Here is a 72,089-nt window from a genome sequence, read left to right on the forward strand (position 1 = left end):
ATAAATACCCCTTCTATGAATTGTGAAAGGTACATTTTTTAGTAAACTCGGTCTAAAAAGCTGCAGATTGTGAAGCACATAATCTATCTATCTTTGAGAGAGCTAGCACTCTAGAAGGATAGAAGACGTTCGTGTGGATACCATAGAGGGTATTCGTTTGAAAAAGCAGCACCATTAGTCCAACATTTTATCTTCTCGACGATATTAACAGGTTAGTTTCATATCCTTCTTGTGAATTAAACGAAGCACTTGGATTCTGGGAAAAGGAAATCAGAGAAATTTTATGCACTTGGATTCTGGAAAAAGGAAATCAGAGAAATTTTATTTTTCCGCTGCGCCTTTGGGTTGCAATAATCTCGAGCTTTCCCAACAGTAGGTCCACATCGCCCTTTTTCAGTTTTCTACTCCTTTTGAGACCCTGCACATTTGTACAAATGTGAGAACTACATTCGGTATCTAATACCCATGAAGCAGAGATATATAAATTAATATCTATAACATAAATACCCGAAGTTGTAGTCTCACTACTCTTCTACTCATCCAAATAAAGTTTGTAATTTATCTTCCAATGCCCTGGTTCCTTGCAATGGAAGCAGATTCCTTCCTTAGGAACTATTTCCTTAGGAACTTTTGCCTTAGATTGCCATTTAGGCTTGCCTCGTCCCTTAGGCCCATTACCACCTTTAGACTTGGGCTTCCCCTTATTTTTCATAGGCTTACCCTTATTGACATTCAAAATTTGGGTAGGCTTTTCTTGACATTCACCTCAGCTGTTTTTAGCATCCCATGTAGCTCAGGAATGAATTTTTCCATATTGTTCATGTTATAGTTCATGACAAACTGAGAAAAACTGATGGGTAAAGAATGTAGGATCAGATCCGTAGAGAGTTCTAAACTCAAAGGATAGCCAAGCCTAACAAGGTGATCAATGTAGCCTTTCATCTTCAAAACATGAGAACTAATTGATTCATATTCAGCCATTTTGCAATCATGCAATGCAATGGTGGTTTCATATCTATCCTGCCTAGCTTGCTGTTGGAAAGCCTATTTGAGATGGACACTCATAGATCATAGGCCTCAAGGTGCTCCAGATCTTTCTGAAGTTCTAGGCACATAGTTGCCAACATAAGACATTCAATGTCATTAGAATCATCCATATGCTTCTTATTCTTGTTCTTAACAGCATTACTAGCATCAGCAGGAGGTGGTTCCGGAATAGCTTCATCAAGCACATAGGACTTTTTCTCTTACTTGAGAATAATTCTCAAGTTTCTAAACCAGTCAACAAAATTAGTCCCATTTTCTTTTAGTTTATCCTTCTCAAGGATGGATCACAGTGATAAGGTGGAATTGTTATTAGCAGCCATAATTATCTATAAAAATATGCAAACATAATTAATTTAGTAAATTAATATTGAGGTGATAATAATCTCCCACTAAAATATAACCCTAAAAAATAATAATAATATTTTAGTGGGCTAAGATCCATATTTCACCTAATTCTAAGTCAGCTTTGGCATGACGCTTAGAAGTAAGTTATTTAAGTAGATAACTCCTTACCAATTACATCTAATGTAACTTTTAAAATTATGAGGTGTTGACATCATATGTCAAATGCATGTTATACCCCATCTAATGCCTTAGGCTCAAAACCGTTTTGATAGCCTAATTAAGCTCATCCAAATTAAATAAATGAGTAACTATTACTCATCCTACCTTACTAGGATAACCTAAGCACTTTGCTTTGGCAAAACCTGCATTTTGGTGATCTTAGTATTGATAGGTATTTAATATATGGGTGGCATTAAAATTTAAAATTTTAGAGTGAGGGTTCAACTTTTAATTTTAATTATTTTGTCTTGCATATATATATTATAACATCCTATATATATATATATATATATATATATATATTTATAGACTATCATGCATAGTATCTCATACTAATATATGACAAAATAATAAAATTATTTTACATATTCATTTAAATCTGATTTAAAGACTAAAAGAAAATAATTTTAAAATTTATTTTCTTATTAATATATATATATATATATATATATATATTTAAGGGTAAAATTGTAATTTAGAGCTTCTTCTTCCTCATGAAGAAACCCTAGCTGCCGCATGAAAACTTCAATATACCCGTCCGTCGCCAGCAACTGCGCAATGCTTGCGCTTCCCCAACCAACCCATTCTGTCAGAGGCGGTCCACAATATGAAAATTAGGACTCCCATTTTCTTCGTTTCCGATAGCAGAGAGGACAATTAGGCAATACTCAGCCACCAACATTCCTCAGCCGCACCATCACCTGGCGTCACCAGCGACCATCACATGGCAATTGTTCATGGCGACGCGTGCTACGTCGTGGCCATCACGTGTGATGGTTGGCAGTAGCTGGTCCTTAGCAATTGATGGGTTCACGATGATTGTTCATCGTGAATCCATTTTTCTTTTTTTTTAATTTTTATTAATTTAATTTTTCTAACAAAAATACCTAAATAATCTGATCATTTATCCATAATTATCATGCCATTTTAATAAACATATATCGCATATATAATATCAATCATGGCATAGTTAACTTAAACGAAAAGCACAAGTTGGCTCTGATACCACTGTTGGGAAATCTAGAGATTATTGCAACCCAAATTGCGCAGCGGAAAAATAAAATTTCTCTGATTTCCTTTTTCAGAATCTGAGTGCTTCGTTTATTTCATAAGAAGGATATGAGACTAACCTGTTAATCTCGTCAAGAAAATACAATACCGGACTGATGGTGCTGCTTTTTCAAACGAACACCCTCTATAGTATCCACACGAACGTCTTCTATCCTTCTAGAGTTCTAACTCTCTCAAAGATGGATAGATTATGTGCTCCACAATCTGCAATAGTTAGACTGAATTTTTCTAAAAAATTAACATCCCCATTTCCACAATTCATAGAAGGAGTATTTATATGTTTCAGTCTTTTGTTTTTCCCATAACTCCTTTTCCTAAAAAAAGTTGTGTTCATAACTCTCTATCACAATCTCACAAATATTCAAATATCTTATGTGATAGAGTCCTTTATCTATAACAGTTACAGATAAACTGCAGATCTTTTAAATATTATTATCTCATAATAATAAATAATTAATAATAATAACACTTTATTATTATTAATTATATTAATGATTAATAATAAATAATTAATAATAATAACACTTTATTATTATTAACTATATTAATAATTAATAATAATAACACTTTATTATTATTAATTATATTAATGGGCTTTGGGCTTTTAGCCCATTAATATGTCATAGCACATCAACAACGTTCTTTTGTATGTGACCCAATAGACTCACATTAATTGGCAATATGCCCAGTTCCACAAGGCCTATAAGTCATAAGTGGCCTCTAGCAAGACATTATGACTATCTAACTAATATGAGGATCAATAGTCCGACAAAGCCTAATAAATAGAACATGAATTAATCCCTTTGTCACACGATATCTAGTTTGAATATAAGTCATGGTCAATGTCAAACTTATAATGTTCAAACTTATGATTTCTCGATCTCTAAGTAGACTGATAAATTCAAATGATATTGATCACACTATCAATTCATTTGAGCACGGCCGTGCATTTTTCAGTCTCACTTATCGAGGGGCCTAGAAGATATCTCTCTCGGAGAGAGGGACAAATCCTATTTTGATTGTTCATTATCCTCTACATAATTTCTATTATACTCAATCATAACCTTTATGACTGTCCGATTTAAGACAATGTTTGGTTATGTCAAAACATAATAGTTCTTATGTTGAAAACTATGACAATCTCAAGTTAAAGGATTAAGACATAACTACTTTGAGATTCACTTATGACAATAACCCATGTAGTGATCTCAATGCGGGTCCATCCAATACTTTGTTCTCTAACAAGTATCTATGATTATTGAATTATATCAACATATACATAATCATCTCATGATTATCAATCAATAATCATACTAGCTATGTTTTATTATTATCAACATAATAATAAGAAACCATGGATGATAATCATTATTATGTAACATGCAAACAAATAATAATGATAAAAACCTCTTTTATTAATAACCAAAAGGACATACAAAAAGGTCCAAGATAATGGCCTAGGGCATATACACTAACATACACATCAAGATGGACTTGTCACCAGTAACCCTCTACATATTTCGATGTGCCCGACCCTCGACGGAGCTCCTCAGGACTTTCGCTTAAACATAACATAACATATCCATAATGCCAGGGGCGTAGAATGGGCAGCCCTGGTCTTTCCCTTACATAGTGCCAGGGGCATAGAATGGGCAGCCATGGTCTTTCCGTATCGTATCATGTCATAACATCTCGAGGGCTAGTGGGTCATCCAATATCCATCCACATCAACAGTAAATTATGCAATGCATTATATTCGTGAGTTCTAATGCAAACAGCCTAATACATAAACATGGCATTCGTGATGCGTGAACATGCTTAAAACGTTTGATTACTTTAAAATAATAGATTAGTTTAGTTCTACTCACCTCTGTCTGACGCTTGCCTAAAAAAGACGCAGCTAACTCACTGCAGGCCTCTACAGTCTCCTAGGTCTGATCCTATATAGATGGACTCAAATGAGGGACCAAACATAACTATTACATGACTCTAAAAAACTCCCTAAAAATCCCTAAAACATACCAAAGCATGCATACAAAATAAGCAAAAGAAGGCTAGGCAGGGGACTTTCGGCGGCATGTTCGGCGGCCGAAGGTCCCTCACAGATCCGAAAGTCAGGGACTTTCGGGCAGGTTCGGCGGCTAAACTCCACACAGATCCAAAAGTCAGGGACTTTCGGGGGCAGGTTCGGCGGCCTAAACCCCTTCACAGATCCGAAAGTCCATGCTTTCGGGGACAGGTTAGGCGGCCAAAAGGCTGCCTCCACAAGCAGGTTTGGCGGTTGAACCTTGCTTCGGCGGCCGAACCTGGGTTCTCCAGCAAGGCAAAACCCGATTCTGCCCTATGTACACAGCCACCAAAACACTCCAATCCTCACACCCAACAACTCAAACACATGCATACTCACTCATCAAGCATAAGGGGTATAAAAACTAGCCTAATCCCCAACAAGTAACAACAAAAACAACACAAGAGCAAACATTCATTAATAACCCAACTCAAACCCTATAACTTTATATCTAACCATTTCATGCATTATTAACCCTTAACCCCTTCTTAAAACTTATTTAAAACATACTAAAAATAAAGATATAGGCTTACCTCTTGGAGATCTAAGGGTGATAGCAACCCCAACTTGAAGATGAGGTAAGACGGTCTCCAGAGGTCTCCAAGATTTAAAAACTTGGATTCAAGCTCAAATTTTCAAAAACAAAAGGAAACTCGTGAATTTCCTAAGAGATTTCAAGGAAAAATAACAAAACCATAAAAGGGAGGGTAAGGACTCACCTCTGCCCGGAAATGGAGAGAAAGTTCTCTCATTTTCGGGCTAAAGGCCTCTTATAGGTGGCTGGATAAACCACCTTCGAGGGCCAAAAGAGAAGGTCCTGTGACGGCACTACCTTCGGTGGCTGAACTTGAAGGTTCGGCGGCCGAACCTGGGGTTCCTCTTCAAAACTCTTTTCTTTTCTTTTTAACTCAAAACCTTAAAATTTTCAAAATTCATTTTATAAAAATCTTATTTTACCCTTCCTAAGGAGATTCCAGCTTCGGGATTCCGGATTCCAATGGGGATTCCGTCGGAAGATTGGAATTCTGACACCGGAGTCTAGCTGGGTATTACATCGGATTTTTAAGAAATACTATAATTAACTCCATTTTCTTAGAATATAAAACTAATGATCATAAAGACAAAGGAACACAATTCTTACACAACTATTCTTGAGTTCTAAATAATTCCTTACACTCGCCCTATTCTTCAGTTTACTGACTTGAACGTCAGAGTGGCTGCTAGTTACCAACCACATCACATTTTCTTTCTTGCAAAATTGACTAATCGCAGTACAGATCTATTTCGACCATATCAATACTTAACTAATATTGAAAATTATGAGTAACATTAAAAATCATGTACATAATTTTTAAGAGTAAAAAAAAATTTTTTTAATATTGTTAAAATTAAATTAAAAATATTATTTTGTTACTTTAATATTTATTAATAAAAATTAAAATATGTAAAATATAATTTAAAAAATATTTTTCAAAATTCTTTATTTATTACAAGGAAAATAAAATAATTGATAAAAAGGACATGATTGAATGTAATAATGATAAATAATGTTGTGATTAAAATAAAAAGATTTTATTTACTAAAAAAATATAAATTTATCATTATTTATTTTTTAAATAATAAAAATATTATATATATATAGAGATATATATATACCAAACACCCCTAGTATTTATTGATTCTCCTCTAAAATAAAAAAAAAAATATAAAGAATAAAAAAATATTCTAAAATAAAAATATAGAATATAAAATGCATATTTAAAACTCGTATTCTTTCAACTCTCAAATTATAAAAATTATTATTTAAGCTATGAAAAAAAAATCATAATAATTAAAATAAAGGAGATAAAATTAATATCCAAATATTGATGCGTCTGTTAGAAATTATTAGAATTAAGATTAGAGTATTTGTTGAATTAAGAATTTAGATAAGGATTTTGGAAGGTTATGAATTGATGATTGAAGATGAGAAAATTTGTATTAAAAGAGATTTTTTTTTTTAATAACAGAGCCTTTGATCTGTTTCCCTCCGGAGAAGAAGAAGACGATGGCTTTGGAGTATTTTTATTGGACCGCGAGTTATAGTAAATTGGATCCATCAAATTTGAAAGTGAGTCGATTCTGATTGTTAAATCCAACTATTTACCGTGGACTAACCGTGTACTAAGGGGCCAGACCAGACGGACAGGATAGAAGCACAAACTTTTTAACTTTCCCTCCAAAATTGAACAGAAAACGTCCAACTCTCATCAGCCAAACAACCACAACAAACTCATGTACAATGTATCCTTATATGGAATTAGAGCTCCCTTTCGCTCGACATTTTTCTGCGAATGCGGCTGATGTGAAGGTCGATAGGGATGATCAGGTGTTGGAGAACTACAAGAGATCGTTTCAAATAGACGGGGAGGTGGCGTCGGCTGATGTTTTGAGAGCTGAACTTTTTCACGTAAGGACGGATGTAGAGAATCTTACCGTGTACTCTCAGGAGCTTACGGCAATTAATGGTGATCATGCTGAGGCTATAAAGAACACATTTGAGCCCGAGATCGAGACATTCCGACGAGAGGTTCAAAGAGGAAGGTAATTTTTTCCCAAGTCACCACCTCAAGTTTCAATTTCAACTTTTAAATTCTTCAATTCATTATTAATTGATTGTTATTTTAACTTTTTTGACAGATTCAGTGATCAAACACTGCATATTCTTGAATCGCTTTTGGTATGCAAAGATGTGAAGTCGTTAATGGGAACACGATCAAGATTGACAGAGTTCATGAGATCCGAATTTCTCTCTGTTATGCGTGATATTAAAGAGAAAACTGTTCAACAGAAGCTTTGGATTCTGGAATTTTTTGTTCATACTTTTGCTCTCTTGGGGGATATTGAGGCATAAATTCCTCTACTTAGAATCTTTCTTAGTTTCAACTGCAATGAAGATCATGATTTTTCCTCCCTGTTGTCTCTAAATTCAGATGTATGCAATATAATCCATGCTTAATGGTTTGTGTTGGCATTCTAGGGTTGTTTGGCGCTGAAATACGAGTCTTTGCTTTTGCGGGAAGTCAAGTCTTCAGATTGCCAATTTCTACAAGTTTCATGTATGGAATGGCTAAATTTCGCTGAGCGCTTGCTTGATAATGGCTTTTATCCTATTGCTAGACAGGTTTTTTTTTTCTTCTTTTATATTTAATTATTAGAACTGTTTTGCTGGTTAAATTTACATAAGGGTACATAGAGAATTATGTTCTTTTGTGAGATTATACTTGAGATGGTCATAGTGCTTTAGTTTTCTTTCACTTATGATGTTGAAAGTTAAGGTCTCTTGGGGATTATAACCTGCTAAAATAGTTAGTTGATGTGCAGTTTAAACAATTCCAGAGTTAACAACTTATTCAGAAACTTCCATTGTGTTTACCTCCAATTAACCCGGGACTTGCACTTTGCTACCTAGGGTGATGAGGTCATCCAATTGTTAGAACTTGGAATTCCAAAATGTCAAGTATAGACGAAGGTTATCTTCTATTATTTAGTCCAATCACTAGAATCAATGGTAGAAGGGGATTTTTTGTTATAATCTCTAAGGATAACTTAGGCTCTGAAGCTAAAATCTTAGCTTCTTGAACATGGGAGTAATCAAACATTATTCTTTAGATAATCGTAAAATTTTGTTTGTTCATTGATGCTTGATTCCTCGACTGTTATTAGGTCAAGTTGGCTTAGCTATTTAATTTTAGAGATATAATTTACATTTCCTCTCGCTATATATGTTTTTTTTTTTTTTGTCTGATTCTATGCTTTTACAGTAGTTTAACTCTTGTTATATCTTCTAAATTAAAATCACACTAGTTTAATAGTTGTGAATTCTTCAAATCTGCACAGTGGTTATGAATTTCATTTGTGCAGGCATGTGAAAACGCTTTGTTGCACATTAAAAAGGATGATGGTGAATTCTCCGGAAACAAAAGAATAAAAAGACTCAGGGACCATGCTGTCATATGCGCAGCTTCTGGTTCTGGTATGTCTTCTTTATGATGTTAAAATTCTCAAGATTCGCTTCATAATGCATTTGCATGTGGGATGGCCATATGTGCTGCGAAAGCATATCCTGCAGGCTTTTGAAATAAAAGCATAAAAAAATGCCATGTCATACAATTTATCGCAGTCCTTGTTATCATAGTTTGGTGTTGATTCATAATTAGTTATTCTATATTCTACATGCGTTTGCTCCATCAATAATGGGACAGAGTTATAGTTCGAACGTGTCAACAAAATTCTACATTTAATATAAATGAGAAAGTATAGCATCATAAAATGTTATCTAACAAGAAATGGTAATATTGAACCAATTGAAACATACTGTGGTTAGTTGTTGCTTAGGAGGTTAAAGTTTAAAATTCATCTTCATGTATTGGGTTTTCATGTAAGGTCAATGAAATGAAGTTATCTTGGAAAGAGAAATAATGGATGCAATGAAAAACAAAATTGACGTTGATGAATGATAATGATTACAAGCAGATAACTTCACACTTCAAAGCTCATTTACGGAAAAAGGGGGCCATACTACATAACTTTATCTAGATATTAATGGAATATTTTCAAAAATCTATATCTGCATATGTTGCATATCATTTACTGCCTGCTGGAAGGACTGTTTGTCATTTTTGTTCTTTCAAGTCCTTTTCAATGTTTAATAAATATGCTTCACCCTGAACTCTTTTAAATGGGGAAATGGATTACATGCTTCTTCAAGTTAGTATTGCAATTATTTTGTCCATTGCAGTCCAGGCTCTGGCAACAGAATACTTGAAAAGGAAAACAATTGAGAAGAGCAACATATCTTCTCCAATTAGTAAAGAAGCGCAATGTATGGCTAGCTCTCTGTTCCGAAATGGAATCAAGAAGCGAAATGTACGACAATTGCTTGAATCCCAACGTACGCGTGTACCAGAAATTTTTAAGTTCACTGCCCCCTGAAACGATCATGTGGATGACGCTATGCTACTCATAAATGAATGAGCTAATTCTCTTTAACCAAAAGAATGTATGCTTGGATTCGCTCACCACATTGATCAGGTTAGCTGTAATAAAATTGTGAATTATTGTTTTGCATAATTTGGTCAGGAACGGCCACCCAATTAAGAGCAGTGTTTGACATGGAAGAATATGGTAGTCATTGATGTCCCGTTTTGCGTATATCATGCTTCCTTTGATTTAGACTAGCCATGCCAAGGTCTGATAAAGATAATTAGCATTACTGGAGCATTTGCTTGATCATATGAATGTAATGAAATAAATTCCTAGTGATAACCTGAGCCCATCTTGGAGAGAACTTGATTGCAATTATTATTCCTCCTTGGTCATTCTAGTATAGTAGGAATCTTTAATGCGAAAACTCATATTTTAGCAGGGCCATTAAGCACTTCTCTGTTTAATTTTATATATAAAATGATGATTTATTCGATTAAAATAAGAAACATTAATTTGATTGGTGAAAGAAAGTTGAAATTGTTAAATGATCGCAATTTGTTCAACTCAATTCCTGTTGGGCATTTTCAAATATGGTTTTGATTGTTATGGAAAGAAAGAGATTTCGATATTGTAGTGCATTACCATCAGAACTCCGAAACAATAAAGGAAATTCTCTGGTCCAAGTCCTACTGGGATATGGAGTCCTAACTTCGGCTGTGCATACACATATATAAATATACAGGATTGGCCTTGTAGCTAATTCCATACTCATTCTCTGATCGTTCAATCTCCTCCTGCTAATATAAAAGAAGAGAAAATTAATCTCTCGACATAGAAGAACCTAAAGGAGATGGCTGAAAAGGACTCTAACTCTTCAGGTATAGTTCTTACTCTGCAGAACATCGTATCAACGGTAAACTTGGACTGTAAATTGGATATTAAGAACATAGCACTTCGTACTCGGATACAACCCAAAGCGTTTCTCCGCTGTGATTATGAGAATCAGAGACCCCAAAACCACTGCCTTAATTTGACATGAAGCAACTAGTCTTGGACTATACGGCAAACTTGGATCGGATCTAACTTTTGCTGCCGACGTTCGATAAAGACCCACGATAACTTTTCGGAAAGAAAATTTCGAGACGCACGACTTTCAAAAGTGTGACAAGGGGCATAGGCTTGTCACGAAGTTTGATATGAAAATTCCATCGTTTAGAGGGTCAATTTTGCATTTTAATTATTTTTTTGGATAGTTTAGGTATTTTCGTAATTTTGCTTATTAGGGTTTTGTTTCTATTATAAATAGCCTACCTTGACTATTAGAAACCCACTTTTTCAATTTTTGAGAAATTTCAATAAAACTTTTTAGTCTTCTAACCTATCTTTTTTCTTAGAGCCAAACAATATTGGTTAAAACTCCTGACGGAGTCTAAATAGTCGTTTATCATATTGGTATCAGAGCAAAGTTCGACCATGGTAGATAACCAATGTAATACCCGGCTAGAATCCGGCACCGGAATTCCTGTTGTTTGGTGGACTCCGGGGTGTTGGGATTCTATATAAGGGTAGGAGTTATGGTTTCTATGTGTTATGATGTGGTTAAATGTTTTAAGGTTAAGGGAAGTGAGTTTTGAGTTGAAATGACCTAAGGCAGTTGAGCCAAGTTCGGCCGCCGAAAGTAAGTTCGGCCGCCGAAAGTGTTTGGCTTCCGAAGGGAAGTTCGGCCCCCGAAGGTTGCATGCGCGTGCATGTGAATGGGCAGCCGAAGCTGAGTGGCTCGTGAGCTGAGTCATATGTTTTGACAGATGTTGGCTTCAGATTCTTGCCATGAATTAGCCACGTCTTCTATGACTCATCTGCAAGTGTTTTGAGCAGCTCATGCAGGAGTTTGCTCATTCACTAAGTTTTGCAGGGTTTGAAGCAAAAAGTGAGTTTGAGAGAGTTTGAGAGTGTGAGAAGAGGTGATCCGTTTTTCCCTTGTTCAGAGTGTTTAGCTTCTTGCTACAGGAGGTAAGTGATGCACTTGAACATGTGCATATGTTTTCTGAAGGTTTTAGGGGGATTTGTGGAAGGAGATGCATGCTTAGGTTATTCATGATAGTTTTGATGAGTTATGCATGGATACATGTGTATGTGTTATGTTTGATTTGTTGTTTGGGGTTATTAGCTAGTCTTGGACCCCTGTGAGCATATACATGAGTATATGTAAGGTGAAGAGGTGACGTTTGCATGGTTTGAGAAGGTAAAGGAAAGAAGGAGATGGTTTGCCGTTGAAACTGAGTTCTGGATGAACTCAGGTTCGGCAGCCGAAGGTTCATTCGGCCGCCGAACCTCTTGCGTGGTGGCTTAGGCTGCCACAGCTTGCCCCTGAGTGTTTTGCATGTTCGGCTCTGTTTGGGGTTTCGGCCGCCGAAGGTGCCGCCGAAGGTGCTTGAGTTTCGTCTCTGGAGAGGACATTCGGCCGCCGAACCTGCCGCCGAAAGTGTTCTGTCCAGCTTTTCTTTTGCATGCTTTGCATGGCTAGTTAAGTGAGTTTCAGGGGATTCTTGGGTAGTTTAATAGAGGTATTGAGACAGTAGTTTGGTCCCTCATTTGCGTCCATCTGTATAGGTACAGACCAGAGGAACCAGAGAGAGCAGCAGTGAGTACTGCTCCAGAGTTTCAGAACCTGCAGAGTCAGTCAGTCCAGATAGCCAGAGGTGAGTGGAACTAAACTTATGACTTTTAATTGAATCACAAACTGCTTTTAGCATGTCTCATGCATCATGTTTATGCCATAGGTTGATTGCATTAGTACTCACGAATATGTTGCATTGCATTGTTATTTGATGATGTGAGTAAATGCTGAATGATCCAATAGTCACAGACAGGAAGACCAGGAGCCTTTGACTACGCCCTGGCACGTATAGCAAAGACCAGGAGCCTTTGACTACGCCCTGGCAGGTATATAGCAAAGTCCAGGAGCCTTTGACTACGCCCTGGCAATGGTAAGTTTACAGGTGTTATATACACATATACATATATGACAGGAAGACCAGGTGCTCGATTCTACGCCCTGGCACAGAGTTACTGGGACTATGTGGTGACAGGTTTACTCGTGATGTGGCTTGTCTGTGATATGGTGCATTCCATGAGATCATATTTTACTGAGATGTTCTACTATTCTACTCACTGGGCTATAGAGCTCATCCCACTCCCTTAACCCCAGTTTTGCAGGTTCAGTGTACAGTGTACAGGGACAGTCCAGCAGAGTACAGGAAGAGTAAAGAGATCTGTAATAGCTTAGAGTGGACATGTAATTTAAAGAGATATAATAGTTGTTGCTTGACCTAGTGACCTAGTGATGTATGTTTTGTACATGATCTGTATATGTATGTATGTTTTCCTGTATGTGAAAACCAGGCTTAACAGGTATGAGTTAACCCATCTAGAGCAAGCTCTAGGCAGGGATACAGAGTACAGAGTACATGAGTACAGAGTACAACAGAGATAGTGCATGCACAGGTTAAGCCTTGGTTCAGCAAAGAGTTTTATTTTCACATAATATGTATGATCATGTATGAGTTTTACAGGTACACAGAGAGTATAGCAGGCTTGCTACGGGTTCTGGCGGCCTTAAGCCGACCTGAATCCTAGCGCCGGTGACGGTCCTTTTTGGGGTCGTTACAACCAAGAGGCGCAACTTGCTGCAATTGAGGCATCTTTGGCAGAATTGAGGGAGATGATCGGACAGCTAACCCTGTAGCAGGGACTCCACCAACCCGTTGCCGTCGCACACCCCCAGCCAGTCGCCAATCCTGTGCCTGCAAATCCCCATCAGAATTATCAAGAAGGTTACAAGATCAAGATAGACCTTCAAAACTTTTATGGTTCGCTGGATGTGGAATTTGTTCTTGATTGGCTGGCGAAGGTTGAACGTTTTTTCGAAGTTATGAATGTGGAAGAGGATCGCAAGGTTCTGACTGTGGTCTATAAGCTAAAAGGGGGTGCAGTAGCCTGGTGGAATTTGATTCAAAACGAACGCCATCGGAGGAGGCTGGAACCCATATGAAACTGGGTGTTGATGAAGTAGATGTTTGAACAACGGTTCTTACCTAGAGATCATGTTCAGGTTTTGTATAACTGGCATCATGACTGTGTACAGGGGAACCGAAGGGTGGATGAATATACCGATGAGTTTTTGAGGTTGCAGGCGAGGTATGAAAACTGTGAGAACGAAGCCCAACAGGTTGCTCATTATTAGAGGGGCCTGAATCACGAAATTCATTGTATGATGGGAGTAGCTGCGATTTTCACCTTGGCAGACGCTATTGAGATGGCAAAAAGGGTAGAAGAGCGTGATGATTGGCAACCACGATAGCAGTACAACCAGAATTTCAATTACAGAAATTTTGGTTCGACAGGGACGCAACAATATAAAGGCAATTACAGTGGGCAGCCTTCTAAGGTTGTAAATTCTGGTAATCCTCATAATACCATGGAAGAAATGAGAGACAACAAGGGAAAGGCAGTTACCACTACAGCAGATAAAGGAGGCAGAACCAATCCTTATCAGAAGCCAATAGGAGACATATGTTACCGCTGCAAGTAACCTGGTCATCGATCAAATAATTATCCAGAACGTAGAGGAATTAACACTGATCGCCGATAGGTTAATATAGTTGAGCAGGTGGCCGAAACTGACAAGGAAGTGGATGACGATGACGGATCTATTGCTGGTTCTGAAGATGGAGAGCTCACCTATGTAGTAAAGAAAATCTTATGCTCAACAAAACAGGAGGATGAGACGCAAAGGAGAAAGATTTTTCAGGCAAAGTGTTGAGTAGGAGAGGCAATTTGCAGGCTAATTATAGATAGCTGCAATTGTGAGAATCTGATAGCTAAACAATTGGTGGAGAAATTGCAGTTGTCTAGATAGCCGCACCCTTCGCCATACAAAGTCGGATGCATTAAGGAAGGTCCGACAATTGAGGTCAACAGAATCTGCAGCATGCCTATCTCGATCGATAAATCTTATACTAAACCTGTTAATTGTGATGTTATGGGTATGGATTGTTATGGAATTTTGCTAGGTCGCTCTTGGAAATTCGATGTTGATGCTTGCATAAGGAGAATGAGAATTCATACATATTCACGTGGAATCAAAAGAAGATTACTATCTTACCTTCCGGTTCTGCGAAACATTCTAAAGTGGAAGGGAAGAATGTTGTTACTATTTCCATTGGAGTGTAGAGGCTATCAGGCGCAGTTGAGAAATCTGGAGGCACACTGGCTTTATTGGTGAGAGCAAAAGGTACAATGGAGGATGTACCATCTTTACCACCACCTATCAAAGAATTGTTGAAGGAGTTTCCTAAGATAGTGGAGGAATCATCCAAGCTTCCACCTCTGCGGGTTATCCAATATTAGATTGATCTCATTCCTGGATCAAAATTACCGAATCTGCCTCATTACAAGATGAGTCCAAAGGAGAGTTGTTAGTAATTTGCCTTTAGTATTTGACTAAGTCTTTACAGATTTAGTTTTTTTTAACAAATCTTTAAGCATGATTTACTTGTTGCTTAATTATAGGAGATTAGTTTAGATTTTTTTCAGATTATTTGCAACAATGGTTAAGTAGTTTTTTTTCCTATAAATATTCATCAGTAAATAAGAAGTGTGTGCTTCCAATTCCAATATATTCCAGTTCTTTAACTCCTTTTCATATAGCTTTATATCTGTCTTTACTACAAAGTGGTATCAGAGCTTAATATCTTGAGGGATCTATGAGAATGGAGAGTGATACACAATCAGCTTTTAGCCATCATGCTGCTCCACCAGTTTTTGATGGCCAAAATTATCAAGCTGTTAGAAAGACGGTCTATCTTGATGCTATGGATCTTTGGGAGGCTGTAGAAGAAGACTACGTTGTTCAACCATTGCCTGCAAATCCAACGGTGGCATAGATAAAAAATCACAAGGAGAGAAAGACAAGGAAGTCAAAATCCATAGCTTGTCTTTACTCTGCCGTTTCAAATACAATTTTTATCAGGATCATGAATCTGAATTCAGTCAAAGCCATATGGGATTATCTCAAAAAGGAGTATCAAGGTAATGAAAGAACTAAGAGCATGCAAATTCTCAACTTGATTAGAGAATTTGAGATGGTAAAAATGAAGGAGTCGAAAACAATTAAGGATTATTCGGACAAGTTGCTGGGCATTGTCAACAAAGTAAGGCTGCTGGGTAAGGATTTCTCTGATAACATAATTATTGAAAAAATTCTTATCACTCTTCCTGAGAAATATGAGTAAAAAATGTCTTCGCTCAAGGAGTCTAAGGATCTGTCAAGCATATCCTTGGCAGAGTTGGTTAATGCTTTGCAGGCTCAGGAGTAAAGAAGGATAATGAGAAAAGAAGAAAATGTGGAGGATGCTTTGAAGGCCAAGTTAGAAAGTTCAAGAGGCAAAGACAAGAGATTATGGAAAAATATAATAGCAGCAAGTTCAGCAATGTCAACAAAGGTGCTAGTTCACCTTGTACACACTGCAAAAAGTCGAATCACCATCCAAAGAAGTGTTAGTGGAGGCCTGACATTAAGTGCAGAATCATAGGACATATGAAGAAGTGTGCAAATCCCAACAGTCTGAAGTATCAAAAGCACATATAGAAGAAAATGATGAACAACTCTTTATGGCGATGTGTTTTGCAGTTAAGAACAACTCAAGTGATTCTTGGTTGATAGATAGCGGCTGCACCAATTACATGACCAATGATCCAATTCACTTCATGGAGATCAATAAGACTTTTTATCTCTAAAGTGAGGATTGGAAATGGCCATCTTATTCCATCAAAGGAAAAGGCATAGTGGAAATTGAGAGTTTGACAGGTTTAAAACATATCTCTGACGTTTTGTATGTGCTTGATATTGACCAAAATTTGTTGAGTGTTGGACAGCTTCTTGAAAAAGGCTACAAAGTTTTTTTTGAGGATGAGCAATGCTTTATTAAGGATGCAATGGGCAGAAATGTGTTTAAGGTCATGATGAAGTCTAAGAGTTTTGCTCTGACTTTGCTGGAAAATGGACAAGTAGCACTTGTATGTCACCTCAGCAATGCATAATTGTGGCACAAAAGGTTGGGACACTTTCATCATGCTGGATTACTATATATGCAGAAAAATGACTTTATGAAGAGTGTCCCACTACTCGAGGAAGAGCTAGCTAATTGTGTGGCTTGTCAATATGGAAAGCAGGTTGGGAAACCATTTCCTCGAATCGTATGGAAAGCGTCACACAAGCTACAGCTGGTGCATTCAGATGTTGGAGGACCTCAGAAAACATCATCTTTAAATGGTAATCAGTATTATATTATATTTATTGATGATTACACAAGATTTTATTGGATTTACTTCTTCAAATCCAAAGCTGAGGTTGCTAGTATGTTCTAGAAGTTTAAAAATTAGGTGGAAAATCAAAGTGATTGCATAATACGAACAATAAGGTCTGACAATGGAACAGAGTACAAGAATGCAATTTTTGACAAATTTTGTGAGGATGCAGGTATTGAGCACCAACTCACAACTCCTTACGCTCCCTAGTAGAATGGCGTAAGTGAGAGAAAGAACCGGAGCATCATGGAGATGGCAAGATGCATGCTGCATGAAAAAGGGTTGCCAAAAAATCTTTGGGCAGAAGCTTCAAGTACTGCAGTTTTCTTGTTGAATAGGCTCCCGACTAGAGCTATTGAAGGCAAAACACCATTTGAGGCCTGGTTTGGTTATAAGCCAGATTTACAAAATCTAAAAATTTTTGGTTGCCTATGTTTTTCTTATGTACCACAGGTGAAGAGAGATAAACTTGATAAGAAGGCAGAACCCGGTACATTATCGGATACAGCAGCACTTCTAAAGCTTACAGAATTCTCCAATCTCAAAATGGAAAAATTATTGTAAGTTATGATGTCAAATTCATGGAGGACAAGCAATGGATTTGGGAGGAGACAATAGAAAGAGAATTTCTAGAATTCTCTCAAGAACTTGATGACAAGATAGATGATGTTCCTGTTCGTGGCACAAGATTATTGTCTGATGTCTATGCAAGGAGTAATATTGTTGTTTTTGAGCCTGCAGAATTCAATGAAGCAATGAAGGATGACAAATGGATAGATTCCATGAAAGATGAACTATGAATGATCGAGAAGAATGACACCTGGGAATTGGTGGACAGACCTCAAAATAGAAAGATCATTGGTGTGAAATGGGTTTATAGGACCAAACTCAATGCTGACGGTTCTGTAAACAAACATAAAGCCAGATTAGTTGTGAAAGGGTACAATCAAGTCTTCGGAGTATATTTTTCAGAAACTTTTGCTCCGGTTGCACGTTTGGAGACTATAAGGATGTTGTTAGCTTTATCTGCACAAAAAGGTTGGAAACTTTATCAGTTGGATGTTAAGTCGGCTTTTTTAAATGGTTTCCTTCAAGAAGAAATCTATGTTGAATAGCCTGAGGGATTTCTAGTCAAGGGAAAGGAGGAGAAAGTTTACAAACTGAAGAAGGCTTTGTATGGCCTTAAACAGGCTCCCAGGGCCTGGTATAGCAGAGTTGATATTTATCTTCAAAGTATTGGATTTGCAAAAAGTCCAAGTGAAGCCACATTATATGTGAAGAAATCTGATGCTAACATAATTGTAGTGTCTATTTATGTTGACGATTTGCTTGTTACGGGAAGCGATGAAAAATTGGTGAATGAATTTAAAGCTGATATGTTCAAAGCTTTTGAGATGACAGATCTTAGTTTATTGTCTTATTTTTTGGGTCTAGAGGTGAAACAAAATGCTCATGAAGTCTTCATATGTCAGCAGAAGTTTGCAAAGGAAATTCTTAAGAAGTTTCACATGAAAGATTGCAAAGAAATTAGCATACCAGTGAATTTGATGGAGAAGTTCAGTAAAGAAGATGGAGCTGAAAAGGTGGATGAAGGGCTGTACAGGAGTTTGATTGGTTGCTTGATGTATCTCATAGCCGCAAGACCGGACATAACCTTTGCCGTCAATTTGCTATCAAGGTTTATAAATTGTGCCAGTAAAGTTCATTTTGTAGCTGCTAAGTGTATTTTAAGATATTTGAAGGGTACAATAGATTATGGCATCAAATATTATGGTCTTAAAAATTTTCAGCTCCAAGGTTTTTCTGATAGTGATTGGGTAGGTTCTACTGATGATATGAGAAGTACAACTGGTTTTTGTTTCAGTTTTGGCTCAGGTGTTTTCTCATGGAGTTCAAGAAAGCAAGAGGTTGTTGCTCAAAGCACAGCAGAAGCAGAGTTTATTGCAGCAAATGCAATTGTGAATCAAGCAATTTAGATCCGAAAAATACTTCAAGACTTGCAGATAAAGCAAAATGATCCAACAGAGATTTTTGTTGACAACCAAGCTGCCATTGCAATCTCAAAGGATCCTGTCTTTCATGGAAAAACTAAGTACTTTAATATCAAGCTCTATCACTTGAGGGAAAAGCAGAAAGATGGTGAAATCAAGCTAGTGTTTTGCAGAACAGAGGAACAAATTGCAGATATCTTAACCAAAGATGACTAAAGCAAGATTCCAAGAGTTGAGGAATAAGTTAGGTGTATGCAAATACTAAGGCAAGGGGGTGATTGTTAATAATTTGCCTTTAGTATTTGACTAAGTCTTTACAGATTTAGTTTTTTTAACAAATCTTTAAGCATGATTTACTTGTTGCTTAATTATAGGAGATTAGTTTAGATTTTTTCCAGATTATTTGCAGCAGTGGTTAAGTAGTTCTTTTCCTATAAATATTCATCAGTAAATAAGAAGTGTATGCTTCCAAGTCCAATATATTACAGTTCTTTAAATCCTTTTCATATAGCTTTATATCTGTCTTTACTACAAGAGTGAAATTCTCCAAGAACAGATTGAAGAATTACTGAAGAAGGGGCATATTCGGGAGAGCATTAGCCCCTGCGGAGTACCTGCCCTATTAGTTCCAAAGAAAGATGGGACTTAGAGAATGTGCGTGGATAGCAGGGCTATCAACAAAATTACAGTTCAATATCGATTTCCTATTCCACGATTGGATGACATGCTGGATCATCTATCCGGGTCTAAAGTCTTTTCTAAAATCGACCTTAAAAGTGGCTATCACCAAGTTCGGATCAAGGAGGGAGATGAATGGAAGACTGCCTTCAAGACTAAGGAAGGCTTGTATGAGTGGCTGGTTATACCCTTTGGTTTAACGAATGCACCTAACACTTTTACACGACTCATGAACCAGGTTTTGTGTCCTTTCTTATGTAAATTTGTAGTTGTTTATTGTGATGACATCTTGATTTTTAGTCGAAGTGAAGAAAAACATCTACAACATCTCCGTCAAGTCATGACAGCCTTGCAAGAAAGTGAGCTGGTTATTAATATTAAGAAGTGCATTTATATGATGGGGCGCGTTCTGTTCCTGGGCTTCGTTGTTAGTGCAGAAGGGATACATGTTGATGAGAAGAAGGTAGAAGCAATACAGAATTAGCCTATCCCCAAAACTATTTCTAAAGTTCGCAGTTTTCATGGCCTAGCTACTTTCTATCGATGGTTTATTAAAAATTTCAGCAGCATCGTTGCCCCTGTACCGACCCCAAAATGGACCGTCACCGGCGCTAGGATTCAGGTCGGCTTAAGGCCGCCAGAACCCGTAGCAAGCCTGCTATACTCTCTGTGTACCTGTAAAACTCATACATGATCATACATTTTCTGTGAAAAATAAAAATTCTTTTCTCTGTACCAAGGCTTAACCTGTGCATGCACTATCTCTGTACTCTGTACTCTGTACTCTGTACTCTGTACTCTGTACTCTGTCCCCCTGACTAGAGCTTGCTCTAGATGGGTTAACTCATACTTGTTAAGCCTGATTTTTCACATACAGTAAAACATATATACATATCCAGATCATGTACAACACCTACAGCACTAAGTCAAGCACATTTCTAACTTTAGACACAACTATTACAGCTCTTTAATATTACATGTCCACTCTAAGCTATTACAAATCTCTTTACTCTTTCTGTACCCTGCTGGACTGTCCCTGTACACTGTACACTGAACCTGCAAAACTGGGGTTAAGGGAGTGGGATGAGCTCTATAGCCCAGTGAGTAGAACAGTAAAACATCTCAGTAAAACATGATCTCATGGAATGCGTCATAACACAGACAAACCACATCAATAGTAAACCTGTCACCACATAGTCCCAGTAACTCTGTGCCAGGGCGTAGAATCGAGCACCTGGTCTTCCTGTCATATATGTATATGTGTATATAACACCTCTGTACTTACCATTGCCAGGGCGTAGTCAAAGGCTCCTGGACTTGCTATACCTGCCAGGGCGTAGTCAAAGGCTCATGGACTTCTTGTCTGCGACTATGGGATCATTCAGCATTTACCCACATCAACAAATAACGATGCAATGCAACATATTCGTGAATACTAATGTAATCAACCTATGGCAAACTCATGATGCATGGGATATGCTAAAACATTCCATTGTGCAAGTTAAAAGAGTTAAGTTTAGTTCCACTCACCTCTGGCTAACTGGACTGACTGACTCTGCAGGCTCTGAAAACGCTGGGCAGTACTCACTGCTGCTCTCTCTGGTTCCTCTGGTCTATATAGGTACAGATAAACTCAAATGAGGGACCAAACTAACTGCTGACCAACTCTATTAAACTTCCCAAGACTCCCCTTCAACTCACTCTAAACCTCATGCAAAGCATGCAAAGGAAAGCTGGACAGAACACTTTCGGCGGCAGGTTCGGCGGCCGAAAGTCGTCTCCAGAGACGAAACTCAAGCACCTTCGGCGGCCGAATCTCAAGCTTCGGCGGCCGAACCCTTTCGGGGGCAAGTTTCGAGGGCCAAAAGGCATTCCAGAGACGAAAGTCTCTAACCTTCGGCGGCACATTCGGCGGCCGAATCCCCCAAACAGAGCCGAACATGCAAAACTCGCGGGGGCAAGCTGTGGCAGCCTAAGCCACCATGCAAGAGGTTCGGCGGCCGAATGAACCTTCGGCTGCCGAACCTGAGTTCATCCATAACTCAGCCCCGACGGCAAACAAGCTCCTCCATCCTTTCAATCTCTCAAAACATGCACACTTCAACTCCTCAACACACATATACTCATGTATATGTACAAAGGGGTCCAAAACTACTTAAAAACCCCAACAAACACAGCAAACATAACACATAATCATGCTTACAAGCTAAACCATCAAAAAAACACCCTTTGTCACCTAAGCATGCATCACTACCCAAACCTTCATAAAACTTCTGTAAAACAGTAAAACATGTTCAAGATCTTTACTTCCTCCTGTAAACACGAAGATGAACGATCTGAACAAAGAAAATGGATCAACTTCTCTTCAAACTCATAAACACTCTAACCTAAGCTTTTTCACTTCAAAACCTTCAAAAACTTTTGAAAACCAACACACACTCTGCATGAGCTGGGCTTGCAAATAAAGCATGGGAGACGTGGCCAATCTTCTGGACAGGGTTTGGAGCCAACACCTGTCCAAAATGCTGACTAAGGATTGCACAAGAGCTGGTTGAGCAACTCAGCTTCGGCTGCCGAATCGCATGCAAAACCATGCAACATTCGGGGGCCGAACCTGAACTGCGGAAGCCAAACATTGGGCACTTTCGGCGGCCGAACTTACCTTCGGCGGCCGAACTTGGCAAAATTCTCCATAGACTTTTCTCTTCCAACCTCAACCCAACTCAAATCCATTTAACTAAAACCCTTAACATACATCATAACACTGTAGGAAAACATAAATCCTACCCTCCTATAGAATTTCGACACCCCGGATTCCACCGGACGACAGGAATTCCGGTGCCGGATTCTAGCTGGGTATTACATTCTCCCCCCATTAAAAACATTCGTCCTCGAATGTTTCTAAAACAAATAACACATAAACCGGAGGAAACTAACCTCAAAACAAATATGGATACTGCTGGAGCATAGACTCCCGCGTCTCCCAGGTGCACTCTTCTAGGTTATGGTGGTTCCATAGAACTTTCACCATCGGAATCCCCTTGTTTCTTAGCTGTCTGATCTGCGTGTCCAGAATCCGCACTGGCTGCTCTATATAGGTGAGATCTGTCTGCATCTCCACCTCAGGCTCACTCAGAACCTGATTCGGATCTGACACAAACTGCCGTAGCATAGAAACATGAAATACCGGGTGAATTCTCTCCATAGAAGCAGGTAAATCCAGCTTATACTACACATTTCCGATCCTTTGCAAAATCTCAAAGGGTCCAATGTATCGTGGAGCTAACTTACCCTTCTTCCCAAAACGAACCACTCCTTTCATTGGAGACACTTTTAGCAATACCCAATTACCCTCCTGAAACTCTAACTGTTTTCTGCGAACGTCTGCAAACTTTTCTGTCTACTCTGAGCTGTCCTGATTCTATCTCTGATCACGGGCACTACTCGACTAGTAATCTCTACTAACTCTGGCGCTGCAAGAGCCTTCTCTCCTATATCTTCCCAACAAACAGGGGATCTGCACTTCCTCCCATACAAAGCTTCATAAGGAGCCATCCCAATGCTAGCATGATGGCTGTTATTGTAGGCAAACTCCACCAAAGGTAGATGCTGCCGCCAAGAACCGCCAAAGTCTAACACACACAGTCGAAGCATATCCTCGATGGTCTGGATGGTCCTCTCTGACTGTCCATCAGTCTGTGGGTGGAAAGCAGTGCTAAACTCTAATCTCGTGCCCATCGCACTCTGCAGACTTCGCCAAAATCTAGAGGTAAACTGAGGTCCTCTATCTGAAACTATCGACACAGGAACACCATGTAATCTCACTATCTCATCCAGATAGACCTGTGCCAACTTATCCACAGAATAGGTACTCCGAACTGGAAGAAAATGAGCAGATTTTGTGAGTCTATCCACAATCACCCATATAGAGTCTATCTTGTTGGACGTTGCTGGTAAACCCACTACAAAATCCATGGCTATATTCTCCCATTTCCACTCTGGAATCGGCAATGGGTTAAGCATTCCTGCTAGTTTCTGATGCTCTAGTTTCACCCTCTGGCAAACTGCACAAGCTGTCACAAACTGCGCCACTTCTTTCTTCATGGCTGGCCACCAATAGACCCTTTTCAGATCCTGATAAATCTTGGTGGCTCCTGGGTGAACACTATATCTTGCATTATGAGCTTCCCTCATAATGTCTTCCTTCACACTGCTCCTATCTGGTACACAAAGTCGACTCCCATAACGGAGGATCCCTTTGCTATCAAATCTAAACTCTGCACTGTTGCCTGACTGAACAGTCCTGGCAATCTTCATCAACGCAGGGTCCTCATGCTGTCTCTGAGCTATATGCTCCAAAAACACAGGTGTCACTCTCATCTGTGCTATCAACGCACCTGTACCAGACAACTCTAACTGTAACCCCTCTTCTAAGAGCGTGTAAAGCTCCATTACAACTGGTCTCCGCTCTGCTGCTATATGGGATAAACTGCCTAGTGACTTCCGGCTAAGGGCGTCTGCCACAACATTCGCCTTACCCGGATGATACTGGATCTTACAATCATAATCACTGAGCAATTCTACCCATCTCCTCTGCCTCAAATTCAGCTCTCTCTGACTTAAGATGTACTGTAAACTCTTGTGATCAGTGACGATCTCGCATTTCACCCCGTAGAGGTAATGCCGCCACATCTTAAGTGCAAAGATAACTACTGCCATCTCTAGGTCATGGGTAGGGTAATTCAACTCGTGCTTCTTTAACTGTCTAGAAGCATAAGCTATCACCCTATCACTCTGCATCAAAACACAGCCCAATCCCACTCGAGATGCATCACAGAACACTGTGAAATCCTTATTACTCACAGGCAGAGCTAGCACTGGTGCTGTTGTCAATCTCTTTTTGTGCTCTTCAAAGCTCTCTTCACATTGGTCTGACCAGACAAACTTCTGGTTCTTCTGAGTCAATTTGGTCATAGGAGCCGCTATCTTTGAGAAGTTCTGAACGAACCTCTTGTAGTAACCTGCCAGTCCCAGAAAGCTTTTAATCTCAGTCACTGTCGTGGGTCTGGGCCAGTTAGCTACAGCCTCTATCTTCTTGGGGTCTACCTCAATACCTTCTGCTGATACCACGTGTCCCAAGAAGGCAATGCTCCTCAACCAAAACTCACACTTCGAGAACTTGGCATACAATCCATGCTCTCTCAGTGTTTGCAGAACTATCCTCAGATGCTGGGCATGCTCCTCTGCATCTCTGGAATACACTAAAATATCATCGATGAAAACAATGACAAAGTGATCCAGAAACTCACTGAAAACTCTGTTCATGAGATCCATGAATGCTGCAGGGGCGTTAGTCAACCCGAACGGCATCACTAAGAACTCATAATGCCCATATCTAGTCCTGAAAGCTGTCGTAGGCACATCTGCCTCTCTGACTCTCAACTGATGATACCCGGATCTCAGATCTATTTTCGAAAAACAACCTGCTCCAGCTAGCTGGTCAAAGAGATCATCAATCCGAGGTAGCAGATATCTATTCTTGATAGTGACCTTGTTCAACTGTCTGTAGTCGATACAAAGTCTGAGGGATCCATCCTTCTTTCTGACAAAGAGCACTGGAGCACCCCAAGGTGAGGTACTAGGGCGGATGAAACCCTTATCTACCAAGTCCTGCAACTGTTCTTTCAACTCTTTTAACTCTGTTGGTGCCATCCTGTAGGGAGGAATAGAGATAGGTCTGGTACCTGGCAGCAATTCAATTTCAAACCCTATCTCCCTATCAGGTGGGAGTCCTGGTAAATCGTCTGGGAACACATCGAGAAACTCTCGAACTACTGGTACTGTGGCTGGTTCCCGAACCTGACTGTCTAGCTCTCTCACATGAGCTAGAAACCCCTGACAACCCCTCCTAAGCAAACGACGAGCCTGAAGGGCTGAAATCATACCTCTGGGTGTACCTCTCCTGTCTCCTCTGAAGACACACTCTGACCCATCCTGGTCTCTGAGACTCACTAGCTTCTCTCTACAGTCCAAAGTAGCACTATATGCAGATAACCAATCCATCCCTAGAATGACATCAAAATCTGTCAAGTCTAGAACCACAAGGTCAGCTAGAAGGCATCTACCCTCTATGAACACTGGACTGAAACGACAGACTGACACTGCCACTGATGGGTCACATTTAGGTCCATTGACCCAGAGAGGATACTCTAACTCAGAACTGATCAAACCCAATCTCTCTATGGCTCTCGATGCAATAAAGGAATGAGAAGCACCGGGGTCCATCAAAGCATACACATCTGAACACCCAATGATGAGATTACCTGACACCACTGTGTTCGACGTGTTAGCCTCCTCCTGTGTCACAGTGAAAATCCGTGCTGGGGCTACCGGATTTCCACCTCGGGAACCTGCTGCTGAAGTAGAGGTTGCCCCTCTCCCTCTACCTCTGCCACTACTCTGAGGCATGACTGGAGCTGCTGGCTGAACAACTGGCTGTACCACACTGCCTGAACTCATCTGTTGGGATGGTGCAAATGTCACCTGAGGACAATTCCGAGCAATATGCCCTTCCTGTCCACAGCAAAAACAAGCTGTAGATCCCAACTGACAAACTCCTCCATGTGGTTTTCCGCATCTTCTGCAGACTGGAGCTGTGCCAGAGCTTGAGCCACTACCTATTCCCAGACCTGACTTTACTTTACTCCAGAACTTATTCTTTGTTCCTTTTGCTCTATCCCATCTCTTGCTGCCTGATGAAGTGCCTCCACTGGGGGCCTTAGAACCCGAAGCCTGTGCCTTTGACTGTTTCTGAATATTGGCACTAGCTTCCATTTTCCTGGCTGCGTCCACTATAGTGTGGAAACTCTCCTTTTCGGCTGGAAGAATCAAGGAAGCATACCTAGGATGCAATCTCATAGTATATCTCCTTGCCTTCTTCTGATCAGTCTCATAGGCTTGACCCACGTACTGAAGCAAATCCAGGAACTTATCTGTGAATTCATCAACACTCATCTCATCTGTCTGTCTCAACTGGTCAAACTCTATTACTTTCATCTCCCTGGAACTATCAGGAAAAGCCCACCCGGCAAACTCATTGGCGAACTCTCCCCATGACATGCTGTCCATTCTGGGCTCCACATAATTCTTGAACCATTCTCTGGCTTTCTTACATTTTAATGTGAAACCTGCCATCTCAATGGCTCTCCTATCATCTGCTCCCAATTCACTGGTTATCATCCTAACTGCTCTGAGGTAATCAAATGGATCATCTCCCGTGTTGTATTTAGGAGCATCCAATTTCAAGTACTCCGTCATTTGCACTTTATCTCCAGATGAGCTAGGTTGATGTCTGTCAACAGGGGCTACTGGTTCTGGTGGTGGTACTGGTTCATTTGGCTCTGGGTGCGCTGCACTTGGATGGGTAGGGGAAGATGGATACATAGGATATGGTGGATAGTACGGAGGATAAGGCATATATGGCATATAAGAAGGATATGGCACAAAACTAGAGTACTCCGACATACCTCCCATCGGATACTCTGGATAGCCAAAACCTGAGGTCTGCGCACCTCCCTGCGACTCTCCCATACCTTCCTCAAATCTGCCTATACCCATGCTGTCATCTCTAGACTGATCAATCTCCATAGCTTCCCTCCTTTCCTCTGATCTTTCTCCCCTAACTGTTCCTCTTCTGCTCTTGTCTACAGACCTTCTAGGGTCTATTGACGTACCTTCCCTGCTAGATCTCTGAGACCTTGCCCTCGACAATGCAGGAGGACGAGCAGCTGGTCTCTCACTCTCTGGTGGGACTCCAGTCAATCGAGGTGATCGACGAGTTCCTCTCATCTTTACTCTCTGGAAACACAACATATAAGATAGCACTTTAGCACATAAACATCAATAAAACACATGCATAACTCATGGTATATCACAGATAGGACTCAAAACCCTATCCTAGTGGACATGATTTCCTATTGTGCTTGACCACTCTCTATGAGCCCGACACTGTCTCTATAGGTCCGATCATGTGAACCTAGGGCTCTGATACCAATCTGTAACGACCCCAAAATGGACCGTCACCGGCGCTAGGATTCAGGTCGGCTTAAGGCCGCCAGAACCCGTAGCAAGCCTGCTATACTCTCTGTGTACCTGTAAAACTCATACATGATCATACATTTTCTGTGAAAAATAAAAATTCTTTTCTCTGTACCAAGGATTAACCTGTGCATGCACTATCTCTGTACTCTGTACTCTGTACTCTGTACTCTGTCCCCCTGACTAGAGCTTGCTCTAGATGGGTTAACTCATACCTGTTAAGCCTGGTTTTTCACATACAGTAAAACATATATACATATCCAGATCATGTACAACACCTACAGCACTAAGTCAAGTACATTTCTAACTTTAGACACAACTATTACAGCTCTTTAATATTATATGTCCACTCTAAGCTATTACAAATCTCTTTACTCTTTCTGTACCCTGCTGGACTGTCCCTGTACACTGTACACTGAACCTGCAAAATGGGGGTTAAGGGAGTGGGATGAGCTCTATAGCCCAGTGAGTAGAACAGTAAAACATCTTAGTAAAACATGATCTCATGGAATGCGTCATAACACAAACAAACCACATCAAGAGTAAACCTGTCACCACATAGTCCCAGTAACTCTGTGCCAGGGCGTAGAATCGAGCACCTGGTCTTCCTGTCATATATGTATATGTGTATATAACACCTCTGTACTTACCATTGCCAGGGCGTAGTCAAAGGCTCCTGGACTTTGCTATACCTACCAGGGCGTAGTCAAAGGCTCCTGGACTTGCTATACCTGCCAGGGCGTAGTCAAAGGCTCCTGGACTTCCTGTCTGCGACTATGGGATCATTCAGCATTTACCCACATCAACAAATAACGATGCAATGCAACATATTCGTGAATACTAATGTAATCAACCTATGGCAAACTCATGATGCATGGGATATGCTAAAACATTCCATTGTGCAAGTTAAAAGAGTTAAGTTTAGTTCCACTCACCTTTGGCTAACTGGACTGACTGACTCTGCAGGCTCTGAAAACGCTGGGCAGTACTCACTGCTGCTCTCTCTGGTTCCTCTGGTCTGTATAGGTACAGATAAACTCAAATGAGGGACCAAACTAACTGCTGACCAACTCTATTAAACTTCCCAAGACTCCCCTTCAACTCACTCTAAACCTCATGCAAAGCATGCAAAGGAAAGCTGGACAGAACACTTTCGGCGGCAGGTTCGGCGGCCGAAAGTCGTCTCCAGAGACGAAACTCAAGCACCTTCGGCGGCCGAATCTCAAGCTTCGGCGGCCGAACCCTTTCGGGGGCAAGTTTCGGGGGCCAAAAGGCATTCCAGAGACGAAAGTCTCTAACCTTCGGCGGCCGAATCCCCTAAACAGAGCCGAACATGCAAAACTCGCGGGGGCAAGCTGTGGCAGCCTAAGCCACCATGCAAGAGGTTCGGCGGCCGAATGAACCTTCGGCTGCCGAACGTGAGTTCATCCAGAACTCAGCCCCGACGGCAAACAAGCTCCTCCATCCTTTCAATCTCTCAAAACATGCACACTTCAACTCCTCAACACACATATACTCATGTATATGTACAAAGGGGTCCAAAACTACCTAAAAACCCCAACAAACACAGCAAACATAACACATAATCATGCTTACAAGCTAAACCATCAAAAAAACACCCTTTGTCACCTAAGCATGCATCACTACCCAAACTTTCATAAAACTTCTGTAAAACAGTAAAACATGTTCAAGATCTTTACTTACCTCCTGTAAACACGAAGATGAACGATCTGAACAAAGAAAATGGATCAACTTCTCTTCAAACTCATAAACACTCTAACCTAAGCTTTTTCACTTCAAAACCTTCAAAATCTTTTGAAAACCAACACACACTCTGCATGAGCTGGGCTTGCAAATAAAGCATGGGAGACGTGGCCAATCTTCTGGACAGGGTTTGGAGCCAACACCTGTCCAAAATGTTGACTAAGGATTGCACAAGAGCTGGCTGAGCAACTCAGCTTCGGCTGCCGAATCGCATGCAAAACCATGCAACATTCGGGGGCCGAACCTGAACTGCGGAAGCCGAACATTGGGCACTTTCGGCGGCCGAACTTACCTTCGGCGGCCGAACTTGGCAAAAGTCTCCATAGACTTTTCTCTTCCAACCTCAACCCAACTCAAATCCATTTAACTAACACCCTTAACATACATCATAACACTGTAGGAAAACATAAATCCTACCCTCCTATAGAATTCCGACACCCCGGATTCCACCGGACGACAGGAATTCCGGTGCCGGATTCTAGCCGGGTATTACAGCCCCTATCACAAATTGCTTGAAGAAAGAGAGAGTGCAGAAATTTGCATGGACTGAAGCTGCCAACAAGAGCTTTGGAGAGATTAAAGATAAACTTACTTCTGCCCCTATTCTTGCTTTACCCGATTTTGATCAACTGTTTGAGGTTGAATATGATGCTTGTGGAGTTGGGATTGGTGGAGTGTTGTCACAGTCTAAAAGGCCTATTGCCTTCTTTAATGAGAAACTGAATGAAGCTAGAAAGAAGTGGTCTACTTATGAGCAAGAGCTATATGCAGTATTCCGGGCTTTTAAAACTTGGAAGCAGTATTTGATGGTGCGAGAATTTATTATTCACACAGATCGTCAATCTTTGATCCATTTTAAAACTAAAAAACATGTGAATAAGATGCATGCTTGATGGGTAGCTTACTTTGGAGCCTTTCATTATGGCATCAAACATAAGGCTGGCCATAGTAATAAGGTGGCGGATGCTTTGAGTAGGAGGGCTGCTCTATTGATTACAGTTAATCAGGAGGTTGTGGGTTTTGAATTCTTAAAGGATTTATATGCTACAGATGATGACTTTGCTGATATATGGGCTAGAGTCCAAACTCACCAGCCTGTTGATGGGTTCTTGGTATATGATGGCCTTTTTTTAAGGAGAACAGGTTATGCATCCCTCGATCTTCTTTGCGGAAAAAGCTGATTTGAGAGGTCCATGGAGGAGGTTTGAGTGGTCATTTGGGGCGTGACAAGACTATTGATGGGTTGGAGGAGCGTTTTTACTGGCCACAATTAAAAAGGGATACAGGTCGGATGGTCCAAAAGTGCCCAGTTTGTCAAGTTCAGAAGGAACATTCGCAGAATACAGGCTTATACACTCTACTACCTATTCCAGCACATCCTTGGAAGGACTTGTCTATGGATTTTGTTCTTGGTCTTCCACATACTCAACGTGGATCTGATTCCATTTTTGTTGTTGTTATTGTTGTCAGGTTCTCCAACATGGCGCATTTCATTCCTTGCAAGAAAACTAATGATGCTTCTCATGTGGCAAAACTGTTTTTCCAAGAGATTGTTCCCTTACATGGCGTCCCTAAGACCACTACTTCTGACAGAGATGTGAAGTTTCTAGCTCATTTCTGGGTGATTTTATGGAAACGTTTTGGAACTGAACTTCGATACAGCAATGCTGCCCATCCCCAAACTGATGGACAAACTGAAGTGGTGAACCACACGCTTGGCAATCTTCTGCGTTGCATCTGTAGTAATAAGAAAACTGCTTGGGATCTTGCTCTTGCCCAAGCAGAATTTGCTTACAGTAGTGCTGTCCACAGCTTCACAAGGATGTCACCATTTGCTGTTGTGTACAGAAAAGTCCCAGCGTATACAATTAATCTTATTGCCCTTCCCATAGGTTCTCACAACAGTGTTGTAGCAAGCAACTTGACAAAGCAACACGCGGATGTTTTTAAACAGGTACAACAATGCCTTACAGAAGCCAATGACAAATATAAAGCTACAGCTGATAAACATAGGCGTTTCAAGTCCTTCAATGTCGGTGACCAAGTTATGGTTTATTTACGCAAGGAGCGAGGTGGAGGATAGAAAAAGCTTGATGCCAAGAAAATTGATCCATTATGGATCATTCAGAAGATCAATGACAATGCCTATGTTCTTGACCTCCCATATAAGATGAAAATTTCCAAGACGTTTAATGTGACAAATCTATTTCAATACTATCCTACTGATGACAACTCGAGGTCGAGTTCTTTACAAGTGGAAGGGAATGACATGGAGCAACTAGCCTTGGACTATACGGCAGACTTAGACCAGACCTAACTTTTGGTACTGACGTCCAATAGAGACCCACGTTAGCTTTTCGAAAAGAGCATTTCGAGATGCACGACTTTCAAAAGTGTGACGAGAGCCGCAGGTTTGTCACAAAGTTTGATATGGAAATTCCATCGTTTAGAGGGTTAATTTTGCATTTTAATTATTTTTTTGGATAGTTTGGATATTTTCATAATTTTGCTTATTATGTTTTTGTTTCTATTATAAATAGTCTACCTTGACTATTAGAAACCCACTTTTTCAATTTTTGAGAAATTTAAATAAGACTTTTTAGTTTTCTAACCTATTTTTTCTCTTATTTCGTTTTAACCAAACGATATTGGTTAAAACTCCTGATGTTTAATTTTTGCCTCCGAGAAAGTGGTCTGCACTGGTGCAAAAACTGAACTCCTATCTAAACTTGCGGCCAAGAAGTACGCAAGAATTATACAGAAGCTAGGGTTTGCTGTCAAGTTTATGGACTTCAAGATTCAGAATATTGTAGCCTCTTGTGATGTTCGCTGGGCTTATCTATCACATGAACAATCCAACGGTGGTTTTGCTTATCTTTGCTTCTGGGAAGATTGTGATCATTGGATCCAAGAAGAGCGAAGATACCTACGCTGCTTTTAACAACATATACCCGGTTCTTGCAGAGTTTAAGAGGTAAATATTAATGGAGGTCCATCTTCTGGCCACGGCTGGAGACTACTTGCATGGCAGACTTTTAATTGGTTTAATTTCCTTGCTTTTTTTTTTTTTTTTTGAACTTTGAGTCTCGGAATGGATTATTAATTACATTATTAATCTAATGGTATTTCGATTTTTTCCACTTGATTGAAGAATTTTGCTTATGAAGAATTGAGGATTGATTCTTCTAATTAAATATGAGACCGGCTTAATCAGAAGGAAAAGCGTATATTAATGTCACCTGCTTATTTATTAATTATTAATTGAAAATTATTCAAAGAAGATATGCAGCTCAAAGTTTTATAAGTTCGCTGCTCCATCGATGTTTTGAAAGAAAATTAAAAAGTTAAACATATTCTCGTAGTTTTAAATCCAGTTTAATTTCATTAAATGAAAATTTATTAATAAAAAGTTTAATATATTAATATTAAAATTACTGGTGAATGATTATGAAAAATAGAATCATACTATTTGATATTTTGAGTTTCAGAGAATAGAGTTTAAATGGTTGTGTAAACTTCCTTTCTCAGCTTAAATATGAGTTTTGAAACCTTGGAGACCATTTCTCCTCAATTCCAAGCTTGGGTCGCATCTATCTTAGATCTTCAAGAGGTAAGTGTAGATCCTCGCCTTTTCCTATGTTTTAAGTAAGTTGTAAAAAGGGTTAAGGGTTAAAAATGCATGTTTTGGTTAGATCTAAAGTCTGTTGGGAAATCCTGAGATTATTGCAACCCAGTTGCACAGCGAAAAAATAAAATCTCTGTTGATTTCCTTTCCCAGAATTCGAGTGCTTCGTTTAATTCAAAAGATGGATATGGGACTAACCTGTTAATCTCGTCAAGAAGATACAATGCCGGACTGATGGTGCTGCCTTTTCAAACGAACACCCTCTATGGTATCCACACAAACGTCTTCTATCCTTCTAGAGTGCTAGCTCTCTCAAAGATGGATAGATTATGTGCTCCACAATCTGTAGCTATTAGACTGAGTTTTCTCAAAATGTTGTCGTCAACCCCCACAATTTGTAGTAGGAGTATTTATATATTTCAGTCTTTTCTTTTCCACCAACTCTTTTCCTAAAAGAGTTGTGCTCAGAACCCACTGTAATACCCGGCTAGACTCCGGTATCGGAATTCCTATCGTCCGATGGAATCTCGGGTGTCGGAGACCACTAGTAGGGTAGAAGCATGTTTTCATAAAATGTTTTAATGTATTTCATGGTTTTAAGTAAAAAGGAAATGAGTTTTTGCATGAAAATAACCTTGGAGGAAAACTCAGGTTCGGCCGCCGAACCTCAAGTTCGGCCGCCGAACATGCATGCACTTCGGGAGTGCTTTAGGCCCCCGAAAGCATAAGTGAGGGAAGTCCAGGTTCGGCCGCCAAACCTCAAGTTCGACCACCGAACATGTCATGCATGCGGAGGCACTTTCGGCTCCCGAACGTGGCCTGGCCAACCACCTATAAAGGGGTCCCTTAGCCGAAAACGGGCGAGCTTTTTCCCCATTTTCGGCCAAGGTGAGCTCTCCGCCATCCCTCACCGGTTTTGAGCTCCTTCCTTCAAATCTTTCTCGATTTTCATTTGTTTTACCCTTGTTTTGAAGATTTTGAGCATTTGAGCAAGTTTTGGAGCTTGGAAGTTCAAGGAACTCCCTCTCTCCCATTTTTCGAGCTAGGGTCGTTCACCTCTCGATCTTCAAAAGGTAAGGGTCGATCTTGAGCTTATGGCATGTTTTAAGTAAGTTTTAAGTAGATCTATAGGATAGAATGCATGTTTAGCTCATGGTTAGGTTTATGGGTTTAATATGTGTTTATGAACAATGTGAGTTGTTTGATGTGTTGTAGTTGGGGTTTTTGATGGTTTGAAGCCCCTAGGAACTTGTATGCTTGTTTGTGTATGATTGGGAGTGTTGTAGAATAGGTTTATGCATGTTTGAAAAGTTGGGAGGCGTTTGTGAATGTTGGAGCTGAGTTTCTGCCACTTTGGAGAAACTCAGGTTCGGCCGCCGAAGGGACTTTCGGCCGCCGAACCCGCTTGTGGAGGCAGCCTTCGGCTGCCGAAGCCTGCCCCCGAAAGAGGACTTTCGTCTCTAGAGGGCAATTTCGGCCGCCGAAAGTGCCGCCGAACATGCATGAGTTTCGTCTCTGTCTAGGAGTTTCGGCCGCCGAAGGTGCTGCCGAACCTGCCTGACTTTCGGCTCTTGAGGGACTTTCGGCCGCCGAACCTGCCGCCGAAAGTGCCCTGTCCAGCCTTCCTTTGTATGTTTTCCTATGATTGTTTCATGATGTTTTAGGGGGTTTTTGGGGAGTAGTTTAGAGTTATGTTCATGTATGTTTGGTCCCTCATTTGAGTCCACCTGTGTAGGTTCGGACCCGAGGAACCGAGGACCCCAGCAGTGAGTCAGCTGCTCCAGTGTCTGGTCAGAGCTATCCAGAGGTGAGTGGAATAACTCATTACGTTTTAAAGCAAATAATGGACATTTTAGCATGATTCACGCATCATGAATGCCATGAGATGTACTAGGTTGTTTGCATTAGAACTCATGAATATGTTGCATTGCATACTTTATTGTTGATTGATGTGGATGAACGTTGGATGATCCATAGCCCTCGATCTATGATGTGACGATGTGATATGTACAGTACGGAATGTAAGACCAGTGGGACCCATTCTACGTTCGCTGGCACCATGTAAGAGAAAGACCAGGACCCATTCTACGTTCTGGCACAGTTGGACTATGTAGAGGGCTATTGGTGACAAGTTCATCCTTGATGTGATTAGCTGTGATGTGATGCATTACATGTTATCATATGTTTTAAATGTTTTATTATTCTGCTCACTGGGCTCTAGTAGCTCACCCCTCTCCCTAATCCCCCAGGTTTGCAGGCACAGGGTAGACCAGGAGGTCCGCAAGAGTAATGAAGTCGCGTCTATATCATAGATAGTGTGGACATGATAATTGTATTTGATGTTATGTAAAAGTACAGTTTAGACATGTAATGTAATGAGGCTTATGGTTGATAGAGGTGTGCTTGACCATAGAATATTGTTATCCCTTTTAATACATGATCTCATATATTTTATGATGTGTATGTAAACCAACTCAACATATGTTGTATCGTCCTTTGGGGCATTGATGAGATCCCACAGAGGAGTCAGAGCTTATGATGATGTATATGTTCAGTGCATGCACAGGTTGAGTTTGGTGTATGAAAGAATGTATGAAAGAAAAGTTTTAATTTTTATGTATGTTGTTGATCATGTATGGGATTAAACAGGTTTACAGGTTGCATGTCAGGCTTGCTATGGGTCCCGGCGGCCTTAAGCCAACCTGGATCCTAGCGCCGGTAGCGATCCGATTTTTGGGTCGTTACAGAATGGTATCAGAGCCCTAGGTTCATAGGATCGGACCTAGAGTGTCGGGCTCATAGATGTTCTAGAAGATGAAGCACAATAGGAAGATCATGTCCACTAGGATAGGATGTTGAGTCATGTCTTGTATGATGATGTGAAATGCCATGATTATATACATGTGCATTGATGCTATGGTATGAATGATATATATGTGATGCGGGTTCATGTGTTTCCACATGAACCATATGATGCTAATGTTTGTGTGTTGTGTACTATTTTTCAGAAAACAGGATGAGAGGAACCCGTCGATCTACAAGATTGACTGGAGTACCACCTGAGGATGAGGGCACGAGCGCCCGTCCTCCTGTATTGCCTAGGGCAATGTCATGTAGATCAAACAGAGAAAGAGTGTCAAGGGACCCTAGAAGGTCTTTTGATGCTAGCAGAAGGGGGACTGATAGAGGAGGAAGTTCTTCAGATGTGAGGGAGGTTATGGAAGAGGATCAGAGGAGGGATGGGAATCTGGATGTCAGCATGGCGGAAGAAGGGACAGGGGAGTCACAAGGAGGCGCTCAGGCCTCGGGGTATTGTTTTTCACCCCATTATCCACCCTTCCCACAGGGTTCAGGGTATCCGATGGGAGGCACATCGGATTATTCCAGCTTTAACCCCTACCCTACCTACATGCCTTATCCACCTTTCTATCCACCTTACACACAGTACCCAGCTTATCCGCCCTCACCCTTCTATCCTAACCCGGCAAACCCCACCTCAGGGAATGCTGCACCCCCACCTCCACCACCTACAGAACCAGCAGCCCCAGTTACTCAACCTTCCAGACCTAGCTCAGCCGGTGGGAGCAAAGTAAAGATGATAGATTACCTTAAGCTGGATGCTCCCAAATATAAGTCAGGGGATGATCCCTTTGAGTACCTGAGAGTAGTGAAGACAATAACTGATGAGTTAGGGGCAGATGACAGTAGGGCCATTCAGATGGCAGGGTTCACTTTAAAGTGCAAGAAGGCACGGGAATGGTTCAAGTGTTATGTGGACCCGAGACTAGACGGCATGACATGGGAGGAATTTGCAAATGAGTTCGCTGGATGGGCTTTTCCAGACAGTTCCAGAGAACTGAAGATGGTTGAGTTTGAACAGTTGAGGCAGACAGAACACATGAGTGTAGAGGAGTTCACGGATAAATTCTTGGAGCTATTGCCTTTTTCAGGGCAAGCTCTAGATACAGATTCGAAGAAAGCCAAGAGATATGTTATGAAGCTGCATTCTAGGTACTCCTCTTTGATTCAGTCAGTTGAGAAGGAAAGTTTCCACACTGTGGTGGATATGGCGCGAAGGATGGAAGCGAGTGCTATAGTTGAGGGGTCAGTGAAGCAGTCAGTGACCCAGTCTTCAGGGGTTAAGACCCCAGGCAGAGGAGGGCCAAGTCTCTCTTCTCAGAGCTCAGGTAGCAAGAGGTGGAATAACACCACCAAGAAGCCGAAGAAGAACAAGTTTTGGAGTAAGTTGAAATCCGGTCTGGGATTTGGCGGTGGCTCGAGCTCAGGCTCAGATGGTACAGAATGCCTAAGGTGTGGGAGGCCACACAAGGGAGTGTGTCGGGCTGGGACTAATACATGTTTCAGATGTGGACAGGAGGGACACATGGCTCGGGAGTGTCCTAGATCACCTTTTATGGGCCAGCCCCAGCAGACAGCTTCTGGTAGTGTGGCACAGCCAGCAGCTCCAGCCACAACTCAGGGCAGTGGCAGAGGTAGAGGGAGAGGGGCAGCCTCTTCTTCTGGTTCCCTAGTTGAAGGTCCATCAGCTCCAGCCAGGATCTTCACCATGACTCAGCAGGAGGTTAACACATCCAACACCGTGGTGTTAGGTAATCTCGTCATTGGGTGTTCTGATGTGTATGCATTAATGGACCCGGGTGCATCTCATTCTTTTATTGCTCCGAGAGCCGTTGAGAGGTTGGGTCTGATAGTCTCTAGGTTAGAGTGTCCCCTATAGGTCAGTGGACCCAAGTGTGACCCGTCAGTGGCAGAGTCAGTTTGCCAGTACAGTCCAGTTTTTGTTGAGGGAAGATGCCTCTCCGCCGACCTTGTGGTTCTAGATTTGATAGACTTTGACGTCATTCTAGGGATGGATTGGCTATCTACTCATGGTGCTACCTTGGACTGCAGAGACAAGGTAGTCAGGTTCAGCGATTAGAACGGGTCAGAGGTCGTCTTCAGAGGAGACAAGAGGGGTACACCTAGAGGCTCGTAGGTTGCTCAGGAAGGGATGTCAGGGGTATTTGGCTCATGTGAGAGAGCTAGATAGTCAGGTCAGGGAGCCAGCCTCGGTGCCAATTGTCAGAGAATTTCAGGATGTTTTTCCAGACGAGCTTCCAGGTTTACCACCTGCTAGGGAGATAGAGTTCGAGATAGAGTTGGTGCCTGGAACTAGACCGATCTCTATCCCTCCCTACAGGATGGCCCCAGCCGAGTTGAAGGAATTGAAAGAACAGTTGCAAGAGCTGGTAGAAAAGGGCTTCATCCGACGGAGTACCTCACCTTGGGGTGCTCCAGTCTTGTTTGTGAGGAAGAAGGATGGATCCCTTAGACTTTGTATCGACTACAGGCAGTTGAACAAAGTCACTACCAAGAATAGGTACCCTCTGCTAAGGATCGACGATCTATTCGACCAGCTAGCCGGAGCGGGTTGTTTCTCCAAAATAGATCTGAGATCGAGGTACCATCAGCTAAGGATAAGGGAGGAAGACGTGCCAAAGACAGCTTTCAGGACCAGATATGGGCATTTTGAGTTCCTTGTAATGCCGTTCGGGTTAACAAACGCCCCTGCAGCATTCATGGATCTCATGAATAGAGTGTTTAGCCAATACCTGGATCATTTTGTTATTGTCTTCATAGATGATATATTGGTGTATTCTAGGAACGCAGAGGAGCATGCCCATCATCTGAGGTTGGTTCTGCAGACCTTGAGGGAACATGGCTTGTATGCCAAGCTCTCTAAGTGTGAGTTCTGGCTGAGGAGCATTTCATTCTTGGGGCATGTAGTGTCAGAAAATGGAATAGAGGTGGACCCCAAGAAGGTAGAAGCTGTGGCTAACTGGCCTAGACCCACTTCAGTGATAGAAATCAGGAGTTTCTTGGGTTTGGCAGGTTACTATAGGAGGTTCGTTCAGGACTTCTCAAAGATTGCAGCTCCTCTAACCAGGTTAACCAGGAAGAATCAGAAGTTTGTGTGGACCGACCAGTGCGAAGAGAGTTTTGAAGAGCTTAAGAGGAGGTTGACTTCGGCACTAGTGTTAGCTTTGACAGCTAGCAGTGAGGACTTCACGGTCTTTTGTGATGCGTCCCGTGTGGGACTGGGTTGTGTGTTAATGCACAATGAAAGGGTGATTGCTTATGCTTCTAGACAGCTGAAGAAGCATGAGAAGAATTACCCCACACATGACCTGGAGATGGCAGCAGTAATCTTTGCACTCAAGATGTGGAGGCACTACCTCTATGGGGTAAAATGTGAGATCTTCACAGATCATAAGAGCCTGCAGTACATCCTGAGTCAAAGAGATTTGAACTGGAGACAGAGAAGATGGGTGGAGCTGCTGAGTGACTATGATTGCAAGATTCAGTACCATCCGGGTAAGGCGAATGTCGTGGCAGACGCCTTAAGCCGGAAATCACTCGGCAGTTTATCCCACATATCGGCAGAGAGGAGGCCAGTGGTGAAGGAGTTTTACAAGCTCATTGAGGAAGGTCTACAGTTGGAGTTGTCTGGTACAGGTGCTTTGGTAGCCCAGATGAGAGTGGCACCCGTGTTTCTGGAGCAGGTGGCTCAGAAACAGCATGAGGACCCAGAGTTAGTGAAGATTGCTAGGACTGTTCAGTCAGGCAAAGATAGTGAGTTCAGATTCGACAGCAAAGGGATCCTCCGCTATGGGAGCAGACTATGTGTACCAGATGACATAGGGCTAAAAGGAGACATTATGAGAGAGGCTCATAATGCAAGATACAGCGTTCACCCCGGAGCCACCAAGATGTATCAAGATCTGAAGAAGGTTTATTGGTGGCCAGCTATGAAGAAAGAAGTGGCACAGTTTGTGTCAGCCTGCGAAGTGTGTCAGAGGGTGAAGTTGGAACATCAGAAGCCGGCTGGAATGCTTAACCCGCTACCTATTCCATAGTGGAAATGGGAAAATATAGCTATGGACTTTGTAGTGGAGTTACAGGCGGCGTCCAACAGATTGGACTCCATATGGGTGATTGTGGACAGACTCACCAAATCTGCTCACTTCATCCTTGTCAGGAGTGACTATTCTGTGGACAAGTTGGCACAGGTGTATGTGGATGAGATCGTCAGACTGCATGGGGTTCCTGTTTCGATAGTGTCAGATAGAGGGCCCCAGTTCACCTCCAGGTTTTGGAGGAGTCTGCAGAATGCCATGGGTACTAGGTTGGATTTTAGCACTGCCTTCCATCCATAGACGGACGGACAATCAGAAAGGACCATCCAGACGATAGAGGATATGCTTAGAATGTGTGTGCTGGACTTTGGCGGTTCTTGGAGGCAACATCTACCTTTGGTGGAGTTTGCCTACAATAACAGCCATCATGCTAGCATCGGGATGGCTCCATATGAGGCTTTGTATGGGAGGAAGTGCAGATCACCTGTTTGCTGGGAAGAGGTTGGAGAAAAGGCCTTGGCAGGGCCTGAACTAGTAGAGATCACCAACAGGGTGGTACCCATAATCAGAGAAAGGATCAAGACTGCTGCAAGCAGACAGAAGAGTTATGCAGACATCCGCAGAAGACAGGTAGAGTTTCAGGAGGGGGATCTGGTATTGCTCAAGGTGTCTCCTATGAAAGGAGTGGTTTGCTTCGGGAAGAAAGGTAAACTAGCCCCACGATACATCGGACCCTTTGAAATCTTGCAAAAGATTGGGAATGTGTCGTACAAGCTGGATTTACCTGCTTCAATGGAAAGAATCCATCCGGTTTTCCATGTTTCAATGTTGAGGAAGTTTGTGTTAAATCCGAGCAAAGTTCTCAGTGAGCCTGATGTGGAGGTCCAAGAGGATCTCACCTATGTTGAACAGCCAGTACGGATCATAGACACCCAGATCAGAAAGCTAAGGAGCAAGGAAATCCCGATGGTGAAAGTCCTGTGGAACCACCACAATTTGGAAGAATGCACTTGAGAGACACGGGAGTCCATGCTCTAGCAATACCCTTATCTTTTCTAAGGTTAGTTCCTTGTGAGTTCATGTGTTTTATATGTATGTTATGTTGTATGCTTTGCATGTGCTAGTTGAGGAACATTCGGGGGCGAATGTTCTTAAGGGGGGGAGAATGTAATACCCGGCTAGACTCCGATATCGGAATTCCTACCGTCCGGTGGAATCTCGGGTGTTGGAGACCTCTAGTAGGGTAGAAGCATGTTTTCATAAAATGTTTTAATGTATTTCATGGTTTTAAGTAAAAAGGAAATGAGTTTTTGCATGAAAACAACCTTGGAGGAAAACTCAGGTTCGGCGAACCTCAAGTTCGGCCGCCGAACATGCATGCACTTCGGGAGTGCTTTAGGCCCCCGAAAGCATAAGTGAGGGAAGTCCAGGTTCGGCCGCCGAACATGGCATGCATGCGGAGGCACTTTCGGCTCCCGAACGTGGCCTGGCCAGCCACCTATGAAGGGGTCCCTTAGCCGAAAACGGGCGAGCTTTTTTCCCATTTTCGGCCAAGGTGAGCTCTCTGCCATCCCTCACCGGTTTTGAGCTCCTTCCTTCAAATCTTTCTCGATTTTCATTTGTTTTACCCTTGTTTTGAAGATTTTGAGCATTTGAGCAAGCTTTGGAGCTTGGAGGTTCAAGGAACTCTCTCTCTCCCATTTTCCGAGCTAGGGTTGTTCACCTCTCGATCTTCAAGAGGTAAGGGTCGATCTTGAGCTTATGGCATGTTTTAAGTAAGTTTTAAGTAGATCTATGGGGTAGAATGCATGTTTAGCTCATGGTTAGGTTTATGGGTTTAATATGTGTTTATGAACAATGTGAGTTGTTTGATGTGTTGTAGTTGGGGTTTTTGATGGTTTGAAGCCCCTAGAAACTTGTATTCTTGTTTGTGTATGATTGGGAGTGTTGTATAATAGGTTTATGCATGTTTGAAAAGTTGGGAGGCGTTTGTGCATGTTGGAGCTGAGTTTCTGCCACTTTGGAGAAACTCAGGTTCGGCCGCCGAAGGGACTTTCGGCCGCCGAGCCCGCTTGTGGAGGCAGCTTTCGGCTGCCGAAGCCTGCCCCCGAAAGAGGACTTTCGTCTCTGAAGGGCAGTTTCGGCCGCCGAAAGTGCCACCGAACATGCATGAGTTTCGTCTCTATTTGGGAGTTTCGGCCGCCGAAGGTGCCGCCGAACCTGCCTGACTTTCGGCTCTGGAGGGACTTTCGGCCGCCGAACCTGCCGCCGAAAGTGCCCTGTCCAGCCTTCCTTTGCATGTTTTCCTATGATTGTTTCATGATGTTTTAGGGGGTTTTTGGGGAGTAGTTTAGAGTTATGTTCATGTATGTTTGGTCCCTCATTTGAGTCCACCTGTGTAGGTTCGGACCCGAGGAACCGAGGACCCCAGCAGTGAGTCAGCTGCTCCAGTGTCTGGTCAGAGCTATCCAGAGGTGAGTGGAATAACTCATTACATTTTAAAGCAAATAATGGACATTTTAGCATGATTCACGCATCATGAATGCCATGAGATGTACTAGGTTGTTTGCATTAGAACTCACGAATATGTTGCATTGCATACTTTACTGTTGATTGATGTGGATGAACGTTGGATGATCTATAGCCCTCGATCTATGATGTGACGATATGATATGTACAGTACAGAATGTAAGACCAGTGGGACCCATTCTACGTTCGCTGGCACCATGTAAGAGAAAGAACAGGACCCATTCTACGTTCTGGCACAGTTGGACTGTTATGTTATGCTATGTTATGTAAGAGAAAGACCAGGACCCATTCTACGTTCTGGCACAGTTGGACTATGTAGAGGGCTATTGGTGACAAGTTCATCCTTGATGTGATTAGCTGTGATGTGATGCATTACATGTTATCATATGTTTTAAATGTTTTATTATTCTGCTCACTGGGCTCTAGTAGCTCACCCCTCTCCCTAATCCCCCAGGTTTGCAGGTACAGGGTAGACCAGGAGGTCCGCAAGAGTAATGAAGTCGCGTCTATGTAATAGATAGTGTGGACATGATAATTGTATTTGATGTTATGTAAAAGTACAGTTTAGACATGTAATGTAATGAGGCTTATGGTTGATAGAGGTGTGCTTGACCATAGAATATTGTTATCCCTTTTAATACATGATCTCAGATATTTTATGATGTGAATGTAAACCAACTCAACATATGTTGTATCGTCCTTTGGGCCATTGATGAGATCCCACAGAGGGGTCAAAGCTTATGATGATGTCTATGTTCAGTGCATGCACAGGTTGAGTTTGGTGTATAAAAGAATGTATGAAAGAAAAGTTTTAATTTTTATGTATGTTGTTGATCATGTATGGGATTAAACAGGTTTACAGGTTGCATGTCAGGCTTGCTACGGGTCCCGGCGGCCTTAAGCCGACCTGGATCCTAGCTCCAGTAGCGGTCCGATTTTCGGGTCGTTATACCCACTATCACAATCTCGCAGATACTCAAATATCTTATGTGATAGAGTCCTTTATCTGTAACACTTACAGATAGACTGCAGATCTTTTAAATATTATTATCTCATAATAATAAATAATTAATAATAATAACACTTTATTATTATTAACTATATTAATAATTAATATCAATAATAATAATAACACTTTATTATTATTATTAATTATATTAATGATTGATAATAATAACACTTTATTATTTTTAATTATATTAATGGGCTTTGGGCTTTTAGCCTATTAATATGACATAGCACATCAACAACGTTCTTTTGTGTGTGACCCAATAGGCTCACATTAATTGGCAATAGGCCCAGTCCCACAAGGCCCATAAGTCATAAGTAGCCTCTAGCAAGACATTATGACTACCCAAATAATATGAGGATCAATAGTCCAATAAAGTCTAATAAATAGAACATGAATTAATCCCTTTGTCACACGATATCTAGATTGAACATAAGTCATGGTCAATGTCAAACTTATAATGTTCAAACTTATGATTTCTCGATCTCTAAGTAGACTGATAAATTCAAATGATATTGATCACACTATCAATTCATTTGAGCACGGCCATGCATTTCTCAGTCTCACCTATCGAGGGGTCCAAAAGATATATATATCTCTCATAGAGAGGGATAAATCCTATCTTGATTGTTCATTATCCTCTACATAATTTCTATTATGCTTAATCATAACCTTTATGATTGTCCGATTAAAGACAACGTTTGGTTATGTCAAAACATAATAGTCCTTATGTTGGAAACTATGACAATCTCAAGTCAAAGGATTAAGACATAACTACTTTGAGATTCACTTATGACAATGACCCATGTAGTGATCTCAATGCGGGTCCATCCAATACTTTGTTCTCTAACAAGTATTTATGATTATTGAATTATATCAACATATACATAATCATCTCATGATTATCAATCAATAATCATACCAGTTATATTTTATTATTATCAACATAATAATAAGTAACCAGGGATGATAATCATTATTATGTAACATGCAAATAAATAATAATGATAAAAAGCTCTTTTATTAATAACCAAAACGACATACAAAAAGGTCCAAGATAATGGCCTAGGGCATATACACTAACAAGTGTTAGGGTTTGTGTTAGTTTTGATGATGAATGCTTGCTCTTGTGATGTTTTATAGTTGTTTGTTGGAGTTCAAGCTAGTTTTATGCCCCTTGTGCATGTTTGAGTGTGTATGCATGTTTTGAGGGGTTGTATGTGAGGATTTGAGGAGTTTTAGAGGCTGAGTGCATAGGGAAGTTTCGGGTTCTGCCTTGCTGGAGAACCCAAGTTCGGCCGCCGAACCTGCAGGGGGAGACAGCCTTTTGGCCGCCTAAACTGCCCCCGAAAGCATGACTTTTGGATCTTTGTTGAGGTTTCGGTCGCCGAACCAGCCCCCGAAAGTCCTTGACTTTCAGATCTGTGGAGGACCTTCGGCCATCGAAAGTCCTCTGCCCAGCCTTCCTTTGCTTGTTTTATGTGTATGTTTTGTGATGTTTTAGGGGGTTTTTGGGGAGTTGTTTAGAGTAATGTATTAGCTATGTTTGGTCCCTCATGGGAGTCCATCTGTGTAGGATCGGACCTGGGAGACCATACCTCCTGGGGACTAAAGTCATCATCTATTATGACCATACAGCCTTGGGATATCTGATCAAGAAAAAGGAGGCCAAACCGAGACTCATTCGGTGGATTCTGTTGTTACAACAGTTCGATCTAGAGATAAGGGATAAGAAAGGAAAGGAGAATTTAGTGGTTGATCACCTGAGACGAATTTCCTCCAGCTTTGCACCAAATCCAATCAAGGAAGACTTTCCAGACGAACATCTGTTCATATCTCAGTCTGTTTAAGTAGATCGCACCATACACACCACCCCAGGGGAGTACTCAATTTTCTTTTGCATTTTAATATTTCCTATACATTGAGGACAATGCATGATTTAGGTGTGGGGGTGCATATCTCTGAATCGATTTTTCCTTTCTTCTTTCTGTTTTGTGATTTTTCCTTTCTTCTTTCAGTTAGTTCTGCGATTTTCCTTTCAGTCTTTCAGTCTTTCAGTTTGTGCGATTTTCCTTTTAATCTTCTTTCGGTTTCTTCTCTTTCAGTTTTGCGTGAGAATAGGTAGCCACAGTTCGTTTTTTTTTTTTCAAAATTTTTTCTTTTTTTTTTGCTTTTAATAATACACACACAACCACAGTCTTCTTCTTCTTGATTTGCTCTACTCAAACTGATAGACTTTGTTGGATGAGCTTTCTTTCCATGACCCCATTGATGTGATGACTCTTTAAACTTATGTTGAATCAATTGCAGTGAGTTGTATTCATGTTTAGGAATTGCCTTTTGAATTGAATCTTTGAGCTTGCCATGGTGAAAAATATATTGATGACACTCATTAGAGAGAATGAATTGAAAGTTGTGTGAATAAATTTAATATGACTTGTTTTAGCGATTGGTGTTTATTTGCCCAAATTCTTTGAGAAAATGAGATTCGGCAAAGGCCTAGACTTCATGAGCACAAAATTGAAAACTGTTCCAATGGTTGAAAGACTATGAACAGAGCTAGTAGCCACTTGGACAGGTGACCAACTGAGTAACTGGGGGTGGGTATCACCAATATGTACCTTCACGTCAAAAGGTTGGTGACTTTTTCATGCAAGATTAAAGTGCAGAAAGCTGAATAAGTACTTCAAGGTAAGGGAAAATCACTCTGAAAGCTAGAAAGAGTCTTAATTGAATAAATAATATGTGCATGTGTAATCTCTCTCTTGAGGAAAACAAATCCTAGCCATGGTTGTAACATCCTCAAACCCATAGGTAGAGTAGTGCCATCGTTAGGCTATTTCATTCCTAGAGTAAGGGGCATTAGGGGAGGTGCTAGCTTAACTCTAATCTGCTAATAACTGAATCATAGAAAACTTAAATAAAGAAACGGACATATCCAGAAATAAAGCAGACAGTGTGATTAGCGAGTCGGGAACGAGGCACTTTCGGGAGGTGCTTAGGATTTCCCGACGTGCTTGCTTGAGGTGCTTGTTTATATCCGTCATGCTTGCTTAAGTGAAAAGGGCTTCTAAAGGCTATATGTATAGTTTAGTAGGTCAATCTATGATTATTGAAAGTTTAAAAACTAAATTGAAACATTGGTAAAGAGTTTAGTAGGTCAAAGTATAAATATGGAAAGTTAAAACATAAAATTCAGATTTACTTTCCATGTGTCACCTACCTAAGGAGAGAAGAAATGACAATGCAAAAGAAAGAAAAGGGATTGTCTTCTTCCTTTGTCCATGTTGCCGTAGGTCATCCAACTTCAAAGAAGAAAAAAATTTGCTTTTCTTTCTCCCACCAAAGCCAAGCCAAAACCTTACCAAAACAACTTCTTCCTTTAACCAAAATTCATCCTAAGATTAAGAGCTAAAGGAACAGCCATATAGTGAAAGAATTGAAGAAGAAAAGTTTAGGGTTCCATATGCACCAAGCTTGAAAATCAAAGGTGAGCTAGAAATGAGTAGGAAATAGCATCATCTCATTTCTTCATGCATGAATTTGAATTATAAAGCTTTAATTTACAATTTATTCAATCCTTCCCTAAGATATAAATTGGCATAGGTGAAGGAACATCAAAGGGAAAGGAGATAGCTAGAGATTAGAAGAGGAAAAGAAAAGAAGAATTCAAGAAAGGTTTGGTGTTTTAATGATTTTCTTTTTTCCTTTGATTCTGCCATGAATAAGTGAAATTAGAGGTTGATTTTACTTGCTGAAAATGTTGCTTTGATTGTATAAATATTTTATATGAATGTTAAAATGATGTTTGAAAGGCTTAGAGTAAAGAAATTTAACATGGGAGCTAAAAGTGTAAATCTGGCAGAATAGGTTGTAACAGGACAGCTTGTGTTACTAACTTCATAACTTATTGTGTATATATTGAAATTAGGCCTAAGATATACTAAATGAAAGCTAAGACAAATATCTAAAACTTTCATGAATTGATAAAATTCTGAATCTGTAGTTAAAATGATGAAAATTACAAGTGAACCTAAAATGGACACAGTGGTAGTGCATCCGGAACAGAGTCTATTGATTATACCATAACTAATTACATACTTAGTGAAATTTGTTAAGACCAGTGCCAAATGAATCTTAAGAAGTATACCTAAAACTTTGTAGAAGACAGTTAAGCTTGAATTTGTATGGAAATGCATGAATCTGATAAGTTTTGTGATACCATGAACAAGTACCAATACTGGACTGATTAAGACCTTCTTGAGCAGCTTGTAAAGAAAAATTCATAACTTAAGCTAGGATGATCAGATTTGCATGAACCATACCTTGTTGGAAAGATAAGACATAAATGTACATTTCTTATGAAGAAATTGAAGTCAAATTGTAACTCTAAATTGCTTGAAAAGTTTATGCAAGATATGGCAGAATGTAGTTTTCTCTATTGAAATGCTAAGTCAATAGAGTTTTGCACTATTTGCCATGAGTTTTCCATATTGTCAACCTTGGCATATGATATATGTACTTTGGAAAAAGAAATCAAATAGCTTCAAATGACATGCATGTACATTGATACATTGAGTTAATGATACTTGGCCCTGGTAAACGTAATAGGAGTCGAGGTTAGCTTAAGGGTATGGCATGCCATATAAACATACAGAGTTCGCAGTACTGCTACCGATACATGATCTATATGAGAGGTTACATATCTGGTACCTCATAAGCATGGCCACAGAGCCCTGCTATCACAGTTTTGGCCTCTGAGCCTACCGTTCGGCACCCTGTGCCTACCGTTATAACTCCTTATCTACCTAGTCGATCCTAATATGTGGTTATAAGGGCTAAGATCTTAATTAAGATTGATACTTGATTTTGTGAACTTATTGGTGAATGTTAACATGTTTACATCTACTAGCTTGTAATTGTTTACTTGATTATCTATTTATGCGAGCTTGTTTGTTTTATTCTGTTATTTGTTGTTATCACCCACTGAGCATTAGCTCAGCGTGTTGGTTTTTACCTCACGCAGGTTGTAGATAACGTAGGCACGTGAAGTTCATCAGAGGTCTACATCAGATACCAAGGCCATTATCATAGCTGGTTGTTTTGAGTCTCTGAGTCATCGTGCAGTTATATTTTGGCATGTACATATTTAATAGAGTGAGTTGTAAAGGTTATGTAATCAAAGAATAGTAAGATGTCAAATATCAGTTGATCATTTTTCATGTGTTTTTCATGTGCTACAGTTTGAAATATTAATGAAACAGATGAGACTCTGTTAACTTTTTGGTTTAAAATCTCACATTTATTTGATAAAATTTACATGCATTACCTTAAAACTTGGTATTTACAGATAAAGGTAATTGTTTAGTTGTGATATATCTAAAAAGGTATAGTTTGTGACATTCCTTGCACTGTCTACTCTTTGATAGGGTAAGGGGTGTGACAATTAGTGGTATCAAAGCATAGGTTTAGGCGGTTCTAGGTCATAGTATGTATGTGAATATGCATAGTATATGTACATGCCAAAATGAGTTACAGCTATGATATGGTTCTGATGTCAATCTCTTCTTTTTGTGTTTAGGTCGTCTATAAGATGTCATCTGACTCACAGAGAGCAATAGATGAGGAGGTAGAGAGTCATGCTCCCTCTGAGGCAGCTGCACCTGCTGCTACTCCTCCACCTGCTGCTGCTGGCGGACTAGGGCAGGATGCATTATTTCAGCAAATAGCTGAGTTGCTTAGGAGGGTTACACAAAATGTACCAGAGGTACCACCACCACCACCTGTAGCAGTCCAGGTTCCCCCACCTGTGGTAGCTAGGCCTCCAATAGAAAAACTCAGAAAGTATGGTGCAATAGATTTTAGAGGTAAAAAGGAAGATGATCCGTCAGCTGCAGAATTCTGGTTAGAAAGTACAGAAAGGGTTTTACAGCAGCTACAGTGTTCACCAGTAGATAGCTTGATGTGTGCAGTATCATTGCTAAAAGATGAAGCGTATCGATGGTGGACAACTTTAACACAGATGGTTCGACCAGAGCGCCAGACTTGGGAATTCTTTTTGTTAGAGTTTAAGAAGAAGTATGTTGGGGCCTTATATATAGAGGAGAGAAGGAGGGAGTTCTTATACCTCAGACAGGGCAGGCTTACAGTAACTAAGTACGAGCGAGAATTTGTCAGACTTAGTAAGTATGCCACAGAGATAGTTCCTACAGAGGAAGAAAGATGTAAACGCTTTGAGCAGGGATTACATGCTGATATCAGGATGTACCTCACAGCTATGCATATCAGGGAACTCTCAGTTTTAGTAGAGACGGCCCACAGCCTGGAGCGAATTAGAGAAGAAGAGCAAAGTAGAAAGCAAAAAGGGCAGCAGAAGAGGAGCCAGAGCCAGTATCAGGGACAATCCTCTACATCTCAGACAAGTAATAAGAGACAGAGGGAATTTCAGCAGACAGGGCAGAGAGGACCACCTAAGCAGATTCAGAGACCTGGGCAGAGGTCAGTAGTAAGGTCTGGACAGCAGACTACCTCAGTATCCAGTACAGGAGGACCAGGCAGAGGGTTGCCACCAGTATGTGAGCATTGTGGCAGGAGACATGGTGGAGTATGCAGGAGATTAACTGGGGCTTGCTACTTATGTGGAAGCTCAGACCACTTTATGAGGGATTGTCCTAGAGGCCAGTCAACGCAGCCTATGCAGACAGAGAGATCCATGCCGATAGGGTCTAGAGGCAGAGGTAGAGGTAGAGGTGAATCTAGCAGTGCTCAGAGTCACAGAGTATCAGAGACAGTAGATAGACCAGAGACTAGAGCACCTGCCAGGGCCTATGCTATTCGTGCAAAGGAAGACCAGGACAAACCAGATGTTATAGCTGGTAAATTTTCTATCTTTGGCAAATATGTTTATGCATTAATTGATCCTGGTTCCACACATTCATACATCAGCATACCCATCAGTAATGAGAAGGGAATTCAAGTAGAACACTTAGAACATGACATAGCAGTGACCAATCCCTTAGGACATCTTGTGATTGTGAATAGAGTTTATAGAGATTGTCCTATATGTGTGCAAGGTCATACCTTTTTAGGTGACTTGATAGAGTTACCTTTTAGAGAGTTTGATGTGATTTTGGGTATGGATTGGTTGTCTAGACATCATGTCATAGTTGACTGTAAGTTAAAACGAGTTACACTCAAAACATTAGAGGGTTCTGAGGTTATAGTTGTGGGCGAGAGGTCAGATTACCTCTCTAATGTCATATCTGCCACTACAGCTAGGAGGTTGATTAGAAAAGGCTGTACAGCCTATCTGGCTAGTGTAACTGAAACTAAGAAGGAAGGGCCTAATGTGTCAAACCTACCCACAATATGTCATTTTCCAGATGTATTTCCTGAAGAGTTGCCAGGGTTACCTCCAGAAAGGGAAGTGGATTTTGCTATAGAAGTTGTGCCAGGCACCGCACCTATTTCAATTGCTCCTTATAGAATGGCTCCTACAGAATTGAAAGAGTTGAAAATATAGTTACAAGAGTTACTTGATAAGGGTTTTATTCGACCTAGTGTTTCACCATGGGGTGCACCAGTGTTGTTTGTGAAAAAGAAAGATGGATCTCTTCGATTGTGCATTGATTACAGACAGTTGAATAAGGTAACGATAAAGAATAAATACCCACTGCCCAGAATAGATGATTTGTTTGATCAGTTGAAAGGGGCCAGCATTTTCTCTAAAATAGATTTGAGATCGGGTTACCATCAGTTGAGAGTTAAAGGGGCAGATGTGCCTAAGACTGCATTCCGGACCCGATATGGACATTATGAGTTTTTAGTTATGCCATTTGGGTTAACAAATGCACCTGCATCATTCATGGATCTAATGAACCGTATCTTCCATCCATATTTAGACCAATTTGTTGTGGTATTTATTGATGATATTCTGGTATACTCTAAAACTAGGGAAGACCATGACAGACATCTAAGGGTAGTATTGCAGACTCTGAGAGAAAAGCAACTTTATGCCAAGTTCAGTAAATGTGATTTTTGGCTCAATGAAATAGCATTTTTGGGACATGTTGTATCAGCAGAGGGAATCAGGGTAGATCCTCAGAAGATTAATGCTGTTCTGGAATGGAAGCCACCAAAGAATGTTGCAGAGGTCAGAAGTTTCTTGGGTCTAGCTGGGTACTACAGACGGTTTGTGAAAGGGTTTTCACTTATAGCAGCTCCATTGACTAAATTGATACATAAGGATGTTAAGTATGTTTGGGATGATAGATGTCAAGCAAGCTTTGATAGATTGAAGACTATGCTCACTGAAGCACCTATACTTACACAACCTGTTTCTGGCAAGGAATTTGTGATATACAGTGATGCTTCTCACAATGGACTTGGATGTGTTTTGATGCAAGAAGGTAAAGTGATTGCCTATGCTTCCAGACAATTGAAGCCACACGAGAAGAACTATCCTACCCATGATCTAGAGTTGGCGGCCATAGTTTTTGCACTAAAGATATGGAGACATTACTTATATGGTGAGAAATGTTACATCTATACAGATCATAAAAGCCTGAAATACTTGCCCACACAAAAGGAGCTAAACCTGAGACAGAGAAGATGGATGGAGTTACTGAAAGATTATGATTGCATTATAGATTATCACCCAGGCAAAGCTAATCTGGTAGCAGATGCACTCAGCAGGAAATCCTTATTTGCATTAAGAGCAATGAATGCGCAGTTGACTATAGCAGATGATGGAGCTATCGTAGCAGAATTGAAAGTTAGACCCAACTTACTGCAACAAATTAAAGAAGCACAGAAAGAAGATACAGAGATAGCCTTATGGACTAGACAAGTACAAGAGGGGAAGAAGCAGAAGCATGTGATAAGTGATGATGGTTACTTGTACTATGGTAACAGAGTATGTGTACCTAACATTGGAGAGTTGAAACAGAGTATTCTTACAGAGGCACACAATAGTCCATATGTTATGCATCCAGGTAGCACTAAGATGAATCAAGATCTGAAGATGCACTATTGGTGGCCAGGTATGAAAAGAGATATAGCTGAATTTGTAACAAAATGTTTGACATGTCAACGGGTAAAAGCAGAGCATCAGGTTCCATCAGGGTTATTGCAGCCTATCGCTATACCAGAATGGAAATGGGATAGAATTACCATGGATTTTGTGACAGGATTGCCACTCACACCAAGGAAGAAAGATGCCATATGGGTAATAGTTGACAAGTTAACGAAATCAGCGCATTTCTTGCCAATCAGAATGGATTATACATTGGAAAAGTATGCAGAATTGTACATTGATGAAATTGTGAGACTACATGGTGTCCCTATCTCTATCATATCAGACAGAGACCCAAGATTCACATCCAGATTTTGGACAAAACTATATGAAGCTTTAGGGACAAGATTGAATTTTAGTACAGCTTTTCATCCTCAAACAGATGGCCAGTCAGAGAGAGTAATTCAAGTTTTGGAAGATATGCTCAGAAGTTGTGTAATTGAATTTGAAGGAAGCTGGGAAAGATATCTCCCACTAGTGAAATTTGCTTACAACAACAGTTATCAGGCTAGTATTAAGATGGCCCCTTATGAAGCATTGTACGGCAGAAAATGTAGAACCCCATTATGCTGGACAGAACTTAGTGAAGCTAAACTTGTAGGTCCAGAGTTGATAAGACAGACTGAGGAGAAAGTGAAGATTATCAAAGAAAGATTGAAAGCTACAACAGATAGACAAAAATCATATGCAGATTTGAAAAGAAAAGATATAGAATTTGCTATTGGGGCTAAAGTGTTTTTGAAAGTTTCTCCGTGGAAGAAAGTGCTAAGATTTGGCAAGAAAGGTAAGCTAAGCCCTCGGTTTATTGGTCCATATGAAATAATTGAACGTGTGGGTCCAGTAGCCTATAGGCTAGCTTTACCTCCAGAGTTAGACAGAATACACAATGTCTTCCATGTATCCATGTTAAGAAGATACAGATCTGATCCTTCACATGTCATTCCAGCTGAAACCATTGATGTACAATCTGACCTAACTTATGAAGAGGAACCAGTGAAAATTTTAGCAAGGGAAATGAAAGAGTTAAGAAATAAGAAGATTCCCTTAGTGAAAGTGTTGTGGAGAGATCATAAGGCAGAAGAAGCTACATGGGAAAGTGAAGAAGTGATGAAGCAACAATATCCCCAGCTATTCACAGCAGGTAAAATTTCGAGGTCGAAATTTCTTAAGAGGGGAAGAGTTGTAACATCCTCAAACCCATAGGTAGAGTAGTGCCATCGTTAGGCTATTTCATTCCTAGAGTAAGGGGCATTAGGGGAGGTGCTAGCTTAACTCTAATCTGCTAATAACTGAATCATAGAAAACTTAAATAAAGAAACGGACATATCCAGAAATAAAGCAGACAGTGTGATTAGCGAGTCGGGAACGAGGCACTTTCGGGAGGTGCTTAGGATTTCCCGACGTGCTTGCTTGAGGTGCTTGTTTATATCCGTCATGCTTGCTTAAGTGAAAAGGGCTTCTAAAGGCTATATGTATAGTTTAGTAGGTCAATCTATGATTATTGAAAGTTTAAAAACTAAATTGAAACATTGGTAAAGAGTTTAGTAGGTCAAAGTATAAATATGGAAAGTTAAAACATAAAATTCAGATTTACTTTCCATGTGTCACCTACCTAAGGAGAGAAGAAATGACAATGCAAAAGAAAGAAAAGGGATTGTCTTCTTCCTTTGTCCATGTTGCCGTAGGTCATCCAACTTCAAAGAAGAAAAAAATTTGCTTTTCTTTCTCCCACCAAAGCCAAGCCAAAACCTTACCAAAATAACTTCTTCCTTTAACCAAAATTCATCCTAAGATTAAGAGCTAAAGGAACAGCCATATAGTGAAAGAATTGAAGAAGAAAAGTTTAGGGTTCCATATGCACCAAGCTTGAAAATCAAAGGTGAGCTAGAAATGAGTAGGAAATAGCATCATCTCATTTCTTCATGCATGAATTTGAATTATAAAGCTTTAATTTACAATTTATTCAATCCTTCCCTAAGATATAAATTGGCATAGGTGAAGGAACATCAAAGGGAAAGGAGATAGCTAGAGATTAGAAGAGGAAAAGAAAAGAAGAATTCAAGAAAGGTTTGGTGTTTTAATGATTTTCTGTTTTCCTTTGATTCTGCCATGAATAAGTGAAATTAGAGGTTGATTTTACTTGCTGAAAATGTTGCTTTGATTGTATAAATATGTTATATGAATGTTAAAATGATGTTTGAAAGGCTTAGAGTAAAAAAATTTAACATGGGAGCTAAAAGTGTAAATCTGGCAGAATAGGTTGTAACAGGACAGCTTGTGTTACTAACTTCATAACTTATTGTGTATATATTGAAATTAGGCCTAAAATATACCAAATGAAAGCTAAGACAAATATCTAAAACTGTCATGAATTGACAAAATTCTGAATCTGTAGTTAAAATGATGAAAATTGCAAGTGAACCTAAAATGGACACAGTGGTAGTGCATCCGGAACAGAGTCTATTGATTATACCATAACTAATTACATACTTAGTGAAATTTGTTAATACCAGTGCCAAATGAATCTTAAGAAGTATACCTAAAACTTTGTAGAAGACAGTTAAGCTTGAATTTGTATGGAAATGCATGAATCTGATAAGTTTTGTGATACCATGAACAAGTACCAATACTGGACTGATTAAGACCTTCTTGAGCAGCTTGTAAAGAAAAATTCATAACTTAAGATAGGATGATCAGATTTGCATGAACCATACCTTGTTGGAAAGATAAGACATAAATGTACATTTCTTATGAAGAAATTGAAGTCAAATTGTAACTCTAAATTGCTTGAAAAGTTTATGCAAGATATGGCAGAATGTAGTTTTCTCTATTGAAATGCTAAGTCAATAGAGTTTTGCACTATTTGCCATGAGTTTTCCATATTGTCAACCTTGGCATATGATATATGTACTTTGGAAAAAGAAATCAAATAGCTTCAAATGACATGCATGTACATTGATACATTGAGTTAATGATACTTGGCCCTGGTAAACGTAATAGGAGTCGAGGTTAGCTTAAGGGTATGGCATGCCATATAAACATACAGAGTTCGCAGTACTGCTACCGATACATGATCTATATGAGAGGTTACATATCTGGTACCTCATAAGCATGGCCACAGAGCCCTGCTATCACAGTTTTAGCCTCTGAGCCTACCGTTCGGCACCCTGTGCCTACCGTTATAACTCCTTATCTACCTAGTCGATCCTAATATGTGGTTATAAGGGCTAAGATCTTAATTAAGATTGATACTTGATTTTGTGAACTTATTGGTGAATGTTAACATGTTTACATCTACTAGCTTGTAATTGTTTACTTGATTATCTATTTATGCGAGCTTGTTTGTTTTATTCTGTTATTTGTTGTTATCACCCACTGAGCATTAGCTCAGCGTGTTGGTTTTTACCTCACGCAGGTTGTAGATAACGTAGGCACGTGAAGTTCATCAAAGGTCTACATCAGATACCAAGGCCATTATCATAGCTGGTTGTTTTGAGTCTCTGAGTCATCGTGCAGTTATATTTTGGCATGCACATATTTAATAGAGTGAGTTGTAAAGGTTATGTAATCAAAGAATAGTAAGATGTCAAATATCAGTTGATCATTTTTCATGTGTTTTTCATGTGCTACAGTTTGAAATATTAATGAAACAGATGAGACTCTGTTAACTTTTTGGTTTAAAATCTCACATTTATTTGATAAAATTTACATGCATTACCTTAAAACTTGGTATTTACAGATAAAGGTAATTGTTTAGTTGTGATATATCTAAAAAGGTATAGTTTGTGACATTCCTTGCACTGTCTACTCTTTGATAGGGTAAGGGGTGTTACAATGGTAAGTAAGGGAAAACAAGAAAAGAAGGTGAGTAACCTTGATGCATATATTCTTCACTGCAATGATTCAAAATAGGGGTTTAGAGTAAGAGCTTAAGCAGAAATAAGGATCAAGTAGCAAAGAGAGCTTCTTTAACTATGTTTATTTGCTTGAGAACAAGTAAAAGGCTAGGTGTGGGGGTATTTGATAAAGCATATTTTAGACCATTTTATCATGATATTATTAATGTTTATTTACATTTTTTCTGCCTAATTTTGTGGTTTTAGTTTTGTTTTGCAAAAAAATAGGTGTAAAGGGACAATCTGGTGAAAATGCTCTTAAAATAGCCAAAAAAGTGCCAAATATGGAAAGTGCCAAATAAGGAAAGTTTTCAAATATGGAAAGTGCCAAATAAGGAAAGTGCAGAAGCAAAAATAGATAAGGAAGGCGCAGTCAGCAGACTATTTGAAATTGAAATTGCGGATCTTTCTTTCCTTGTTTAAAGATGTGCAGACACCTCAGCAGTCAGATCTTCCTATTTAGGCAGCAAGATCTCAAGAAGACGCACTTGCCTCTCTTGCATTCAGCATTCAAGATTTGAAATTCAAACGAAGGCTCCACCTAAATAGGAACAGTTTGGACAGCATCTCTTTACCTCTGCACAACCAATCCGCGCGCCTCTTTCCCTCTGAAGACCAATCCGCGCACCTCCTTCCTTCTGAAGACCTTGCAACGCGCTTCTTTCCTTTTCAGACACAACTTGGGCAGCAAGCACCTCTTGGGCAGCAAGTAAGTCTTAGGGCAGCATCTAATCCTATTTAAGAAGCACATAAGGCCAGCCGAATACCGCCTTGCACTTCATCTCTTCGGATTGCGCAAGGCCGACGCCACCTTGCCTCTTCCCTTCTTCTACCTTTCTTCTTTTCTTTTATTTTTAGTTTTTGGTTCAGCCGTGAGTGGCTGAAATATTTTATTCTAGTTGAAGATTGGTTGAAACTTTAGTTGTTTTATGGATTGTGAGATCTGAACATACATTGTGTGTTTTTGGTTTATTCAATATTCATACAATTTCATGCTTGATTCCATTATTGCTTTGTTATTTTGATCAATATGGCCAGTTGATTCTTGATTGCAAGGTAATATATTGTTAGTTTAGATAATTTTAAGTCCGTAATTGCTTGGATTGTTCAAACATAAGAACACTTGGTGTAAAAACTAAGGAAATTGTATGATCTAGCAACATCTCATGCGTTTGGGTAGCTAGGATTGGCTTTCTCTATCTCTTAATACAATTAACAGTTGTTTTGATGCCTAAGGCCCAAGGACGTTCCTTGGCAACTTGTTGATTAGTAATTAATTAGAGGACGTTCCGTAATTGGTTTGTAATTAAGGAGAGACATGGTGGTGAGAAGCATTTTCCATCTCCATAACTAATCTATTTAATCAATTAAAAGAACATAAGTTTAAATGATCAATCCCAATAACTGAAGTGAATCCGATTCTTCAACTAGAGCTTTCTCATTATTGATTTCCTTCATTTTTATTATTCGCTTTCTTTTATTGCTTTCAGTTAACTGAATCAATCTCAAAATCCCCCCCCCCATTTTACTTTCAGTTTATATGCTTTCAATTTATCTCATTTTGGTTTATTTCTTTTTCAATTTTTATTTCAGTTAATTCTCTTGGTTTTGATAAGGAAGATAGGTAAGCCTTCAATTCTCTGTGGATTCGATCCTTTACCACTATCTGCAGTAGTAATATTGTTGATAACCGAAAAGGTTATTTTTGACCGACTTCGACAACCGCCAGTCAAAAATTGGCGCCGTTGCCGAGGAACTGATTTAACTTATTTGTTTTTCTTTCATGACCAGATCTAAACGTAGGGAAACTCTGCCTTACGATCTGAAAATTGAGCGCACAATCAGGAGACTGAACAAGCAAGTCACGCCCGAACCTGTGCAAGAAGAAGTCCCCTGCGCAGACCACACTTCTGAAACCACTGAACCGCACCATCCAACTCCAGAGATGGCTGAAAACGTGGCACAACCTGCTGTCCACAATGAACATGCTGTCCGTGAGGAAATAATACAACAAAATCTAGCCATGAGAGCCCCAATGCCAAGAGAAAGAACCATGAGAGAGTTGGCAACACCTATAGGTGATCAAGCACCTCTTTGCATCACCTATCTACCTCTGACAGTTCCCTTTGAACTGAAAACAGGTTTGATTTATCTACTTCCTAAATTTAGAGGTCTAGAAAATGAAAATCCACACAAGCACTTGAAAGAGTTCAACATTGTCTGTTTATCTATGAGACCTCAAGATATTTCTGAAGATCATATTAAATTAAGAGCTTTTCCTTTTTCACTTGATGATTATGCCAAGGATTGGTTATTTTATTTGCCACCTGGATCTATTACTTCTTGGGATGATATGGTATTAACCTTTTTGAACAAATATTTCCCAACTTCTAAAGCCATTGGCATAAGAAGAGAAATGAATAGCATTAGACAGAAACCATCTGAGGATTTATATGATTATTGGGAAAGGTGTAAAAGGTTTTGTACAGGTTGTTGACTCGCGGTTGTCGAAGCCGGTCAAAAATAACCTTTCCGGTTATCAACAATTTTACAACTGCAGATAGTGGTAAAGGATCGAATCCACAGAGAATTGAATACTTATCTATTTTTCCCAACAAGATCAAGAGAATCACTGGAAGCACAACTAAAAGCAAGTAACTGAAAGCAGAATAAAAGTAAAGTGCAATAAAGTAAAAAGGGGGGGTTTTGAGATTGATTTGACTAACAACTATTGAAAGCAATTAAATCAGCAAGTAATTAAAATAAAAGAGGAAATCAATATGAGAAAGGTCTAATTGAAGATATGGATCCACCTTGGTTGCTTGGATTGATCATTGAAACTTATGTTCTCTTAATTGGTTCAATAGATTAGTTATGGAGATGAAAAACGCTTCTCACCACCATATCTCTCCTTATGATTAAATCAATTAGGGAACGTCCTCTAATCAATTACTAATTAACAAATTGTCAAGGAACGTCCTTGGGCCTTAGGCATCAAAACAATTGTCAATTGCATGAAGAAAGAGAGAGATCCAACCCTAGCTACTCCAAATGCATGAAGATGATGCTAGATCATACAATTCCTTAGTTTTTACACCAAGTGTTCTTAGGTCAGAATATTTCCAGCAATTACGGACTAACAAATATCCCAACTAACAATCAATTAACTTTGCAATCAAGAATCAAGTGGCCAATTTGATCAAAACAACAAAGCAATCTTAGATTCAAGCACACAATTGTATGAATATTGAACTAATCAAAGACAAATAGTTTATGTTTAGATCTCACAAACCATAAAACAACCTTAGTTTCAATCAATCTTCAACTAGAATTAAGGGTTTCAGCCACTCATGGCTGGACCAAAACAGAAAATAGAAGAAGAGAGCATGAGATGAAGAACCGGCGGTGGAGGAGAAGGAGGTGGAGCGGCAGCCGAACCTTGGAGGAGTGGGGGTGATCAATTCTGCCACTTCTTGTCTTCTTGAAGACTTTAAATATGTCTTGAGAGGCTGCCTAGGGTTTCTTGGCAGTCCATGAGTCTTTTAGAGGCTGCCTAAAATGCCCTTGGTCCAATATGTGCCTTCTATGTGCATGTGTGAAGGGAAAAACGTGGAGCATGTATCAAATTGCAAGGGATGGGATCTTTGGTCTTTTACTTGCTGGCCAAGGTCTTCAAAAAGCTGCCCAAGTGTGTTCAAGTTGCTGCCCATGGTGCCTCTTCACATTCCCTTGCCGCCCATTCACAATTAAGGAAGGTGGAGCCTCCTTTTGCAATTTGAATTTTGAATGTGCAAGGCATGAAATGGGAAACATGTGATCTTTGGATTTGGCTTTCTTAATAAGCTGGATCTTGAAATCCAAAATCTGAATATGAATCTTGGAGATATGAATTTCAAAATAATTTCCTCATTTGGATCTCCATATATGGCAGCTTGAGATATGGCTTCTTGAATAAGGAAAAGGCTACTTGGAGATTTGAAATTTGAATTTCAAATTGCCTTGGCTGAATTTTGTTTCCATATTTACTACTTTCCTTATTTAGAACTTTCCTTATTTAGCTTGACTTGATTTTAACTTGGCAGGCTTGCTCCCTTTTGCTCCAAATAAGGCAGTTTTAGGGGAATTTTCTCCAAAATGTCTTTTTTCACCATTTTCTGCAAAACAATGCCAAGAGCACTAAATTAAGCAGAAATCATATAAATAATCATCAATAATATCAAGATAAAAAGGACTAAAATATGCTCTATCAAATACCCCCACACTTAGCCTTTTGCTTGTCCTCAAGCAAATAAAGATAGTCAAACAAGCTTTCTTTGCTCTAGATCCTTATTTCCACTTAAGCTCCTACTCAAGACACCTATTTTGAATCATTGCAGTGAAGAATATATGCATGAAGATTACTTACCTTCTTTCCTTGTTTCCCTTTGCTTACCATAGCTAGGATTTGTTTTTCTCAAGAGAAAGATCATACATGCTCATTAATTTATTCAGATAAGACTTTTTCTAACTTTCAGAGTGACTTGCCCTTACCTTGAAGTACTTTATTCAACTTTTTGCACTTTTAATTTTGCTTGAACAAGTCACCAACCTTTTGATGTGAAGGTACATATTTGTGATACGCACCCCCAGTTACTCAGTAGGTCACCTGTCCAAGTGGCTACTAGCTCTGTTCATAGTCTTTTGACCATTGGAACAGTTTTCAATTTGTGCTTTTGAAGTCTAAGCCTTTGTGAATTTCTTTCTCTCAATGATTTGGGCAAATCAACACCAATTGCTAAATCAAGTCACATTAAGTTCATTCACACAACTTTCAATTTATTCTCTCTAATGAGGGTCATCAATATATTTTTCACCATGGCAAGCTCAAAGATTCAATTCAAAAGGCAATTCTCAAACATGAATACAACTCACTGCAATTGATTCAACATAAGTTTAAAGAGTCATCACATCAATGGGGTCATGGAAAGAAAAGCTCATCCAACATAGTTCATCAGTTTGAGTAGAGCAAATCAAAAAGAAGAAGAAGGTTGTGGTTGTGTGTGCGTTATTGAAAGCAAAAACTTAAAAAAATTTCAATTGTGGCTATTCAGATCAAGCAAATCGCAAAAATGAAACTGAAAGAGAAACATGTGCGCAATACTGAAAGAAAAAGAAAAAGAAGAAGAGAAAAGGGAGAAGAAGAGAGAGATATACACCCCACACCTAAATCATGCATTGTCCTCAATGTATAAGAAACATAAAAGAATAAAGGAAACTGAGTACTCCCCTGGGGTGTGTTGGAAAGAATCCTCTGCCATGATTGTAAATCAATCAGTGATCCTCTGTCATGATTGTAAATCAATCAGTGATCAAATCTTACCCTGTTTAGCATAGCATGATTCTAGGACATAATTGAGGGCACAATCAAAGGTCTAATTGTTCATATTATGTACTATATAAACTCTGTAACTTACTATACAAGAGGTAAGGAAAAATAAAAACAGTTTTCTTCCTATAATCTCAAGATGGTATCAGAGCAGGTTTCGGCCTAAAATTATAGCCATCCTGCAATCATCCGTTACCAGATACCTTTCCTGACCTTCTCTCACTAAACCAACCTACCAGATACCTTTGCCAACTTCTTTCTCTCACCGAAACAATAATGGCTGACCTCCCCAACTCGGCTGACTAATCCCAAGCAATAATTGATCCAATAGCAGACCTGTCACAAAAACTATTCCAGTTAATTCAGAATAGCCAAAATGAAAATCAGAAATCAGCAAACCAATTCACTCTTGATTCAGCACAGCTACTGTCCGACATAAAATTGAATGATTCCAATTATGTTGTCTGGGCAAAGATGATGGAGATGTTTATCACAGGGCGAGGGAAATCAAACCATCTGACTGGGACTCCCTCCCCTCCGACAGAAACAGACCCCGCAATTTACCTATGGCAAACTAATGACATCATTGTCCGAGGATGGTTAATCCAGACGGTAGAGCAGAAGCTCCGTCCAAATTTATTGCAGCACAAGACAAGCAAAGGACTATGGGATGCCCTCAATATCAGATTCAATACAGGTAGCAACAAACTTATCATTTACGAGTTACAGTCTAAAGCATACAAATTAACACAATAAGGAAGCAATCTGGAAGATTTATACAACGATCTTCAGGCCATCTGGGCTGAGATCGATGAAAGACAACCGACCAAAATCGAAGGAGACAACAATATCATTATCCGGAACTGGGAAATCCAGGAGGAACATTTGTACCTGTTTTTGGTCGGAGTACAGTCGGACCTTGATCCAGTCCATCGAGAAATTCTCAACGAGGAGCCATTGCCGACCTTGGACAATGCCTACTCTCGGCTCCGAGGTGAGAAGTTGTGTCGTGCCATCCACCTTCCTCTTCCATCACCAGCGACAGCAGGTTCCGACCTCGTGGGGGCCGGTCTATTGGCTAAAAACCGGTCAGACACAGACAAGTCATCACTCCGGGATGATAAATCAGGCTTAAAATGCACCCATTGCGGCGAATCTCGACATACCCGGGACGGATGCTTTAAGATCATAGGGTATTCGGAGTGGTGGAAGGAAAACAAGATTCGTAAGAAGAAAGGAAAGGGACAAGGCGCAGGGAATACGGCCGCGGTCACTACCAGCGGCACCCAAAAGGCTACCTGCGACAACAACCTGATCGGACAAATGGAGGAAAACTCGGGCAACGGACAGAGCACAGGGGTTGCAGCGGCGCTACAAGGAGTTGAGAAAGGAGGAGGCATGGGTGTCCCTTATGATCGGGAAGGAGGTATTTTAGGGTTAGAAAGGAGGGACAATGACCTTTCTACCCCTGTCTCTTTAAATAAATCTAAATGTGCCCCTGCTTGTTTTAATTATTGTAAAATTAAATCCCTGGTCCCAGATGTTTTAGATAAGTCTATTTGTAATCTCAAAACTGAATCGTTAGCCCTTAATTCTATCGGTGATGCTCACAAGGTACAAAATGCTAGTGGGTGGATATTTGATTCAGGAGCCACAGACACTATGACTAATGATTCTTCAGATTTTGTTGTGTCAGCCCCACCCTCAAAATACAATATTCTAAACGCTACCGGTTGCTCCTTCCCGGTCATCGGTGGTGGTACCGTTTCTATAACCCCCACTTTAAATGTCTCCAATAGCCTCTATGTACCTTCCTTATCTTGCAAATTACTCTCTGTCAGTCAGATCACCAAACAGTTAAATTGCAGAGTACTCATGTATCCTCATTTTTGTGTTTTGCAGGATATTCATACGGGCACGGTACTGGGCCGTGGTACTGAGAAAGATGGACTGTACTATGTAGAGGAGGTCTCAAGTACTGGGTCAGCTCATTTAGCTCAAGGGTCCCCAACCCGATAGTTATGGCTCTGGCACCGGCGCTTTGGCCATCCCTCAAGTGATTATCTTCGTACTTTGTTTCCTGAGTTTAGATCCATTGACATTCCAGTTTGTACTTCATGCGTGCTTGCTAAGAGTCATAAGAGTACTTATCATATATCCACAAATAAGTCTGATACTCTCTTCTCAATAATACACTCTGATGTATGGGGACCTGCCCCGGAAACTGTCTCCCCTGATTATAGATACTTTGTGACTTTTATTGATGACTGCACTCGTGTTACTTGGATTTACCTGTTAAAACAAAAATACGAAGTGGCTGAGAAATTCTGTGATTTTTTCTGCATGATTAAAACCCAATTTCACAGGACCATTCAAGTCCTCCGATCTGACAATGGGGGGGAATTTGTCAATAACCACCTCCAAACCTTTTTCCGGGATAATGGGATCCTTCACCAAACTACTTGCCCTTATACACCACATAAAAATGGGGTCGCTGAAAGGAAAAATCGACATATCCTTGAAACTGCCCGAGCCCTTTTGTTTGAAGCCCAAGTTCCTCCTAAGTTTTGGTCTGAAGCAGTTGCCACATCCATTTACCTCATCAATCGACTTCCGTCTTGCGTTCTTAATTTCCAATCTCCCTTGCATACCTTGTCCTCTCATCACACCATCCCTTCCCATCTCAACCTTCCACCTAAAATTTTTGGCTGTACAGTTTATGTTCACATTCCTAAAACACACCGCACTAAACTTGATCCATGTGCTCTTAAATGTGTTTTCTTTGGTTATGGTGTCCATAAAAAGGGCTATCGGTGTTTTGACCCAATCTCTAAACGAATCTTCACCACCATGGACTGCACCTTTCTGGAAGAGGAATATTTTTTTTCCCTCGCCAACTAGCAGTGAGGGGGAGACAGCGGCACAATCACCACCACTGCCAAATTGGCTTAGTCAGGGGGGGCCAGAACTTGGTCATTATTCCCTTCCTGAGTCTACACCAGAATTGGGAGACACCGGTCATTCTTCCCTTCCTGAGTCTACACCAGAACTGGGAGACACTAACCATCTAGTACAGTCCTCGGCCTCAACATCACAACCAGAACCTGACACCGTAGAATATCCTGAGGAACACACAACTGAGGTATGTGAATCTGAACTTTCTCCTGTTCCTAATAACCTCACCACTGAATCCATTTCCCTTGAGGTTCCTGAAATAGGCCAATATGTTCTACCCCCTCAGAATAATAGAGGAATTCCACCCAGGAGATATGATCCAGAATTCGAGGCAGCAAAGTCCAGATACCCAGTGGCAAATGTTACCAGAGGAGAAAGACTATCACCTCAGTTGGTCAACCTACAAAAAAACATTTGCTCAGGATGGATACCAAAGGATGCCACAGAGGCCCAGAAGGACAAAAGATGGATTGAGGCAATGGAGATCGAGATGAATATCCTGGAGAAAAACAAGACCTAGGAAAAATGCTGGCTACCCAAGGGAAAATGACCAGTGGGATGCAAATGGGTGTTTACCATAAAGTATAAGTCAGACGGAACGGTAGACAGATATAAAGCTAGACTTGTAGCAAAAGGATATACTCAGACTTATGGAGTTGACTATTCTGAAACATTCTCTCCAGTAGCAAAAATTGATACAATACGGGTCCTATTCTCTCTAGCTGCAAACCTAGACTGGCCACTTCACCAATTTGATGTGAAAAATGCTTTCTTGCATGGTGATCTAGAAGAGGAAGTATACATGGATGCTCCACCAGGGTTCATGAGTGGATATAGAAGGGGAGAAGTGTATCGATTGAGGCGAGCCTTGTATGGGTTGAAACAGTCACCCAGAGCATGGTTTGGAAGATTTACTCAAGCAATGAAGAAAAATGGATATCGGCATAGTAACTCTGATCACACTATATTCTTGAAGAGGCAAGGAAGGAAGATCACGTGTTTGATTATATACGTGGATGACATGATTATAACTGGAGACGATGTGGACGAAATCAAACAACTGAGGGACAACTTATTCCAAGAATTTGAGATGAAAGACCTAGGGATGCTAAAATATTTTCTTGGAATCGAAGTTCTCAGATCAGACCAGGGAATTTTGATATCACAGAGAAAATACATTCTTGATCTGTTAACTGAAACATGAATGTTAGATTGCAAACCAGTCGATACTCCGGTAATGGTCAATCACGAGTTGAGCAAGGACTCAAAAGAAGGACCCACAGACAGGGGGAGGTACCAGAGACTGGTAGGAAAACTGATTTATTTATCACACACCAGACCAGACGTGACATATGCTGTGAGTTTGGTAAGTCAGTTCATGCATGATCCAAAACAAGACCATATGGAGGCAACATTGAGAATCGTTCGATATCTGAAAGGAACAGCTGGGATGGGCATGTTGTTCAAAAAGAATGGTCATTTCAGTACCAGTGGATATACGGACGCAAGTTGGGTAGGAGATCTCTCCGACAGACGATCTACTTCAGGATACTTTACCTTTGTCGGAAGAAATTTGGTAACGTGGAAAAGTAAGAAACAAAAGGTGGTGGCACTGTCAAGTGCTGAAGCAGAATTCAGGGGAATAGCAAAAGGACTGGCAGAACTCCTATGGATCAAAAAGTTGATGTTTGAGCTTGGATTCCCATCAAAGGATGCAGCTGAACTTCGTTGTGACAACAAGGCGGCAATAAGCATTTCTGAAAATCCAGTTCAGCATGATCGAACAAAACATGTTGAAATAGACCGATATTTCATCAAAGAAAAGTTGGACAGTGGTCTGATATCTTTACCGTTTGTTCGATCAGAGGATCAATGGGCGGACATCCTAACCAAAGCAGTAGCTGGACGAATATTCCATGAGGTTTTGGGCAAGTTGGGTATACTAGATCCACATGAACCAACTTGAGGGGGAGTGTTGGAAAGAATCCTCTGCCATGATTGTAAATCAATCAGTGATCAAATCTTACCATGTTTAGCATAGCATGATTCTAGGACATAATTGAGGGCACAATCAAAGGTCTAATTGTTCATATTATGTACTATATAAACTCTGTAACTTACTACACAAGAGGTAAGGAAAAATAAAAACAGTTTTCTTCCTATAATCTCAAGAGGGTGTGGTGCATGGTGTGATTTACTTAGGCTGAATGAGTGACGAACATATATTCGTCTGGGAACTCTTCTTTGATTGGACAAGGTGTAGAGCTAGATGGAAGCCAGCTGAGGTGGTCAGCTACAAGATTTTCTTTCCCTTTCTTGTCTCTTATCTCCAGATCAAATTCTTGTAGGAGAAGAATCCACCTAATGAGTCTTAGTTTGGCTTCCTTTTTCTTGATCAGATATTGCAAAGCTGCATGGTCAGAATAGACAATGACTTTAGTTCCCAAGAGATATGGTTTGAATTTCTCTAAAGCAAACACAACAGCTAAGAGCTCCTTTTCTGTTGTTGTGTAGTTGCTTTGTGTAGCATCCAGTGTGCGAGAGGCATAGTGAATGACGTGGGGTGAGTTTCCCACACATTGCCCTAAGACTGCTCCCACTGCATAGTTGCTTGCATCACACATGATTTCAAAGGGCAAATTCTAGTCAGGTGCCTGAATAATTGGGGCAGTCACAAGCAATTCTTTAATCAAATCAAATGCCTTTTTGCAATCTGCATCAAAATCAAATGTTACATCCTGTTGGAGCAATTTGCATAATGGCAGTGTAATTTTGGAGAAATCTTTGATGAATCTTCTATAGAACCCTGCATGGCCAAGGAATGACCAAATTTCTCTAACATTAGTGGGGTAAGGCAGATTTTTAATGGTATCCACCTTAGCTTTGTCCACCTCAATGCCCTTAGTTGAAACAACATGACCTAAAACCATACCTTTATTAACCATAAAATGACATTTTTCATAATTAAGTACAAGATTAGATTCAAGGTGTAATACCCGGCAGATTCAGACATCGGAATTTCTACCGTCCGGTGGAATTCAAGGATGTCAGAGCTTTCTAGAAGGGTAAGAGAAAGGTTTTCTAAACTATTTTCAAGTATCTTAAAGGTTTAGAGTGAAAATGATTGAGTATGAAAGAGAAAAGGCCAAGGAGGCAGAACGCAGGTTCGGCCCCCGAACGTTAAAGTTCGGCCGCCGAAAGTCCCCTAGTTTCGGCCCCCGAAGGCAATGTTTGGCCGCCGAACGTTGCATAGTTGTGCATGCAGGTTTGGCCGCCGAACCTGAGGCGGTTGCTCATCTATAAGGGCACCGAGTGGCAGAAAAAGGGGGAGACTTCTTCTCTCCTTCTGGCCTAGATAAGTTCTTGATCTCCTTGAAGTGTTTTCATGATTTTTTCTTCAACTCTTTCAAGGTTTTAATGAGTTTGACCCTTGTTTTGAAAAGTTATGAGCTTTAAACAAGGTTTTGGAGTTTGATGCTTGTGAAGCTTGGTTTCTCCATATCTTTGAGTTTGAATCATTCCAGCCTTTGTTCTTCAAGCAGTAAGTGTTGATCCATGGTTTTTATGATGTTTTATATGAGTTTTGTCAAGGGAAAAGGGAGCTAGGCATGAGTTTGCATGAGATGGGCATAATAGGGTTTATGAATCCTTTATGTTTGATGTGTGCCTTGTGAGCTTGTTTTGGTGGAGTTTAAGTTGTTTTAAGCTCCTTTATGCTTGTTAAAGTGTTTATGCATGTTTTAGAGGGGTTACATGTATGTATTGAGGGCTGAGCAAGTGATGGAGGGACTGGCAGGCGTCCTTGTGCACGAAACTGAGTTCTGGATGAACTCAGGTTCGGCCGCCGAAAGTCCAAGTTAGGCCGCCGAACATGCCTGACTTTCGTCTCTGGAGGAGACATTCGGCCGCCGAAGGTGCTGCCGAAGGTGCCCTGTCCAGCTTTCCTTTGCTTGTTTTGCATGCATGTTTTGAGGTGTTTTAGAGGGGTTTTGGGAAGGTGTATAAGAGATGTTTATCTGGTGTATAGAGTATATTTGGTACCTCATTTAAGTCCTCCATTGTAGGATTGGACCCGAGAAAACGAGGTGTGTAGCAGTCTTCAGAGTTAGAGTTGGTCCAGAGCTAGTTAGCCCAGAGTTAGCCAAGCAGAGGCTACAGGTGAGTGGAACTACACTTTATAATTTTAAATTCAGAAATGACATACCTCTAGCATGTTCCATGCATCATAATGCCATGTTTTATATTAGGTTGTATTGCATTCGTTTCACGAATTTGATGCATTGCATAAGATGATATTTGTATGGATGAATGTTGGATGATCCTTAGCCCTTGATAGAGCACAGAGTACAGATACAGAGTTATGGCATGAGGTAGCCATACCAGGTCGCTCCTGGATAGGCCAGGTCGCTCCTGGTACTATGAGTTAGACAGACAGTCTGTCAGATCAGAGATCAGAGTAGTCCAGATGAGGCCTAATCGCCCCTGGCACAGTTGGACATGTTATGATATGAGTTACTTCAGAGGAGTCCAGGTGAGGCCTAATCGCCCCTGGCACAGTTGGACATACTATTATGTATGTAGAGGGCTATGGTGACAAGTTCATCCTTGAGGTGATATGTTTGTGATGTGATACATTTCATGAAAGCATGTAATTAATGAACTGTTTACTGTTCCTTCTCACTGGGCTGTAGTAGCTCATCCCACTCCCTTAACCCCAGTTTTGCAGGTTCTGAGATAGCTAGCTATGGGAAGTCAAAGTCAGCAAGAGTACAGAGAACAGTGATGCATGAATGTATGTTTGTATTAGCATCGTGGACATGATGTAATTAAAAGATTAGTTGTCATGTAATGTATCGATATGTACTGTCAGTTACGGGATAGACTTGTGCTTTCTCTAGTGTCTTTGCCATAGTGTGATGTATGATTAATCCCTTTGTACATGCATCCTGTTTTACGTTTCTTGATGAGAAATGTGTGAGTTAGGCTTAACGTATGGCTTTGATGAGATTCCACTGGGATGTGTTACAGATTAAAAGGGTTTCAATCCCTTGACCCACAGCAGATAGTAGTCCCTGGTATAGGCCCTGAGGGCCATTTCAGATTGACATATCTGAGTAGCAGCAGTTAAGCCTACAGAGTTTTACAGGATTGTTGAGTCGTTTTGTATCATGTATGGGATTTATCAGGTACACAGAAAGTATAGTTGGCTGACTACGGGTCCCGGCGGCCTTAAGCCGATCTGGATCCTAGTGCCAGTGATGGTTCGGACCGTTACTAAGGGGTACCGGTTTCCGGGTCGTTACAGATTGGTATCAGAGCTTAGGGCCTCAAGAGTACGGTGTGCTGAGCATCTTTGCTCAAGGACTAGAGATATCCCACATCGGAAAGAGGTGTTGTCTAGTATAGGAAGGGAAGCACAATAGGTAAAATCATGTCCACGAGGATAGGATGTGGAGTCCTGTCTTGCATGATGATGTGAAATGCCATGATGAGCTGCATGTGCATTATTGATATGTTTGATATGTGTTGTGGATTCATGTGTTCTCACATGGATCATTTGATGCTATTTTTGTGTGATGTTGTGCTTGTCAGAGGCAGGATGAGAGGAACTCGTCGATCTGCTCGATTGACTGGAGCTCCGCCGGAGAATGAGGGCATGGATGCCCAACTCCCTGTTCTGCAAAAGGCAACATCAGATAGTTTAAGCAGAGAAGGTGCATCAAGGGACCCTAGAAGGTCTAGTGATGAGAGTAGAAGGGGAGTTGTGCAGAGTGGTATGTCAGGGTTTATGAGAGTTGTAGAGGAGGATGTGCAGAGCAGAGATGGTAGCTTTGGCAGGAGCAGGGTAGGAGGAGATATGGGTGAGTCTCAAGGAGGCACTCAGGCCTCGAGATGTGTTCCACCTCAGTATCCGCCCTACCAGTGGGGGGCAGAGTACCCGATGAGAGGTACATCAGAGTTTCCTAGTTATCACCCATATCCCGCCTTTATGCCCTATCCTTCCTTTTATCCGCCATATCCACTGCCGCATCCACAGTATACCATGTTTCCACCCTTCTTTGGTTATCCAAGTTTAGCAAACCCTACCTCAGGGAATGTTGCACCTCCTCCACCACCAATAGAACCAGTAGCCCCAGTTGTCCAAATACCTAAGCCTAGTTCATCTGGAGGAAGTAGGGTACAGATGACAGACTATTTGCGGTTAGATGTTCCCAAGTTTGAGACTGGTGATGACCCTTTTGAGTATCTCAGAACGGTCAAGATGATAACTGATGAGTTGGGAGCCAGTGAGCGTAGAGCCATTCAGATGGCAGGGGTCACATTGAAATGTGAAAAGGCAAGGGAATGGTTCAACCAGTATGTGAACCCGAGGGTAGAAAGCTTATCCTGGGAGCAGTTTGCAACAGAGTTTGCCGAAGGGGCTTTTCCAGATAGCGCAAGGAAGAGGTTCCATGATCTAGTAGATATGGCACAGAAGAGAGAAGCTAGTGCCAAACTTGCAGGGACAAGTGAGGTGAATCTCTCCCCTCTGCACGAGGCTGGTATCGAAAGGAAGAAGGGGGGTAGAGGCCTCAGACGATCAAAGAAGAACAAGTTCTGGAAGCAGATCAGGTCTGGTCTGGAAATAGGTGAGGGATCGAGCTCTGGTTTGACAAACTCCAAATGTCCGAGGTGCGGTAGGCCGCACAAGGGAGTCTGTTTAGTAGGGACAACAGCATGTTTCAGGTGCGGACAGGAGGGGCACATAGCACGTGAGTGTTTCACCGCAACTTTACTACAGTCCCAGCAGACAGCCTCAGACAGAGTGACTCAGCCAGGAGCTTTAGCCTTGGCATTGGGCAGAGGCAGAGGGAGCGAGATCACTCCTTCTTCCACAGGTTCCCCAGGTGAAGGTCCATCAGTACCAGCACGGATCTTCGCTTTGACGCAGCAGGAGGCTAACACATCGGACATGGCGGTGACAGGTACTTTTCACTTCCATATGTTTTGATGTGTCTACTCTTAGAGACTCTTATGCTTCGTTTTCCTTCGTGCTTGAGGGATTAGAATGTCCTCTTTAGGTCAATAGACCCAAGTGTGATCCATCAGCGGCAGAGTTAGTCT

At 40.6% G+C, this 72,089-nt stretch overlaps 2 protein-coding genes and 1 pseudogene across 2 annotated transcripts; all 3 read left to right on the forward strand.

Moving 5' to 3' along the window:
• Nucleotides 1-6,834: 6,834 nt before the first annotated feature.
• LOC110605096 lies at nucleotides 6,835-7,789 on the forward strand. The gene is made up of 2 exons (XM_021743407.2): nucleotides 6,835-7,333; nucleotides 7,430-7,789. The coding sequence occupies exons 1-2, from the start codon at nucleotides 7,032-7,034 to the stop codon at nucleotides 7,641-7,643; spliced, it is 516 nt and encodes a 171-aa protein (XP_021599099.1). The 5' UTR covers nucleotides 6,835-7,031; the 3' UTR covers nucleotides 7,644-7,789.
• Nucleotides 7,723-10,100, forward strand: LOC110604862 (protein DOUBLE-STRAND BREAK FORMATION). The gene is made up of 4 exons (XM_021743163.1): nucleotides 7,723-7,728; nucleotides 7,770-7,913; nucleotides 8,654-8,765; nucleotides 9,531-10,100. The coding sequence occupies exons 1-4, from the start codon at nucleotides 7,723-7,725 to the stop codon at nucleotides 9,722-9,724; spliced, it is 456 nt and encodes a 151-aa protein (XP_021598855.1). The 3' UTR covers nucleotides 9,725-10,100.
• A 468-nt stretch (nucleotides 10,101-10,568) lies between these two features.
• LOC110604863 lies at nucleotides 10,569-32,594 on the forward strand (annotated as a pseudogene).
• Nucleotides 32,595-72,089: the final 39,495 nt, after the last annotated feature.

This window comes from Manihot esculenta, chromosome 17 (genome assembly GCF_001659605.2).
Source record: "Manihot esculenta cultivar AM560-2 chromosome 17, M.esculenta_v8, whole genome shotgun sequence".
Taxonomy (NCBI): Eukaryota; Viridiplantae; Streptophyta; class Magnoliopsida; order Malpighiales; family Euphorbiaceae; genus Manihot; species Manihot esculenta.

What these genes read in the sequence shown, in the direction of transcription:
- LOC110605096 (XM_021743407.2), top strand. Translation starts at nt 7,032, where the DNA reads ATGTATCCTTATATGGAATTAGAGCTCCCTTTCGCTCGACATTTTTCT. An exon ending in CGAGAGGTTCAAAGAGGAAG is followed by an intron (nt 7,334 to 7,429) that starts GTAATTTTTTCC and finishes CTTTTTTGACAG; the next exon opens with ATTCAGTGATCAAACACTGC.
- LOC110604862 (XM_021743163.1), top strand. An exon ending in TTTATCCTATTGCTAGACAG is followed by an intron (nt 7,914 to 8,653) that starts GTTTTTTTTTTC and finishes TCATTTGTGCAG; the next exon opens with GCATGTGAAAACGCTTTGTT. An exon ending in ATGCGCAGCTTCTGGTTCTG is followed by an intron (nt 8,766 to 9,530) that starts GTATGTCTTCTT and finishes TGTCCATTGCAG; the next exon opens with TCCAGGCTCTGGCAACAGAA.